At 41.4% G+C, this 72089-nt stretch overlaps 1 protein-coding gene across 1 annotated transcript; it reads left to right on the forward strand.

The window, feature by feature from the left end:
• Positions 1-19532: 19532 nt before the first annotated feature.
• Positions 19533-58543, forward strand: E2F7 (E2F transcription factor 7). Its single transcript, XM_035002086.1, has 13 exons — positions 19533-19722; positions 20429-20521; positions 27684-27959; positions 31143-31311; positions 35560-35850; positions 37434-37592; positions 39070-39204; positions 46240-46425; positions 46905-46977; positions 49704-50193; positions 51719-51974; positions 53580-54001; positions 55340-58543. The coding sequence occupies exons 2-13, from the start codon at positions 20429-20431 to the stop codon at positions 55508-55510; spliced, it is 2721 nt and encodes a 906-aa protein (XP_034857977.1). The 5' UTR covers positions 19533-19722; the 3' UTR covers positions 55511-58543.
• The last annotated feature ends 13546 nt before the right edge of the window (positions 58544-72089 follow it).

Genomic DNA, 72089 nt, shown 5'->3' on the forward strand with positions numbered 1-72089 from the left:
TTTTTTTTTTTTACCAATTATCTGTTCAAATCCTTTGCTCATTTTATTATTACTATTGCCTACTCCAAGGTCATACAGATTGTCTCCTATACTTTCTCTGAGTTTTATAGTTTTGGCTTTTACATTTAAGGCTGTGATCCATTTCAAGACAATCTTTTTTTTTTTTTTAAGGTTTTATTTATTTGTCAGAGAGAGAGAGAACACAAGCAGGGGGAGTGGCAGAGTGAGAGGGAGAAGCAGGCTCCCCACTGAGCAGGGAGCCCAATGCGGGACTTGATCCCAGGACACAAAGGTAGACGCTTAACCGACTGAGCCACCCAGGAGTCCGCAAGATAATCTTTGTATATAATGCAAAGTACATGCTGAGATTCATTTTATTCCTGTGGATGTCTTGTTATTTCAACACCACTTGTTGAAAATATTAGCAATGGACCCACTGAATTACCTTGAAGTCATAATCAAAAATCAGTTTATATTCAATTTGTGTGTATATTATAATTATATATCTATATAATTACACAATTATATATGTCTGTCTAATTATATATTGCTATATAATTATATATTTCTATATAATTATAATTAATTTGTGTACATATATCCAGACTCTCTATTCTATTCTATTGACTATTACTATGCTAATATTCATTATCTTAGGTTCTGTAACTTTATGGCATCTTGAAATTAGGTAGTGTAAGTTTTTAACGTGATTCTTATTTGTCAAGATTGTATTCAATATGCTAGATTTTCTGCATTCCATAGAAATTTGATAATAAGTTTGCCAATATCTACAAAAGAAAGGCTACAGTAATTTTGATTGGGATTAAAACTGAATCAATAGAACAGTTTGGGAAATTTTGAAATTTTAATAGCTCTGATTCCTCCAATCCATGAACCTGGTATACATCCCCATTTGTTCAGATCTTCTTTAATTTTCCTTACCAATAAATGGTAATGTTCTACGTGCAAATATTAAATAAATTTTGTTAAATTTATTTTTACATACTTTATTTTTGTGCTATGTACATAGTATTTGGGTTTTTTTTCCCAATTGTTCATTGCTCATATAAAAAATTCAATAGAGTTTTGTATATTGAATTTGTATCATACCATCTGGCTAAATTCACTTATTCTAGTAGCTTTTTTGCAGATTCATTAGGATTTTTAAAATATACTATCATAGGGGTGCCTGGGTGGCTCATTCGTTAAGCGTCTGCCTTCGGCTCAGGTCATGATCCCAGGGTCCTGGGATCGAGCCCCGCATGGGGCTCCCTGCTCAGCAGGAAGCTTCTTCCTCTCCCACTCCCCCTGGTTGTGTTCCCTCTCTCGCTGTCTCTCTCTCTTTCAAATAAATAAATAAAATCTTAAAAAAAATATATATATATATACTATCATATCTTCAGCAAATAGAAAGTTTTGCTTCTTTTTCTCCAATCTATATACCTGTTATTTGTTTTTCTTGCCTGTTGCAACAGTGAAGATCTCCAGGAAAATGGTGAATAAGGTGGTAAAAGCTATTCCCTTGCCTACTCCCAATCTAAGAGGGAAGGCATCAGTCTTTCACTGGTAAACATGATGTTAGTGGCAGGTTTTTCAGTCTCCCTATATCAGGATGAAGAAGTGTTCTAGTTCGAGTTTCCCCAGGATTTTTAAAAATAATTAAGCGTTGAATTTTGTAAGTACTTCTACTGTACCTATGGCAATAATAATCTGATTTTCTACCCTTATTATTCTTTTAATATAGTGAATTACATTAATTGATTGTTGAAGGCTAAACCAATCCTGCATGTCTGGGATAAATCTACTTTGGTCATGAGGTGTTTTATTATTTATCTATTGCTGGGTTGGATTTGCTAACATTTTGTTACGAATTGTTCTGTCTGTGTTCCTGAGGGATTTGGGCCTTTAATTTCATTATCTTTTGATACCTTTGTTTTCAGGGCAATTCTGGCCTCATAAAATGACATGGGAAGCTTCCCTTTCTCTTCTATTTTCTGGAAGCTTTTATGTATGACTGGTATTATTCTTTCTTAAATTTTTGGTAGAATTCACTAGGAAGGCCATCTGAGACTAGAGTTTTCTTTGTGGGAAGGCTTTTAATTATAAATTCAAATTGTTTAAAAAATGCAATGCTACTCAGATTTCATCTTTCTTTTATTATTTGTGACTTTCACTTGTCTATTTTTGTTCATTTCCATTTTAGTAATGCATTTCTGTCACTTAAGTCTATTTTATCTGGTGCACCTGTGTCAGAACTTGTGTAGGATATATACTGAGGCATGAAACTTGAGGCTTTATTTATCCTAGTCTATCTTTATTTTCTTTGACATTAATTTCTGCTTTTATTGTACTTTTATACTTTATTTTCTTTGGTTTCTTTGGTTTTATTCCATTTTTTTTTTTAAAGATTTTATTTATTTATTCATGAGAGACAGAGAGAGAGAGAGGCAGAGGGAGAAGCAGGCTCCCAAGGAGCAGAGAGCCTGAAGCGGGACTCGATCCCAGGATACTGGGATCATGACCTGAGCCGAAGGCAGACGCTTAACCATCTGAGCCACCCAGGCGCCCTCCATTTATTTTTTCTAACTGTATGCTTTCCTTCTTGATTTTCAACCTTTCTTTTTCTTTAAAAAGCATTTATTACTATAAATTTCCCTCTAAATGCCTTTCTTGCCCATCCCTCAAGTTTTACTCATTAGTAATTTCATTACCATTGATTTCTTTTTGACTTAGAGTTACTTAGAAATACATATTTTTAAATGTTTAAATGCATTGTTTGCTTTTTTTACATTGTTGTTATTGATTTTATACTAGATTGCATTGTTGATAGAAAATATGAGTTGTATGATACCTACCTTTGCAATTTGTTGAGGCTTGCTTTATGGCCTAGCCCATAATCAGGTTGGTTGGTTTGTTCCTTATGTTCTTAAGAAGAATATGCATTCTTTAATCATTGGTTCTAAAAATCAACAGTTCTCCCTGTATCTATTAATCAAGGCTGCTAAGTCTTCCATATATTCATTAAACTTTTGGTCTATAATTCAAATATTGCATTTGTCCACTTCTTGTGTTATTACATCAATTTGGCTCTCTATATTTTAGTCTTTATAAATTTGATACTGTATTTTACATATTTTAGTGAGTTCTGTAAAGTTAGAATTTCCCGTTGAAATAAGGCTTTTATCATTACTGTGTGACTCTATCTTTAACACTAATTTTTGTCTTATATTCTACTTTAATATTAACAAAGACTTCAACATTTTTTGGCCAGTATACCTTTTTAAATTATTTTATTTTAAAAAATAAAAAATTTTATTCTTTTACTTTCAACCTTTCTTAGTCTTTACATCCCAGGTGCATCTCTTATAAACATGCAAATGGGTTTTGCATGTTTATATCTAACAGTATCTGTCTTTCAGCTGACGAGTCCAGATTTTCTATAAATCTATAAAATCTATAAATCTATAAATTGTGGGTGCCTGGGTGGCTCAGTCGGTTGAGTGGCTGCCTTCGGCTCAGGTCATGATCCCAGGGTCCTGGGATCAAGCCCCACGTCGGGCTCCCTGCTCGGTGGAGAGCCTGCTCCTTCCTCTCCCTCTCCCTGCTGTTCTCCTTACTTGTGCTCTCTCTCTCTGTCAAATAAATAAAATCTTTAAAAAAAAAATCTATAAATTGTTACCTGGACTTGTTTCTGTCATCATGCTTGTGCTTTTTCCTTTGTTGTATTTTTGTATGTTTCTCTATTCTTTCTTCAGGCAAATTATTGGTTTACTTTCATTTTTAAGAAATATTAGGGTAAAAAATATATAACACAAATTTGACTCTTAAATCACTTTTAAGTGTACAATTCAGTGGCATTAATTACATTCACAGTGTTGTGCAACCATCACCACTATCTATTTCCAGAACCTTTTCATCACTTGAAACAGAAACTCTGTAACTGCTAGCAATAACTCCCTCAGTCCTCTCTTGCTCTAGCCCCTGGTAACCTTAATCTATTTTCTGTGTCTATGAATTTGCCTATTCTTGACATTTCACATAAGTGGAATCATACCATCTTCGTCCTTCTGTGTCTGGTTCATTTCACTCAGCAAAAAGTCTTCCAGGTTCATCCATGCTACAGCATGAGCAGAACTACATTTTTTTTCGTGCCTTAATAATATTCCAATGTATATATATACTGTGTTTTATTTATCCATTCATTGGTTTATGAACATTTGGGTTGTTTCCACCATCTGGCTATTCTGAATAATGTTGCAATGAGCCTGGGTGTACAAATAACTATTTGAGTCCCTGCTTTTAATTATTTGGGCTATATGCCTAGGAATGGGATTGCAATTTGCTTTCTTATTTGGTTGTTTCCTTCTACTGATTAAAGATTACGGACTCCATATCTACTCTTTATTGATTAACTTTTAAGCAATATTTTGCATTCATAATAACTAACCAAGTCTACAGTCAGTATTTTAACCCCCTCCAAATAACACAAGGAATTTAGAAACTTAACTCATAGCCTCCTTCCTGACTTAACATAGATTTATTGCCCAGAATTAGTTTCTGTGTTCTTTTTAACCCCACAAAGTATTTATTATTATTATAATTATTATTACTGGTATGCTGAGATGATACAAATTAAATAACAACCACTGAAAGAGTATAAATAGAGTACATAACTTAAAAAACAGGAGATTAAAAAAGTGAAATCTTGATGTAAATCTTTCAATGTAAAAATATTCTGATTTTTTTAAGTTAGCCACTACATAAAGATGAAGAAATAAAAATGTAAAATTCTCAAAAAAAACCACACAAACTTTCAGTACTGTGCAGAGCAAACAAAGTACCAGGGTAACAAATGTCAGCTCAAGTTTAAAATCTATGATGTAAGTTGACGTTGCCATAATGTCTAACTCTGGTTTGTTCATACCTGTGTACTGATAAAAAATGATGTATCTCTGACCTTGACTATACTAATCAGTTTCTGAACTATGCCAACTGAAGTACCCTAAATTCTTTCCTCGATGCTTTACTTGTGGCTCAGCAGACCAATATGGCTCAACCACTTCACTGGTCAGCACTGGTCCTCAAGTGCCTAACACACGCCAGCCCAGTTCCAGTCACTGGGGACACAGCATTGAACATACAGACAAAAATGAATGCTGTCATATTTGAACAGACATCTCCAAAGAGACATACAAATAGCCAATAAGCACGTGAAAAAATGCTCAATATACTAATCATTAGGGAAATGCAAATCAAAACCACAAAATACCACCTCACACTCACCAGGATGGCTATAATTAAAATAAAAAAAAAAAAGAAAATAACAAGTGTTGATAAGAATGTAGAGAAATGGGAACCCCTGTGCACTGCAGGTAGGAATGTAAAATTGTGCAACCACTGTGGAATATGGTATGGTGGTTCCTCAAAAATTAAAAATAGAACTACCATATGATCCACCAACTCCACTTTTGGGTACATCCTCAAGAGAAATGAAATCAGAGTCTTGAAGAGATATGTGTGCACCCATGTTTATAACAGCATTATTTAAATTAGCAACATGTAGCTAGATGAGTGGGTAAGCAAAATGTGATATATACATACATTGGATTATTATTCAGCCTTCAAAAGGAATGAAATTCCGACACATGCTACAACACAGATAAAACTTTAGGACATTATGCTAAGTGAAATAAGCCAGTCACAAAAAGAAACAAAGACTATATGACTCTCCTCTTAAGAGGTCCTTAAAGTGGTCAAAATCATAGAGACAGAAAATCTGGTGGTTGCCAGGGACTAGGAGAAGGGGCAGAATGGGGAGTTAGTGTTTAATGGGCATAGAGTTTCAATTTTACAGGATGAAGAAGATGGAGATGGATGGTAGTGATGGTTGCACAACAATATGAATGTTCTTAATACCATTGAACAGTACACTTAAAAATGGTTCAGAAAACGACAGAGTTAAGATAATAAATTTTATGTGTATTTTTTACCACAATAAAAAAATTGAAAAAAAAAATTCCTTGAAGGAGTTTACATATGGTCAGAAAGAAAGGAAATGAACAAATAAAACATGTACTAGGCCAAATGGTGAAAGTGTTCTAGAGGAAAGCAAAACAGGGGAAGAAGACAGGGAATGCTAGGGAAAGGGGCTGGGGGTGGTTGCAGCGGTCAGGGAAGACTTTACCCAAGGAGGTGATGTTTGAGCAAACACCTCCCCTAGCTCTGCACTCCCCTTATTAGAGAAGAATTGCTGCGAAGAGGGGGGCCTCTGAGCCAGGACTACATTTCCCAGCCCTCCCGCATCTTGACGTAGCCACATAAGTGATTCTCTCCAATGGAATTTGAGCAGACAGGCTTTCTCTTACCTCTAAGCCAGGGTTTTTATGAATCTGAGATGGCTCCTCCACTGGCCCGCCCCTCTTCTGCCAACGGAAGCAGAAGACTCTGAGGCTTCAAACAGTGCTGCCCAAGAGAAATATAATGTGAACTATATATGTTATTTTTAATTTTCCAATAGCCATAATAATACATGTTTTAAAAAATGGGTGAATTCATATTAATGATGCATTTTGAACCCAATATTTCCAAAAACTATTTCAACATATATCCAATATAAAAAATAATGAGATACTCTATATTCTCTCTTTTTTTTTTTTTTTCCAAATCCAGTATGTTTTACACTTACAGCGCTATTAGCCATTTTTCAAGTCCTCAGTAGCCACATGCAGCACCACATTGGACAGCGGAAGTCTAGAATATGGTGAAGCCATAAGATGTCTCCATATGGGGGACAGCCACCCATCAACCAGGAATACCCACATCGTATCATTACATGAGAGAAAAATAAACTTCCTTTGTGTTCACCTTCCAAAGGTTTGAGATTCATTGGTTACAGAAACGGATTCCTTGAGGTTGGTATAGAAAATAAAAAACTAAAATATTAGAGCATCGGCTTAGCAATCAAGTAAGAGGTAGCACAAAAGAGACAGTAGAAGCTGGAAATCAGAGACTCATGTCATATGCTTATAAAACTACCAACTGAGTGCTTGTAAGACAGACCAGGAACACAGTGACCCTGTAGCATTATAATAATTTAAAAGAACAAGAATGCCAACAGACGCTGTAGTAGTCTGCCTAGGCTGCCATAACAAAATACCACAGACAGGGTGGCTCACACAACAGAGATTGATTTTCTCACAGTTCTGGAGGCTGGAAGTCCAAGATCAACCCTAGCCAGGTTGGTTTCTGGTAAGAACTTGCTCCTTGGCTTTCAGAGCTGCCTTTTTTGTGTCCTCAAAAGGTCTTCTCTCTATGCGTGTGTACTCCTGGTGTCTCTTCCTCTTCTTATAAGGACCCTAGTCCTACTGGATTGGGCTCCCACCATTATTATCTCATTTTACCTTAATTACCTCCTTTACAGCCCCTATATCCAAATACTGTCACATTGAGGGTTAGGGCTTCCACATATGAATTTGGAGAGACACAATTCAGTTTATCAATGATGCTGCAAGCTCCTCTCTGCACTGAACAGAGTGCAAGTAAGAAATGTGTTCAGGGAAGAATCAGCTAGTTTGCAAGCAAAAATGAAAGAGAATGAAGAGAATCTAGAAATCAAGGTGAGTTTGGAGCCTTGTGGGTTTGGAAAGCAGACTGCTTCTAGATACCAACCAGTAGGAGATAACACCTGAAATGAGCAAAAGTGCCCATTAGAGGGTTCTGGAGGGGAGGGGGGTGGGAGGATGGGTTAGCCTGGTGATGGGTATTAAAGAGGGCACGTTCTGCATGGAGCACTGAGTGTTATATGCAAACAATGAATCATGGAAGACTACATCAAAAACTAATGATGTAATGTATGGTGATTAACATAACATAATAAAAAAATTTTTTTTAAAGTGCCCATTAGATTGTTCTGGTTAAGCAGAGGTTTGCGAGGCTAAAACACAAATCGTGGTAACGTATTCTCTTCCCACCAAGCCTCCTGCTTCAAGGGGCCTCAAGTTAGCCCCATTAAGTTAAGAGAGAAATATGTATAGGGACAAAGAGGGAAAGAAATAGAGCAGGCTTAAGAATAATTTTTAAGAAAGAACTTTGGATGTGGTTACTGGCAGATGGAATGGCCTAGAATTCATGGCAATAATGTTTCCAAAGAAATCAAGGGAATAACGTTTCCAAAGCACAGTGATCTGAGCCTTAAAAAGCCTGTGATTAAAACGTCCTCCTAGGGACCTCAAATATCCAACAGCAGGATGCAGGCTGTGAAAGCTGTGCACGCTCCAAGGAAGTCAGATTCCTTACTGCTGAACTCAGACAGCACCAGAAAGGATAATGGACAAGAAAGAACACCCCAGGGGGCAGAGCCAAGGACCACAGCAAACAGTGAACAAGCAAGTTCCTCCCATGAAGCAGGACCACAGTCTAATGAAGGAACCTTCTCCACCTCCCAGGCAGGGAGCCTTCATAATGCCCGCCCAGTCGGATTCCCCATTGCTATGGACCAGTTACTGCTATGGATCTCCCAGTCTGCCCTTTTCCAAGTAAGAGTCTCTATTGTTATCCTGTTCTCAACAAACCTCAAGGATTATCGCGGGGTAGGTGGGCAGACAATTTGCTTTTGAATTCCCAGGTCTCTGAGCCAAAGGAACACAGGACCCAGAGTGCCTAGACTTGGGTGGGACTTTGGGTTGTCTCCTTTAGGAAGGATCCACACAGATACTTGGTGGCCAAGGGGCAGCCTGTGGCAGAAATAGCTAGCTGCCTCACGAGTTTGTACTCCCTTCCATGGTGTTCAGTTCTCACTGGGATGTGCTGCAGAACCAGTGATTACGATCACAGCTCCCCTTAAATCCAGTGTATCCATGTAACTAGCTGTTCTTAAGAGAATGTGAGTAGAAGTGCTATATGCCTTGTCTACTGTCTGTTTCTCCTTCCGACAGCTAGAAACAGAGGTCTCGGGACTGTCTAAAGAAAGTGCACACAAATGGAAGGAGCCTATTGCCACAGACAGGAAATCTACCTGGCATCCAGGAACACCATTATCAGACTGTTCCGTGAGTGAGAGATTGACTTCTGTTTTAATACATCACTGAAATTGTAAAGTTTCTTTGCTATAGAAGCTCAAATTAGCTTAATTAACGTGCCCCTAAAAGAGGTGAAGGAGAGCGTGATACATGTCTAGATGAAAAGCATTCCAGGCAGAGGGAAACAGGTCAGTAAATGCATGGCCCTTAGGCAGGAGAATACCAAATGTGTTCAAGGATTAGCAAGGAGCTGAGTGTGGCTGAAGCAAAGCAAACAAGGGGAAAATTGAAGGTGATAAGATCAGAGTTGTAAAAAGAGTCCAGATCCTTAAAACCTTGTAGGCCACTGTGAGGACTTTAGCTTTTACTCTGAATGGGTTGGAAAGCCATTGTAAGTATTGGGAGAGGAAGGAGGACACAATCTGACATTTTCATTTGGATCACTATAGCTGGTGCTTAGGAACAAATCACAGGGCAACAACAGACAAATCAGCTTTGAGACTATGAAAACAATCCAGGGGAGAGCTAGAGGTGGTTTGGAATTGGGAGGTGGTGGTGGTGGTGGTAATCAGTGTTTAGATTCTGGATATATCTTTAGGCTATATGTCTGAAATTCAGGCATAAATAATATTTATGCTTCTGGGTGACTCAGATTAGAGAACTACATGTGCATCAAGAGTAGAAATTGGTTCCCAGCAGCTCATAAAGTGCTTGGTGTCCTCTGGAGTGAAAAGGGAACAGCACTATTGGAGTGAAAAGGATACAGGTATTAATAACTAATGTGTAAAACATAAATGAAACTAACTGAAGGTCTTAGGAATGCCTTCTGAGTCCCCAGCCCACAAGGAACTCCTCAATGAGATTTAATGCTATTGAAATATATGCATCTTCGGTGCCACCTTTTATATTAACCACGAGATTGTCACTGGCCTCAGAGACAATGTTGCTTTGGCTTCTTTCTAACAGCCAACTGTGATTGTTCTAAAGCGAGCAAACAAAAATCAGCTACCTCTTTAAGCAGGAAAACTACAAAGATGTCAGTTTTATAGCCATGAAATTCAGTGAAGCTTCCTCGCAGGCTGTATGGAGGCTTCTTTCTCTTACTTTCTCATTGCATGTTTAACCAGAGAATCATTAGAGAATAGTGAAAGCGAGATTATTCTTACTAGTGTGCAAATTTTAATTCATCTCTTCTTTTACATGTTTAATTTTAGCCCTATAGTTGCAACATGTGGTATCCCCCACCAGCAATATCATCTGCTTTTCCTCTCTTCACATGTCCCCTTTAGGCTTCAGCTGAGCTTGTAATTGTTTTCCTCCTTTAGAGGACTCACTGGGAAAAAAAAAGGTAAATCATTTATATAACTGTATTTTTCTCAACTAGCAACTTTGCTTGGCTTATGTTGACACTGACTAAGGTGAAATCTTTCTGAAAATTTTCATTATTAAAAAAAAATCGCAAGATTACAAAAAGTTGAGGGAAAGAGCAAACACCAGTTACCCTAAGTGGATATTCCAGCATTATGTCCCTGTAATTGCAAACATCAATAAAATATTTAACAACCATGAGACAAGTAAAGAAATCATTAAAATGGAAAAACACATTTCCAGAGTAAATTTCAGCAAGCTTAAGAAAACAAGTGGTCACATGAGAACATAATTAAACAATAAGAAACCCAGTAAAACTGGGTGTGAAAATAGGAAGGAATCCTCCTTGAGTCAAAAGGATAGACGAAATATAATTTCATCAGCCAAAAAAATGTTGAATAACTGAAATAAAGAGGAATTACAAACACACACACAAACACACAGAGGATATTGGACCATTTTACTACGCTGGTGTAGGCCTAAGGGGGAAAAATAAATGCAATAAAATATTATTATTTGCAAAAAAACAAAACACATAAGGATAGAAAAATATTGTCATGTTGCTTACTTAAACTTAAAAAAGGAAATCATGCTCCCTTGTGGATAAGGACCTACAACTTTTAAAAATAACATTAAACAGAAGAAACATAATTTTTCTGGCATTCTTTTGACCAAAACACAGTCAGTTTTGATGGTACTTTTATAACAGACAACATCTGGAGAAGAGAGAAAGAACACTTAATTAAAGTATGTCTTTAAAATGTAGACCAAAAGAGTATGTCCTAATTCGTAGGGCCTTATAAGTTCCTGTGCCATCTGGTATCATTCTTTTTTTTTTTTTAAAGATTTTATTTATTTATTTGAGAGAGAGAATGAGAGACAGAGAGCACGAGAGGGAAGAGGGTCAGAGGGAGAAGCAGACCCCCAGCTGAGCAGGGAGCCCGATGTGGGACTCGATCCCGGGACTCCAGGATCATGACCTGAGCCGAAGGCAGTCGCTTAACCAACTGAGCCACCCAGGCGCCCCATCTGGTATCATTCTTCACACGTGTGTGCAGCTGAATAGAAGAACAAGACAAAAGTCTCTGTCCTGCCATCTCAGAAGCTACAATTTATTTGATAGGCGTGCTCTAGATAACCAGTGAAGATCTTACTCATATCTTTAAATCTTTGACAATAATAATCATCTAGGCATCCCAAGAAATTCTATTAAGTTGGTCAGGCAAGCTGCTGTTTTCTACACCATCTTCTGAATCCTTCTCCTTTTATGAGGAGACTCTCTCCTCCTACCTTGTTAGGAATGCAGGGTCACCTCCCACTCAAGCCTTCCGGGAAGAAGGACCAACTCCTGCCCCAGTCTTACCCGATTCCACTCACATCTGCACCACTCAACTACGGCAGCCCTGAGCTCTTTCTTCTTGGGGCTGCTGACTTCAGGGTCCTATTCTCTACAGCCACACTGATGTACTTATCTGAGAGCTGAGAGGCCATTAGTGAATATGCCCAAGAAGTGGTCATGTTAGTTTGTGACCAAAGGAGTAGAGAGGAGCATCTTGGGAAATATTCATGGTAAGTTCATGGAAAGAGACCAAACATTGGTCGAATCACGATGTCTCTGCTATTGTGAGAGGGAAGGAATTATAAGAACATGGTGTCTACAAGGATAAGAAGGTAAAAAAACAATGACAACAGAGATTGTTCTCAGACTCCCTATTTCGGCCTGACGTGACTTTGCTGGGAGGCGGGAGGAGGGTGCGAGTGGGCCCCAAGTCCGTCTCCCATACTCCACAGCAGTAGCACCTCACAGAAGCAGCAAGGCCTGTCCTAAAAGCAGGGAAGACCCAGGGCTGGTTTCATGAGATGACAGCAGTGGCAGCTGGCACCTGTGATGGGGGCACAATGGCATCACAGAGTCTCCCTGGCCTGAGGGGCACAATGGCATTCCAGAGTCTCCCCCTGGCCTGAGGGGCACAATGGCATCACAGAGTCTCCCCCTGGCCTGAGGGGCACAATGGCATCACAGAATCTCTCCCCGACCTGAGAGGCACAATGGCATCACAGAGTCTCTCCCCGACCTGAGGGGCACAATGGCATTACAGAGTCTTCCCGACCTGAGCTCCAACAGCTCTGCTGCCCAGGGGTGGCCAAGCTCCCTGGAGACACCTGCTGCCATGCGTCACTTGTAGGGGCAGGAAGAAACCAAGGTATGGCCATGGAGGCCTTGGGTATCAGAGAAGATGGGAAGGACCTGTTTGAGGGTATGTAGGACTGGGGACTCCCAGAATTCACTGGGGAAGCAGGGGTGAGTCTCTGAACAAGGCCAGAAAGTCCAGTGTATTATATGAAATATTACAGAGAAATTACCCCCATTTTCATCCCCGGGTGTGGGCTGAGGAAAGATGTCTTAATGGGCTACGTGGGCGATGTTGGTTAAATGATTACTCTTTCCAGGAACAGTTTACATTTTAACAGGGACTTCCTGTAGACCATACATTAACCCCTGTACATGAACATTTCCCCCTGGTTGTTTAGAGGAGGCCTGGGCTAATACGTCTCCATTTGGGCCCCCATTGGGCTCTACTTCTCTAGTTTTTCCAGGGTGGAAGGCCCTGCATGTGGTAAGGTGGCTCTGGGTTAGGAAAGGTAGTATCTGTAGTATTTAAACATATGTTTCTAGTCCTGAGCTGCTAACCCCAAAGTCGTCTTTCCACCCACTTCAACACCAACCTCCCCCCTCTAGTGCATAATGGGAACATCTTCACGTGGTCCTGCAAAGGATTACAATGAACAAATGCTATGAATATAATGCCATTAAGTAGGTATAAAAAGTACATCCAGCCATTTAATTTTAAGCTTAGAAGGATAAAGGTCACAAAGGTCAGTCTTTGGCCTGATATTTGTTAACATTCTCCTTATTAATGTATGTACATCACATAATGTAATAAGCAGAGATGTGTTCAGTTTCACCAAATATGGAAATAAAAAATGATTTCAGCAATATCCTTATATACTTATATATATATAACCTAAGTGTCAAATGTATTTACAATGAATTGGCAGGTTCAGAGGACTTCCAAATCAGCCCTACCACTTTATTTTTTTTTTTTAAGATTTATTTATTTGAGAGAGAGAGGGAGAGTGCACATGAGCAGAGGGGCAGAGGGAGAGAGAATCCTCAAGCAGACTCCTCATTGAGCACAGAGCCTGACACAGGGCTCTATCCCAAGACTCTGAAGTCATGCTTTGGGCTGAAATCAAGAGTTGAAATCAGTAGCCCCAGCCCTACCACTTCAAAGAGAAAGCTGGGGCCTAAGTAGGCAAAATTTTAGTTCCAGGTTACCCAGCAAGTGCTGGCCAACCTTGGTCTAGAACCTGTCTCTCTACTCCTCAAAGTGAAGTCCTTCCCTTCTATAAGGCTCTGGAAATTAAGGTGAAGCTTGTCCCTCATTTTCTCCAGAATCTCAATTCCAGGGCAGTGGTCAATTCCCATTTTTACTGCCCCACCCACCGCGATCCCTCCAAACTACCACATCCAAGCCTGCAGCATAAATGGGGCACCATGTAAAGGGGCACCCCATTATATACTCTCCACCATCACATTCCCAGAAACACCCTACCCAGCTCAAAATCCATCCTGTCTGTTATGGTCTGGAATATTTGTTACAGCACAAGCCCCCTCTCCACATCCCGGCCTTCAAGATGCACACACAACAACACATGTACACACACATGCACATCAAGTAGCTTTCCATTTAGTGAGAGCACAAATTACACGATCACTAAGGAAAATGACCTTGCTCCACAGTGCTAAAGATGACAAGGAGTCTGTAAAGATAAAGAATGAACTCCTCTGTTCCCTACGGGACATGTAATCGCAGCTTAGGCACCTCTCTTAGAACAGCTGGACATCTGGATGCAATTTCAGATGGGAGCCATATAACTGCCCTTTGGTACTAATATGATCTTTTTTTAAATTATTGTTGCTAAGGCTATGAGCAGGAACCAGTCATGGACTTATTCTCCTGACATTGCTTATAGTCAGCCAAGAATAAATCTTCTGCCTTCTCTGAACTTGCTAGCAGTTAGAGAAACAAATGTATCATATTCCCAGGCCCCTGAATGGCTGAAGACAAAGGCCATTTTAAATGAGAGCCCTCCTTTTAAGAACTATTAAACTGAACCACTCCAAGATACTTGAGAATTGCCAGGATGTGAAGCCAAGGTCCCTCTGTTGCCTGTATGGAGAAAAATTGGGTTCTAACTCCCTCTGTGACTGCACTTTGGAGAACAGATGCTCCACCCAGATGATGGTGCTTGCAGGAGTGGAAGAAAAGGACAACATCCGTGGAAGCTGAAATAGTAACAGGACAGCTCACACTGTCCAACAACATGAATGAAGTCTAATAAATCTTGGGATATGGAACCCCAAAAGGATAAGACTATTTGCGAGTTTGAGAGGCTATGCAGTAAGTCTTTTACACAAAAGAATGTCACCTGTCATCTGTGTATATTTTCTAGATTACAGCCCTTGCTGTCATTCTTCTGTTAAACCTCTATCTCACCCATGGGTTCTCATTGACCACCTCAACCCTTTCCAAAAACCAGTGACATAACCACAAACCAGCAAGAGCCAGCCCTCTGCAACTCTGCACCTACTCCAGAGGGGGACACATCTGCCTGAATCTTCATTGATGGCACCAGAGGATCTATTTCTGAAACCATGGATTCAGAAGCATTCAAAAATATTAATGAATAAACATACAACCAGCATGATGGTAACGAACAAGACACTGGGCATTGGGAAAAAAATACCCAAGCCCAACACCAGAGCAGGTAAACTAGAAGTCTCTGGGTGTGGGATTCAGGTACTGGTATTTTTAAAAATCTCCCTGGGAAAAAAATACCCAAGCCCAACACCAGAGCAGGTAAACTAGAAGTCCCTGGGTGTGGGATTCAGGTACTGGTATTTTTAAACATCTCCCCAAGGGATTCTAAAGCACAGACAGTGTTGAGAACCACAGGCCTAGCACAATATGGAGCCCTGAGGACTACGGCCATGTGGGTAGTACAATACTGTTCCAAAGTCAATGACCTTCCAGGCAGAGCTTATAAAGGTAGAATTGCAAAATCAGCATGAAACCTGGTGTTTTTTATTTTAAAATATGGCCCCAAAGCGTTTGACATTTCTTCCATCGACAGGTAGGATGCATCAAAAATAAATTCAAAATGGATGAAAGACCTAATGTGAGACAGGAAACCATCAAAATCCTAGAGGAGAACACAGGCAGCAACCCCTTTGATCTCACAATAGCAACTTCTTACCAGACACACCTCACCAGAGGCAAGGGAAACAAAAGCAAAAATAAACTATTGGGACTTCATCAAGATAAAAAGCTTCTGCACAGCAAAGGAAACCATCAACAAAACTAAAGGCAACTTACAGAATGGGAGAAGATATTTGCAAATGACATATCTGATAAAGGGTTAGTATCCAAAATCTATAAAGAGCTTATCAAACTCGATACCCAAAAATAGATAATCCAGTTAAGAAAGGGGCAGAAGACATGAATAGACATTTTTCTAAAATTTATTTTTTTCAAATAAAAAAAATTTTTTTTAAAACCACAATGAGATACCACCTCACACCTGTCAGAATGGCTAAAATTAACAACACAAGAAACAACAGATGTTAGCAAGGATGCAGAGAAAGGGAACCCTCTTAAACTGTTGGTGGGAATGCAAACTGGTGCAGCCACTCTGGAAGACAGTATGGGGGTCCCGCAAAAAGTTAAAAATAGAGCTATCCTATGACCCAGCAAATGCACTACTAGGTATTTACCCAAAGGATACAAAAATACAGATTTGAAGGGGTACATGCATCCTAATGTTTATAGCAGCATTATCAACAATAGCCAAACTATGGAAATAGCCCAAATGTCCATCTGCTGATGAATGGATTCTTTTTGGTATATATTTATAGGATAGAATATTACTCACCCATCAAAAAGAATGCTATCTCACCATTTACAACATTTTGGAGGAAACTAGAGTGTGTTATGTTAAGCAAAATAAGACAGAAAAAGATAAATACCATGATTTCACTCATCTGGAATTTAAGAAACAAAACAGATGAACACAGAGGAAGGAAGAAAAAAAAAGAGAGAGAGGGAGGACACTATAAGAGGCTATTAACTACAGAGAACAAACTGAGGGTTGCTGGAGGGGAGGTGGGCAGGTGATGGACTAAATGGGTGATGGGGATTAAGGAGGGCACTTGTGATGAGCTGGGTGTTATATATAAGTGATGAATCACTAAATTCTGCCCCTGAAACCACTATTACCATATATGTTAACTAACTAGAATTTAAATAAAAACTTGAAGCCAAAAGAAAAAAAACAAAGGTAGGGTGTGTGTCCTTTTCTCTCGAATATGGGTGGATCTTTGACTGTTTCATCAAAAAAATGTACCAGAATCGATGCTATCTTTGTTCTAAGGCTACATCATAAAAGGCAATACGATTTCCACCTTGTGGGCTTGGGTACTCATTTTGGAGCCCTGAGTCCCCAAAGAAGTCCAACCGTCTTAGCCACCATGTCATAAGGAAGATCAGGCTACACTGAGAAGCCACCTGCTGGGACTCTTCTTGATGCTCCACCCAAGTTCCCAGTCACCATCAGTGTCAACTAAATAACTGAGAGATTGACAGATCGTCTACAAAATCTGGGACTCGAAAGCATCAAAGTAAATAAGTGTACTGGAGTAATGTCTCTGAATTTTCCCATCAAACACTCATTTTCCAGTTTTCCTCCAAATTTAAGATCACTCTTACTTTAAGCAATCAATGAAATTACAAGAGTCTGAAGCTACATCACGAGCTTTCCTTGTTCTGAATAGTGGCTACATTTGAAATGAAATAGAAAAAATACTCTGAAAATGCAAGGAAAAGGTCTGTAACAAAACCCAAAAAGGAATATCCATGTCCTAATCCCTGGAACCCATGGGTGTCACCTTATTTGGAAAAAAGGTCTTTGCAGATATAATTGAGTTAACGATCTTAAGATGAAACATTCCAGAATTATACAAGTGGGAACTATATTCAGTAACAAATGTCCTGTAAGAGATACACAAGAGAGTTAACAGACAGAAGGGGAGCAGGCAATGTGACCGATGAGGCAGAGATCTGAGTGAGGCAGCCATACATCAGGGATTGCTTACAGCCACCAGAAGCGGAAGAGGCAAAAACAAATTCTCCTCTAGAGCCCCAGAGGGAATGTGGCTCAGTCAACACCTTGATTTCGACTTCTGGCCTCCAGAACTGTGAGAGAGTAAATCCCTATTATTCTAAATCAAAGTTTGTGGTGATTTGTCATAGCAGCCACAGGAAATTAATATAGTTGGGAGAAAAAAAAATTCCTAATCAAAATGTTCTGCTTCTACAGAAGGACAAAATTTAATAAATTGCAGTTTTATTCTTTATTACTTGTCTCCTCATGCTTCTACCTAGAAGATAGATTTCAATTCAAAATATCATTTCTAATATAAAAATGTCAAATTACTATTGTTATTTTTCTATATGTTTAATGTTTCCATGCTCGTCTTTTAGATATGATCTCACAGCGATTTTTTAGGCTGTATTTATCAGCAACCTAAATAGAGTACAAAGTAAAGGGCTTGACTGAGCATTCTAAATTCTGCAGATGTTGCACTTAAATGCTGCGAGGTGAGGAGTGGAGAGCAGCGCACTATACAGAAAGCATAAGAAGAATGATAACCTTTCTGTAAAGTATATGACTCATAGGGCAATGTCTGTAGACATGCTTTAAAAAGGCTGTCTCAAATCCCAATAGCAGGACATCCTACAAAATGACTTACCAGTATTCCTCAAAACCATGGAGCCCAGCAAAAACGAGGAACGTATGAGAAATTGTCACAGCCAAGAGGAGCCTAGGGAGACATGAACACTAAATGTAATGTGGTATCCTGGAACAGAAAAACATTAGGAAAAATGTAAGGGAATCTGAATAATGACTTCAGTTCAAGAATAACATATCATTATTGGTTCATTAATTCCAACAAAAGTACCATACAAACATAAGGTATTAATAAACAGCTAAAAATGGGTGCCGGACATAGGGGCACGCTGTGTCCTCCTATCTTCTCAATTTTCCTGTAAATGTAAAACTGTTCTAAGCAATAGTCTACTAAAATACCGCACGTGGTATTTTAAATACGCGCGCGCGCACACACACACACACACACCTGTCTTTATCAATATTCATATTTCAAATAAGAAACTAAAGTTGAAGGAAGTGAAACATTTAATACAAATCAGTAATGTTGAGGAAATTTTCTCGACTACCCAGAATGCTGGTGCACGTTGCAAAGAATTATTTAATAAGGCTTTTTGCCCTTAATTATTGGCGATGTTCTTAAAAAGGAACACTACCAAAAAACTTTTCCGGAATTACAAAAAAAAAAAAAATACAAAAAGGAAAGACAGAAAAGGAAAAAACAGCTGGTTCTGCTTGCAGTCTAGTTTCCAGGACTAACTGGCGTGCCATCTGCTCGCAGCACAGAGTGGTAACCATGGTTCACGTGTCACACCAGCCTGCGGTGTTAGGAAGTTTGCCCCAACACGCCTGGACAACTTAGCTTCCGCGCAGGTTGCAGGGGGAGGGGGTGGCGGCAGCGGCGTCCAGAGCCTGTATATCGTTTTTTCCGAACTCCATCTGCTTTCCCCTCCCCTGGCTGTGCCCGCGGTCTCCCAGCGCGGCAAGCTGAGGGGACCGGAGCGGGCCTTTTATGCATAACAAAAGAGCCCTCCTCCTCCTCCTCCCGCCGCCCCACGCCGCCCCCACCTTGGCTTCCCGCGGCCGCCCGGGCCCGCGTCCCCGGCAGGAATTGGCTCCCGGGCTCGAGGTTTCCAGGTACCCGGAAGGGGGAGGGGGCTGAGGCGGCAACAATTGGGCGGGTGAGGGCCAAACGCGCGGCCGGGAGCGCCAAGACTCCGAGGGGCGGCGAGCCCGGGCCGTGCCGCCACGGGATTGGCCGGGACCGCCCCGCCGGCCGCCGCTGATTGGTGGATTCTCAAATTCGGTCTCAAGGCGCCAGAGGAGGTGTTTTAGCGGGGACCGCGATCCAGGGCTGGAGCGCTGGCGCTGCCCGGACGCCGCGGGGTCCCGGCCAGCTCAGGGCAGTCGGAGCGGGGATCTGCGCGCCTCACTTTCCCCGCCCGATGTCGCCGCCCGTCTGCTGATCGCCTCGCCCCGCTGGTCCCGCGCCGGTGTGGGGTCGTGGAGGTCCCCAGAGGCAGGAAGCCTCCTTCTCAAAGTGGGAGTAAGTAGCGTGCGGCCCTAAGCTCTGCGAGGAGGCGGGAATTGGGGGGAAAGGGGACACCCCCGCCCAGGCTGCCAGCCTGCCACCCCTCTCCCCTGCTGGCGGGGATCGAGGCATTTCTGCGGCCGGACCAGGCGTGCGTGGGGTGTCCTGGTTCCAGCTCTCCCTCCCATGGAGCAGTAGAAGGGACTTGTCTTTCCTCGAGATCTGGGGGATTCATTGGGAGAGTTTATCCTTGGGGTCCGCTTGGAGGCCTGGGAAGGGGCTGCGCTAAAAGCTGAGTGGGTTTGGTCTGGCGATCAGGTTTCCTTCCCCCCCGATTCAAAACCCCCTCAAAGCCGAATTCCTCCCAGTTCTTTGCGCCAAAATTAACTGACCCAGGAGACCCTGTACTTTCTGACAGATTTGCCCTACACTCTCCTGACTTGGTAACTTTGTCTGGTGCTGTTGCTTTTCATAAAAAATTACCATTTTTGTCGATTTTTGTTTTCTTCCCAGGTTTTTAGTAATTTCCAAGCACACTTTAAGGGCTCGTGTTCATTCAAGTGCATTTTAGAGTTGGGGCATGGCTACACTCCTGGAAATTCCTAGGAGGAGTTTAGGTTGGGGAAGTTCATGTTCATGAGCAGGTAATAAATAGATATTTTTGTTGGAGGAGAAAACATCCAACTGTAAAATCACTTTCTAATGTAATTGTGCATTACAGATGGAGGTAAATTGTTTAACACTAAAAGACCTGATCAACCCCAGGCAGTCCAGACTAGATTTTGCAATTGAAGATGGGGAAAATGCGCAAAAGGTAAGTGCACTTAAATACCTTAAAGCGCTAACATATTTAGGATGGTGATGTCTAATTCAATGAAGTGTTCCAACATAACACTTGTACTTGCCTTATAAACGTAATAATTAATTTTGATTAACATTATAGAAATATACTTTCTTTACAATGAAGGCATTCAAACCATTATTGTTGAGTTTCCCACTCAACAGTTGTGCAGTGGAAAGAGGCTATAAGCTAGATGTAATGTTGGAACCAATTTACATGAATCAAAGATGTGCTGGACACTGCAATCAAAAGTTTATAATACTTATAGTTGTCAAGAGTGGAATTAGCTAATGCTGCACAGGAACGTGAAGCCTTAGTTCCCAAGAAATAAGGTCTATACCTTATACTGTAATGCTGGATTATTAAAGAGCTATGAAATGTTCTTCGTACCAATGATCCAGCTCCTAGTGGCTGTTCCATTCACCCCAAATTATGACCTGTGTCTCCCATATATAGGGAGATAAAATGACTTAGCCCACTAAGCATACTCTAAATAATTTGACAGTGCTACTGCTGGTTTTGTGCTAAGCCTCTCCCTCCCTTTTTCCACCCCTTGTGATTTTTAAGACCTTGGTTGAGTCTTCAAGAAACATAATGAAATAAAGTGCCCATAGTAATGTCTAAACTATCACCATACCCTCATCAGCACAACCACACTCACCAGCCAGTGCCCTACTGAAAAGTACAATAGCTCGTTAGTGAATGTCTAAGCATTTTTTTTTTTAAAGATTTTATTTATTTATTTGAGAGAGAGAGAATGAGAGACAGAGAGCATGAGAAGGAGGAAGGTCAGAGGGAGAAGCAGACTCCCTGCTGAGCAGGGAGCCCGATGCGGGACTCGATCCCGGGACTCCAGGATCATGACCTGAGCCGAAGGCAGTCGCTTAACCAACTGAGCCACCCAGGCGCCCCTGTCTAAGCATTTTTAGGCAGAAGCCAAATAGATAGAGCAAACCCAGATATAGAAGCTTTGCATACAAATCTGAGCATAGCAACTTTCTTGGGCATTGAACTTCTCTAGGTTCCTAGTCTTATTTTTAGGCTTCGCATCAACAGTGAAACTGCCGGTTGCAAAGCACCTGTTATGTGAACCTTTGAAGAATACTTGACAACTGTTCATTTTGGATAGGTGTGCAATTGTATATTTTTTGTAGATTGTTGTTCCTAGCATTCAAAAACTTTTTGTTAGGAAAAGAAGTATACCAAAACATTATTGGTTCCAAGAGGACTTTCTAAAAATTACCTAAGCCATATGAGGGTGGAAATGCCCAGACTTTAAAATGTATATTGAGGGTTTTGGCTTTGAGAGTTTCGGAGCAAAACTTTTTGTTTTCCTTTATAATTCGGATGGAATAGCCTTGAAAGATTGTGTATACACTTATATAAAGCCTGAGTCAGGGTCCACTTCTTTCCTTCTGGGTCAGTGATTTTTTTATCAAGTGCCTTCCACAAGGGCACTCTACTCTAGTTAGCATCAGTGAGTGCTGTGTCCAGTTGATCTTTCCCATTTTAATGCATGCTGAGAAAAACTCAAATCACTCAAAAGAGACAGGAAAAGCAGTTAAAATGTTTGAAATGGAATGTATGAGCAGAGATGATTTTACCTCTCAAAGAGAAGGAAAGGAATGAGAACAGTGCTTCTGCCCAGATCCTGGAGGGGTTTTGTCTTTTTCACCTTGCAATGTAGTAAAGGAAGGAGGGTTTCTAGGGCTGGTGAGAACATGGGATTTGCAGTAACAGAGATCTGGGTTTGATTTCCTGCTCTGCCATTTATTAGCTCTGTAACCTTGAACTAATATATTTATACAATCACTCAATAAATATTATGTTCCAGGTGCTGGGACACAGCGGTTTAGGTTTCCTCACCTCTTTCAACCTGTTTTTTTCCTCCGTAAATTGGAGCTAATAAATAGCACCTCCCTCTTTAGGTGTTTGTAACCCAGTAACACGTACTGTTTACACTGTCCTCAGTGGAACTGACAACCCAAAGCCAAACATGTTGGCCCTGCCCTCACTTACCTGAGAGACTTTCAGGGTCTCAGATGCAAAACTAACCAACTGTACTGTGATTTGGTAAGTGCCATTGTAGGAGCAGGGACAAAATGTTTGGCAAAATAAAGGAGGAAGAAATAAATTCACAGGGAATTCTGGGAGATTTGGGAAGCTTCACAGAGGAGGTAACATTTGGGCTAAGCCTCAATGGCTGAGGACATTCAACCTACAAAAAAACAAGAGTGAGCGAGAAGGACATTGTAGGCAGAAGAAACAACATGAGGTGTAGGCATTCGAGTAATGTTCAAGATATTCACAGCTAGTGGTGCTGAATTGTTGCTTGAAACCCTCTGAGGGATGCCTGGTACAGTGTTTTGTGGGTCAGCTGGAGTTGAGAGGATTTCTCTTTTTTTGACTTTCTGCACATTTGTCAACAGTTGTAAGTACTGTATTATGCACGCACCTTCTTGCTACTTACAGAGAAATTTTTTTTAAATATATAAGAGTTTTCTATTTCATTACCCAAGTTTACCGAGTCCAGTTATGAGATAATAAACAAGTTGTTTACAGTGCATTTGGGGAGGACAAAAGAAAATGGATGGTTTGGCACACAGGGGTGAGCAGTAAGGATTGAGCTGTCAGAGTGCTTTGTGAAGGAGATAATGCCTCACAAGGGCTTGAAGGAATGAATGCTAACTTAAGCAAGTGGAGAGGAAGGGAACTGGTAAGGAGTAGAAATAAGCAGGTACATTTGGAGACAATGCCCAGACTTCGCGGGCACAGGTTTTCTTTAAATGTCACCCATGACTTTTAGGAGTGATGAAGAAAAAAGGTAAGTTAGATTTGGACTAAATCTTTGTTCCTGTATGATTATAGGTAGATAAATATGTGCAGGAGGCACTGGTTGCATGATTTTGGAATTCGTGAAAAGTCCTAGCCAGATACGAACTTGGGAACTGTCAGCATACAGGTTGGTTTTAAAGCCATGGACATGAGATTGGGTGAACTATCCCAGAGAGAGCGAACAGAGAGGAGTGGAGGGTGGAGGTTTTAAGAGCAGAAAAAGAGGAACCAAGGAAGGAGACTGAGAAGAAATAGTCCAAGAAGTAGGAAGAGAACCAAGAGAGAAAGTGTGCTATTTCAGAAGGGCTGCGTGTTTCGTAGAGCAAAGAACAGTCAACAGTCTCAACCACGGCAGTGAGGTCAAATGAGGTGTTTTGCTATTGATCTGGCAAATGAGAGGTGACCTAGGTAAAAGCAGTGGATCAGAACAGCCTGGTGGTTTGAGGAACCCTTGGGAGATGGGCAGGGGAAAGCCGTTGGTATGGATTACTCATTCTAGAAAGTGTGCTCTGAAGAGAAAGAGAGTTGTTGGTTGATCGCTAGGAGACACTTCCTAATATGTCATCTTTGCAGTGAGCTAGGCCTAAAGCATAGGTAGGGTCTCAAAGGGCGAAGCTTCACTGATAGCATTAAAGACAAAGTCATGGTGTAGGGCAAGTTTGAAGAAAAGCAAGTGTACTGTTTGGGCGAAATGTGGAATAGGCATGAGATGGAACTGGAAAAGCAGTTGGCAAAATATTGCCAAGGGCCTGGACAAGGCTGATCATTGTATATGTTATTTGAGGGAACACGATCAAAGCTGTATCTGAGACACAAGCAGGACTTGAACCAAGATCTAACTACAAAGCCTTTCTCTGGCAGTATACAGCAGAGTCGACGTGCTGGTGTACTTCATGATCACACACATCTGTATAGCACTCACAAGTTACAAACTGCCTTCACCTTCCTCATCTGATCCCACCTTCCCAGCACTTCTGTGGCAAGTAAGCCAGGCAATGTGGTCTCCATTTGCATATGAGAACTGGAGAGCCTGTTTCGTGGGTTACATCTCCGCAGGCCCTCTCTGATCGCGGAGGTGACTTCCTGGGCTTTGCAGCTTAGATTTCTTGGCAGGCAGATCTGACATGGAGTCAGTGCACAGGAGGTTTGTTAGGGGGGGCTCTGGGGATCCGGGCCTGTGGGTGGGAGGGGAAGGCAGCAAAACTGGACAGAGGGAGAAGCAGATCTGCAACACGGTCTCAGGGGAGGTCTGGACTTTACCCAATTGGAAGTTCTAGGATGACCCCTCAGAGCCATCCTGAGTCATTCATTCCTGAAGAGATCTCAGTGCAGCCCTGTGGCCACCACACAGCTGGGAAGCCTTGCTGGAAAGCCTCGGAGGTAGTTAACTTTAGTTGGAACCCCTTATTTTATTGATAAGGAAACTTGAGCCCAGACGGAACAAGCAATTTGTCCAGGATCAAAAAGATACAGAGCTGAGACAAAAACCACATTTGCAAATTCTAACTCCCCTTCCACTTGCACCGTGTCAGGACTGCAGGCTAGACAGACAGATGAAGCAGGGTCTGGTTAGAGTACCGTTGACTTTCTGCCCATCTGAGATCTCAGAATGCAAATTTGCATGGCATTTTTTTTTCCTTTTCGTGGAGGTATGCTACAGGCATAACCTAGCAGGTAACCTAACTCCCCTCCTGCTTTAAGTTTTACTTAAACTGTAGTGTTGGAGGAAATAATGCATCTAAATTGTTCCTCCATAGGGAAAAAGTAGGAGCTCATCATTCCTGCGAGAATAGGTAGGTACCCTAGAGACAGTACGGAAGGAGGGTGGATCTCTGGCCACCTCAGCACGCCTGGGCCACACCAGGGATGCTTTTTGGAAAACTAGATAATCAAGGCACCGTGTTCTTTCAGCATCTGTAAGGGGAAGGCATTGTGCCAAAAATTGTGAGGATGGAGACATGTGGAACTTGCTCCCTGACCTCCGGAAGTGCACACTCTCATTAATGAGTCAAGATATGCACCTGAGAAGTTAGATAGCAATATGACGTGCTATATCATATTAGCTCTGAGTGCCCAGAACGAACAGTAAGAAAGAATGGGACAGAGGGGAACGGGTAACAGCTAAGTTTTATTGAGAGCTTGCTGTGTGCCAGGAAGTATTCTAATAGTCCTTGCGGTTGGTATGTTTATGAACTTCATTTTCAGTGGAGAGAATTAAAATACGGTGAAGACAAGCAGCTTGCTCCCACTCAGGCTGCTGCAAAGTAGCCGAGGCAGGTAAGCGGCCCTAGAGCCTGCCTGCAGAGCTCCTTCCCCTTCCTGCCTCTCCGTAGGTGCCAATGGGGATCAGTGGCCTGCTGGGTACCTTTTGTGGGAGCTGTGGTAAGGATAACTTCCTCCCGGTTTGCACACAGGACAAGCTCATTTCTAGATGCAGGATTTCAGAAACGTCTCCTGGCCACTGTTTCTTGCATACCAATGACTTTTATACTGACTGAAGGGCGTATGTGACCTCAGGCAAGTTATTTAACCTCTCTGTGCCTCAGTTTCTTCATCTGTAGACTGGAAAAATACTAGCACCTAGGTCACAGGATTGGATGAGTTAACAGACATAAAGTACATAAAATGGGGTGTGGACCATAGTAAATACTCAATGCTTTCCCTTCAGAGTTCCCTTGTAGAAGACTTCATCAGAATTGCACACTAGTAGGGACGTGTCAAGAGATGTACGTAGATGAAGTCTCCAGGCTGTCAGCTTGTTGCCACTGTGGTGGGAAATTGTCACCCCCGTCCCCACCTCCCTTCCTTCCAGTGACACTGGGGCAGAGCCTCACCATGGCCAGCTGGCAGCTTCTGCTGATCCAAGGAACAAGAGTTGGCCCTGCTAACACAAACTCCAGGTGCTCCCAGTCTTTTTTGCCTCTCTTCACATGTTGCTCATTTATAGGAAAGCACCTTTTTTAAACCACTGCCCAGCCAAAATGCAAGCATGCAGTTGCTATAGAGTGATACGTGTATAGGAAAAGGAATGACAAATGTTTAACGCATCCGCCTTCATCATTATGTAAGTTACGATTGCCTGGAGGGGAATTCTGCTGCAGAAAGAGCAGAATCTTTCCGTTTTCAGACGGCAAATCCTTACTTCCGGGGAAAGAAACTTGTTTTCATTACTTGGTAGTTCCAAATGTGGCTTTCGTATACTTAGTCCCTCTTCATAGTGGACTAAGGAACATAATGGATCCATTGATCTTTTCTTAAAATTATCTGAGATGGTCTACTCAAAGTGTGGTCTGGGGGCACGTGCTAGTCTACAAATTATTACTAAACTGCAAAAAATTAAGAGCAGAACTTGAGAGTCAAGCACTTGGAAAGCTCTGTAGCAATTTGCTCTAAGCCTATGATCAGAGGTCTCTTCCTGTTGAACGGACTGTAGGTTGTTTGAGTGACAAACGCAAATGGAGAGTCACAGGTGGTGGAAGTTGCATGTGAGTCCTATGAAGTAAAACCATGTATCAGTATATGGGGGTTTGGAAATAAAAAACCCTGGCCCTTCACCACAGATGGTTTGAGAAGCACTGCTCTAGGGGAATTACAGCCCTCCAGGTTGGTTTGAAATGCGGCATTTTGTTGGATACTTTTCCATTGGTCCTACTACTAATCGCTATATTAGCACTGGTGAACACCGAATGACAAAAGCAAAATTGTACTGCACTAGTTAGTACAAACCTGTAAATAAAGAAGCAGTATGGACTCAACCCACAGTTGCCCTTATCATCCCCAACTATTACAAGCATCTACCAGTGACAGATACACTCATGACTTTGTCCACAGAGATGCATGAGAAGTATGTTTAAAATAGGTAAATGAGGGACACCTGGGTGGCTCTGTCAGTTAAGCATCTGGCTCTTGATTTCGGCTCAGGTCATGATCTTGGGGTCCTGGAACCAAGCCCCACCTCAGGCTCCACACTTGGCAGGGAGTCTACTTGAGACTCTCTCTCTTCCCCTCTTCCTTTAGCCCTCCCCCTGCTCGCTCACTCGCTCTCTCTCAAATAAATAAATTAAATCTTAAATAAAATTTTTAAAAAAGCAGTAGATGATGATCATTTTCTCGCTGAACCACTCTTGCATTCCACAAACCCTTCTATTTTCATTAGTCCTAGCCTGATATTTTTCAGCCCTGAACATATGGTCTCTTTGTATCTTCATGTCTTGGTGAATCATGGGAACAAAATGCTCTTAGCTTATACCTGCTCTTTCTCTTTCTTGCTAAAAGGTCTCTCTTTTTTTTTTTTAAATAGGAAAATATATTTGTTGATCGCTTAAGGATGGCCCCGAAGACTCCAATAAAAAATGAACCAATTGATTTATCAAAGCAAAAAATCTTCACTCCAGAAAGAAATCCCATTACTCCAGTTAAGCTTGTTGACAGACAGCAGGCAGAACCATGGACCCCCACAGCTAACCTGAAGATGCTCATTAGCGCCGCCAGCCCGGACATAAGAGACCGGGAGAAGAAAAAGGGACTGTTCCGACCCATTGAAAACAAGGATGATGCCTTTACAGACTCTCTGCAGGTAAACAGGCTGTACTCCTCAGGCTTTATAGAACTTTTAAATTTTTACTTGATTATTTAAGTCATAGAATTCTCAATTCTTCAGTTACTACTGAGCCAAAAGCAGTATTAAACTTCATGTCTTCTTTTTTTTTTTTGCTATTGGGGTGATTTAATGGCATGTCAAATGTCTGTAATGGTAAAATACCTTTAGGTAGGCAGTATCTTTCATCCACAAATCCCTGCTATTTATAGATATCAAAATATACCAAAACTTAATATCTTATTTATAGCTGAAATGGAATTCTTACTCTGTCTCATTTTTTTCATAATGAATGCTTTTTTCTCTTCTGTATGCTACTCCCTTGACTATTCCCAGTACATATTTTAAAAATGACATTGGGACGCCTGGGTGGCTCAGTCAGTTAAGCATCTGCTTTCGGCTCAGGTCATGATCCCAGGGTCCTGGTATCGAGTCCCGCATCGGGCTCCCTGCTCTGCGGGGAGCCTGCTTCTCCCTCTACCTCTCTCTCTCTCTCTGTCTCTCATGAATAAATAAATAAAATCTTAAAAAAAAAAAAAAAAAAACTTGCAGTGTTCTTAAAAAAAAAATGACAATGATTTAAGCAAAACTATTTAATAATTTTGATTTAATGAAGAAGACTGGACTTTTTTTATGCTGCTGCAAATTGTAATTTTGCTCTGATTTTGAGGGCAATAGTTTATTTTAGACTTGGGAAATTTCATTATTTTTATAGATGTTCAATTCTTTGGTTTGGGGCCTTAAAGTTAAATCATCTTTAAATTTTCTGTCCTCTGGGGAACCAGAGCTATTGAATAAAAAGCATATCTATACTTTAAAAAAAAAAAAAAATCAGTGGCCAATAATTTTCACTCTCCCATCAAACTTCTTCCCAGATTTGCTAAGAAAAGTCAGTTATTTCTCCATTTTTCCTCCTCTTGGGGATTTTTTATGCTATAAAAATTACCAAAATGAAGAAATTGGGACAGGAGAAGAGAAAAAGATGTCCTGAATCTGGTTTTGGGTGCTAAAAATATTATGTACATGATAAGTATATTTTATATGATCAGATATTCTATCCAAAGGTAATAAGGACTCAATTTAAGGAAGATACTCCTCAGTAATTTTTAAGAATATAAAGGGACTCTATGACCCAAAAGTTTGAGGACTACTGTTCTAGGGTATACATCTAGTAGTGAAATTATTAAGTCATTGCATATGCAAATATTCACAAAGTAATTGCTTTCCCAAGTGCTATTTTCACCCACCAATAATGTATGAACATTTATTGATCCACATCTTCTCTGACGTTTGACGCTGTCAAATTTATTAATTTCTGCCAATCTAATGGGTATGCAGTTGTGTATTTTTGTGATATTCATTTGTTTTTCCTTGATTACTAATGAGGCTAAGCCTCTCTCACATGTTTATTGGCCACCACATTTTTTTTCCTCTTCTGTGCAGTGTCTCTTCATGTTCTTTGCTGATTTTTATTAGGTTCTTTTTCTCCATGCTGATATGTAAGAGTTTATTTTATAGTCTTGAAAATAAACCTTTATCAGTTCAATGTGTTACATTTCAATCTGGTGCTTATCTTTTTTTAAGTTGCTTGTTGTAATCAATTGTCCTTGAGCTATTTATTCAGTCCTTCTTGTTCTCCCAAGTTGGCAGGGCTATCTCTGTCATCTCTTTCTAGGCTCTCTTTTGTTCCATTGGCCAATCTGTGAATCCCTACATCAATACCAGATTGTAATAAGCCTTGATTTCAGGTAAAGCAAGACTCAACTTATTTTGCTTCAGAGTATGTGGGCTATTCTTTGCCTTTTGTTTTTCCTTATATACTTCAGATTGGATTTTAATTGGAATTGCATTACATGTAGATTAATTTGAGAAGAATAAACCTGTTTATGGTACTGAGCTCTCCTATCCATGAAGACAGTATATTTCTCTAAGTTTTAAGTGCATTTCTCTAAGATCTAAGTTTTAATATTTTATGCAGATAGATTTTTGCTAGATTTGTTCCTAAAAACATTTGTTATATCCTTATTGCTATTGTAAATAATGTCTTGTCATTTCATTTACTGTATGACAATGCAAGTGATTTTTGAGATATATTGTTTTGCCTTTACAGCTACCTTGCAAATTCGCTTATTATTTTTAATAATTTGTCTGAGATACTTTTGAGTTTTATATATAAACAATCGTATCTTCTGCAGAATGAAAGTCTTGCTTATTCTTTTCTAATCCCTTGCCCCACTTTCTTTTTCTTGTCCTCATGCACTGGCTAGGATCTTCAATATGGTGTTGAAGAGGAACAGTGATAATGGGCATCCTTATCATTTTCCAGATTTTAAGGGAATGCTTCCAAGATTTTCCCATTAAGACATGTGTTTGCTGTTGGGTTTTTATAGATACACTTTTTATTAAAGAAGTTCTCCATTTCTAGTTTTCTAAGGGCATTTTTGAAAATCATGAATGGGTATTAAATTTAGCAAAGGCTTTTTCTGAAAGCCATTGAGATAATCATATCACTTTTCTCCTTGAATCTGTTCATTGAAAAGCCTTTTACTTTCTTGGGCTTGAATTGAGCATTTTTCAAATATGGGTTGATGAGACAAGGATACTACTTAAGCGTACTTGCAATAAGAAAGAATAAGGAGGAGTAAGACTTAACTGCCCTTGTTCAGTTCCATCTACCCTTGGTCAGTTGTAAAAAATAAAACACTGGTGACACAATGCAGGCCAGTGGATCTCAGACTTCTATGTCAGTAGCAATCACCCAAGATCTAGATTCTGATACATCAGGTCTGGGATACAGCCTGAGACTCTATGTTTCTAACAAGCTCCTGGTGATGCTGATCTAGTGAGCACATTAGTAGCAAGGGTGTAACAAGCCATTAACAACTTCATTTTTCATTTTTTAAGCTTTTAACCAAAACACTCACCCTCAAGTTTCAAAGGAGAAAAAATTCAGTCCAAAGAAAACAGTCAGTAAAACATTAAGAAAATTGGGTTAGGAAATATATTTTAAGCAGAATCTAGCATGATTCGGACTGGGATGTCCCCCTCACTTTGCCAATAACTCTCATTTCTCTATGCATTTCTCTTGCATTTTTCATGTAATTTCTCTATTAGGATGTTAACTATGACATCTCTCCCCTCCCTTTTGTCTGCCCTTTGTAGCTTGATGTGGTTGGGGACAGTGCTGTGGACGAATTTGAAAAGCAAAGGCCAAGCAGAAAACAGAAAAGTCTAGGACTCCTGTGCCAGAAGTTTCTAGCTCGCTATCCAAGTTATCCCTTGTCAACTGAGAAAACAACCATCTCCCTAGATGAAGTTGCTGTCAGTCTTGGTATGTATCATCAGATTACCTGCAGGCCTATCTCTAGTCACAGTGGGAAACCGGTTTCCTCGGGCAGGCCCAAGTCTTCAGATAGCTTCTCATTAAGTAAAGGGTGGGCTCTGAATGGTAAGAACAGAGGAGCAAGTCGAGCTTCCTCCTGTCATCAAATTTCTCATCCTTATGCATAGGATTCCAGGGAGTCTTCTGGGCCTGAGGGTCAAACAGAAATTTTTTTTTTGACCTTATAAAATATTTGTAAAAAAGACTCATTAAAAATTAATATCTCATTTTTAATTTCAGACAGTCTAAAAACATTTAAAAATGCCTTGCTGTTTATTTTTAATATTGCTTCTAGAGTTCAGACCTGGTGTTATTTCTGTGATCAAACAGGATTTGAGAGCAAGAGCATTATGTTTGAAGCTATATACTGTGATATCCACAGCAAGCCTACCAAACGAGGAGAAGCACATCTGGACATAACTCAAACAGCGAAACCTTATAACAAAGAGGAGTGCGTGTGTTCACATGGCTTGGGTGTGTGTAATGTGCGGTGGTGTATGGGCTGTAAACACGCACAGTGGCCTCAGAATAGAGACCCCTAGTGGACGTGGATTGCAGTTCGTCTCAGGGTAAACATACTGTTGACAATCTTTAATAAGCAGAAATCGCAGGGATTTGAAGGTCGAGGGTGTCCCCTTAAAAAATAAGGAGGTTGCACATACAGAAAAAAAGAAATAATCAGCTAAACAGGCTGTATGATAGATTATATTTTTAATTTATTTTTTTGGTTCTCTTTCTTCCCATAGCCCTGAGAGATGTGCCCCAGTAGATGATTGTCAATCTGAATTATTCAAACTGATGGCTAAAAATATTTTTAGCAGAAATGGAGATAATAAGGAAGCAATGGGTTGTGATAGAAAGACCATGGGCTGGGCTTTGGGTCAGATGGGGTTGGATTCGAAGCCCAGCTCTCCAATTTACAGACCGTGAGAGTTTTAAAAAGTTAATTAACCTTTTCCTGTCTATAACACAAGGATCATAGCACCTACCTTGCAGAAACTTAGCAAAGTTGGGGATAATCTCAGTGACATGCCTAACTCAAGGCCTTGCATGGGTAACTGTTACTGTTATGTGGAATAGTTTCTACTCGGCTCTTACTAGATCTCTCTCCGCCCTCCCCAAATTGTCCTCTCCACCTTTAGGAAGAGGAAGTATGGTGCCTTGGTTGGGGAGCCCAGAAGTAGAATACAGTATTTGGCATCAGTGCCAATGAAACAAGAAGGGGAAGGTGACCCAGTTGGATAGAGGCTTAGGATACACCCATTCGAGGCACAGGGTCCTAGAAACTAGTCTTACAGAGGATGAGGGTAAAACAATAGCACACAGTGTCCTTCTCACTGGGGTTCATGAAGCCAGCTTTCTCCATGGACCAACTTCCATGATGTTAGTGTGAAGACAAAAGATTAGGTGTCAGAAGGCTATGTTACAGATCTGGGGGTTGGGGGTTCAGAAAGGAAGCTGGACTCCTACTCTCATGTGAGCTACAGATGCCCATGTTATGGCTGGTGGGAGCAGAATTCCAGAGATTTTGCAAACAGCTTCCTAATGCCTCATGATCATCCAGACCTGCAAAATGAACTTATCATCTCTCTTCCTGTGAGGTTCAAAAACAGGGTCTCTTCTCGGAAGCTACTTCAGGGGTAACTATTTCTTGGGGTTGAGTCTAAATTCCCTACTGTATCCCAGGTCACAAGCTATAAGAACATACGTTAACCTAGAATGTTCAGAACATTTCAATCGCATTATTTCCCAGATTGTGGTCCCATGTAGCTTTGACCATGGGTATTACAGGTAAGAAATTAAAGAACTAGGGGCACCTACGTGGCTCAGTCAGTTAAGCATCCAACTCTTGATTTCGGCTTAGGTCATAATCTCGGGGTTGTGGGATTGAGACCTGGGTCGGGCTCAGCACTCAGCGGGGAGTCTGCTTGGGATTCTCTCCCTCTGCCCCCCACCCCCTGCTCAAGCACACTTTCCCTTAATAAATAAATAAATAAATAAAATCTTTTTTTAGAAGAAGTTAAAGAACCAGGAGTGACTTTAGTAAATGGACAATAGCACAGATTTAGAAATGAGTTTATTGGGCTGAGAGATGTTCTCAATAAGCTCCATCGAGGACTAAGGAAAGCATGGTAATGACTGCTAAATCCTTGGGGGGACATAACTAATGCTATGACTAGGATTAATAGGATTGTGTTGATCCAAAAGAAAAAGAAGACTGGGTGCCAGGAAAAACCTTCCTGACAGAGCAAGCCCCAGAGTAACCCGAAGATCTGGAGACCTGTGAAATGGAACTTTTCAGTGCACCAGCCGGTAGACAGTTAAACACAGACCAGAATGAAAAGATGATTATCTAGGCAGGCAGCTGCCACATTGGCTTTTATCAGCACCACCTATTAAACACCCATTGTGCATATTAAACATTCATCTTACCTCCAAGTGGTCAGAATCTTCCTTTATTTTCCCTTCTTAGGATCTCTCTCCACTAGATGGAGATTTAACAGTTTGTATCTAATACAAAATAACAAAACAGCCTAGCATATGGCTGGCTCTGGGGTGTCTCAGTTGCATTCACATGACATTTCTAATGGGAAGGTTTATAGAATGTTACACTCTAAACAAGATGTGTTAATATATGAAAACAGACTGGAATAAAGCCAAGCAGATCTGGACAAGGGGCTGCACCTTCCAGCAGGCATCTGAGGGTGAAGAACTTTTCAGGGTCAGGAGCCGATATGTTCTGATTGACTGTGAAATGCGTCTTCATGCATAGGAAAGAACTTTACTTCACCTCCAAAGTTTTCATCGTAATTTGGTCAGTTTTTTCTATTAAATCTTGGAAGGGTCAGAAGCTACGCTCACTCTCTGCTCTGATTATATAACAGCTCCTGGCAAGTGAGCAGAAAGAGGGCATCTTTGTAGCTGGACCAGTTTTCTGGGAGCTGCCTGGAGGCTTTTGCTATGGGGACTTAGATGAGAGCAAAAGAGCCAGTGGGTTCCAAAAGCCTAAGGGCCTGTTGCACAACAGGATGAGTCAGAGGAAAGTTTTAAAATCTGTTTCTACTGTGACCTCTCATGCTAGCAGGGACTTTGGGTATTTCCAATGCTGTGCAGGAAGTATTTAAGAATAATATACAAACAGTAGATAAAAGTGACACCCTATTGTAGACCCTTTACATTTATGGCCACGTTTAATCCTCATCACCTTATGAGATAAATACTAAGGCACAGAAAGATGAAGTAACTTTCGAGGATCACACAACTACTAAGGGATAGAGCAGAGTTGATTCAAATCCAGGCAGTCTGACCTCCAAGCCCCCGGGCTTAACTGCTGTACATATTTTTGGTAAATGTGATAGACCGCTCATAATTCTGGCTATTTTGAGAGTGTTGGGAAAGTGGGTAGACAATTGATGAACTCCATGGTCAGCCTGTATTGGACACGAAGAGTCTCTGTGCTTTATCGCTGGGCTGTTTGGGCCAAACGCCTATGAATGGGAACAGAGGGACAGTTATCGGTGGCCAAGAGGAGCAAAAGGAAACTCATGTGTTGTTCAGCCGTGGCTGTAGCTTCCTCCAGCAACTTGAGAAGGGTGCCCAAGCTCTTGACACCTGAGTTTCCAGTGCAAAATAGGAAACAAAATATTTGCCATCTGCTTTCCTAACTGGGCCATTAAGAGAGTTAACAAGATAATTATTTCACATCATTCAAACTCCAGGAAAGGATAGAATTGTCCAAATGAGGTATCATACATTGGACAGTTTATTTTATAGCCTGCATAATTAGGAATACAAGTCCAAATCAACCAAACAGTGTTCATCAGGCATCCGTTAGACACACTAGTACATGTGATGCTCAATCCCACCCGTTTTAACATGCTGAAATGTTTGCATGGCTTACCTAACAGGTCCAAAGAAAAGACATACTATTGTTTATGTAAGAGAGATGGAACTCTCATCCATGTCTGGGTGGATGTTTTATCCTAGCTCTTGTTAAGGGTTGGATCCCCAGAATAAGAAAGAAAAATAATTTCTGTTGCTTGCATCCTTATAGGTTGAACTTTTAGAGCATCTGCACTTGCTGGCCATTATAATGGGCATCATGTAAAGTAGTTTACAGACACGGTCCAGACCCTCAAGGAATTTTTACTCAAAAATGTTTGCCTGGATGACGGTCAACTTCTATTTTCCAAACAGGCGTTGAAAGGAGACGTATCTATGACATTGTAAATGTGCTGGAATCGCTGCATCTGGTCAGCCGGGTGGCCAAGAATCAATATGGCTGGCATGGCCGGCACAGCCTGCCAAAAACCCTGAGGAGCCTCCAGAGACTGGGAGAGGAGCAGAAATATGAAGAGCAGATGGCACATCTCCAGCAGAAGGAGCTAGATCTGATGGATTATAAACTTGGAGAACGTAAAAAAGACAACTATCCAGATTCTCAAGATCCACAGTTACTGGATTTCTCGGAACCCGACTATCCCTCTTGTGAGTTCACAGTAACCACACAAGTAACGGCAGAGAGGGAGGGATGGTCTCTTCCGTAGAAATTCACTGCTAAGGTGGGAAGTGCAGATTGACAGCCCTGGAGGGAGATGCCCTCCTATTGGATCTACTGAAGAAAGGGAGACAGATGGCTCCCCGACTGGGCTTCCCCCTCAGCTTCACCTCAAGCCTGTCTAGTGGCAGTTCACTTGGTATTTGGTATGTTTGGACCATCGATCGCGGACAGTGCTTTCGTTTCAGACTGATGGCCCCAGGCTGACGTCTATTTGTGAGCCTTTAAGGAAATTTTTCTCTGAAAGAAGTTATCTTTTCAGAGAATTCAATGGGTTTTTTTTTAAACATCTTATTTATTTATTTGACAGAGAGAGACACAGCGAGAGAGGGAACACAAGCAGGGGGAGTGGGAGAGGGAGAAGCAGGCTTCCCGCTGAGCAGGGAGCCCGACGCGGGGCTCGATCCCAGGACCGTGGGATCATGACCTGAGCCGAAGGCAGATGCCCAACGACTGAGCCACCCAGGCCCCCTGGGGAATTCAGTTTTTTAAATTAGAGTAGATTACTTAGAAAAGAACCCCGATCGGAGAACATGTTGATAAGAAAGATCAATAACCCCTCCTGTCATTTGATGTAGCATTTTTAAAATATGTATCTACATTGTTCTTCCCGCTCAGCTCCTCTGTATCCTCTTTCTGTTTTAACCGTTGATCTCCATCATTCTCACCCTAATCCCCATTGCTAAGACGGTAAAGTACAAGTATCACTCACATTTCACTTGCAAATATAATAGGAATGGAAACGTGGGCCTGGTTTTCATTGGATTTACTGCCTCATGCCTTTTAGCGCCACCCCATGAGCCAGTTCTCATCCTAATAACCAGAGGAGACAGCCATCTGTCGGGGATGGTTTGCCTGCCGTCTATGGCAGCCCACATCTGATCAGTGTCTCCTGTTCATGTCTGGCTTATTTCTTCACTTCCTTCTGAAAAGCGATGGAAGGGGCAAGCGCCTACCGTGTTTCACATATTCGAGATATTGTGGGCGCAGAGAAATAAAAACAAGAGTTCTTGCCCTTTGGGAAGAGTTGATGTTCTGAAAACAATCCCTGAAGTCTACCCTCTCCTTTTTTTTCTTCTGCGTTGATCTTTTCAAAAAGTTGCTTCAGGAAAACCACCTCATGGATTGTATCCTATGAAGTAGGAGCATAAAGCATCACGAGTGGTTTCAGAGATGCCTCTTGGAGAGGAGTTGTCCAAGCCATGAGAAAGTCCGTCTCCTTTCTTGGGGCACCTGGCTGGCTCAGTTGGTAGAGCTTGCAGCTCTTAATCTCAGGCTCATGCGTTGCAGCCCCACGTTGGACGTAGAGATTACCTAAAAAAAGAAAGAAAAGGAAATCCACCTCATTTCTTTATGAGCCATCTCTTGGTGATGTGTGTCTAGTAGGCTTCTGCCCATAACCAGAGTGATCTTTGCATCTGCTGTTAGAGTTCGTAGCTCTGGCAAACCCCAAGTACCATCTTCCGTGTAGTAAATCACATGTTTTCATGCTTTCATCTCATTCCCTTTGTAGCATCTGCAAACAGTAGAAAAGACAAGTCTCTGAGAATTATGAGCCAGAAGTTTGTCATGCTCTTCCTCGTCTCCAAAACCAAGATTGTTACTCTTGATGTGGCTGCCAAAATACTGATAGAAGAAAGCCAGGATACCCCGGACCATAGTAAATTTAAAAGTAAGTATCTTCACCTGAGTCCACTTATCAGTACAAAAAGGATGGGATTTCGTGTGTTGTTGTTTTCTGCCTCTGAGATTGAAAAAAAAAAAAATTGTTTTTTTCTTAAGAAGTGCAGTCTTTCCTGCACTCATAAAGGTTCTTGGTGCCATGAGAGGTAAGTTAGTAAATACTAGAATTCCCATGAAAGTTCTGTCAGATGCCTTTTCCTCAGCAGTTAGAGGGGATGGTGGAAGAGGAATGCCATCCCACAAATGGAGGTCAGGGAGGCTGTAAGATACTTTGCATTTCTCTTTAGTAGTGCTGCATCCAAGGCGGAATGTCTGAGTTTTCTTTCCCCTTCTTTCCTCACCCCCTGCCTACTGTCCTGATGGGTGGAGATGAAAGGTGTCTGCAGGTAAGAACCAGAGGAATGGCCAGGGCAGGGCAGGGTAGGGGTGGTGGGACAGGGCTGCTGGGCAGGGAGAGAGGTTCCGAGTTGCACACCCAGGGCCTCTTCTTTTTCTGTCAAGCCTGGGTGAAGCCACATACCCTTAGCTGCCAGTAGCCCTTTCAAGCCCTGGGAAGCCACGAGCCCAACTTTCTCTGCTTTTTCTGTTTCCACTGGAATTATAGCCACCCTGTGGGAGAAGTGACTAGATGAAATTCAGCTCTATCAGGATTGGGAAGAAGATTGCATCTGGGGTGAATGTTTGCTGTTTCTGGACCATAATCACAGCTCCTTTGCTTGATCGTAGCCCCAAGGTTACCTACCTATAAATCGATTTCTTGAATAGAAATTACTTTGTGGGTATTGCCCTGCCTGTTGAATGCCTTACCACCCCTTCCGAATTTCTCCTCTAGTACCTGCATTTTCAAATGTCTCTTCCCAAACCTTGTAAGACTCAGGGAATGCCCGTCCCACCCCTCCACCACTAGGCGGCCAAGCACCAGGATTCAGATGAGGAACTGCCTGTCTTGTTGTCAGCACAGCTGAACCTCATAACCTTGAGCCCCAAACCCTCTTGTGTGCCCAGGAGCACAGCCTCACAGGAAGCTCTGGGGGATCCCTGTCATTTTCACAGGCCAGCTGCCTGCTTGAGCTGGTACCATCACCTCCTGCTGAGAGAAACCCAGAGCAAGCTTTTGATGTGCCACATAGCAGAATTACATTCACTAAGCCTTTAATTACAGCCCCTGTCCCTCCCTTGGTGTTTTTGCCATCTCAGCACTCCCCGCTTGTCACCAGGTGCCTCTTACAAGGGGTGTGAAGTTGTGGAAGAGGAAAAACACCCTGACCTTCCCTTAGAAAGTGTCTTCAGACACATCAGATACATAAATCCCAGGTGATTGCATGACAGAGCCGTCGGCCTCTGCTGCACCCCATGGCTTTCTGCTGGAGGTTTATGTGGTGGCCAAGAAAAGTGACCTGTCACATCAACTAAAATGTAATGGTGTCACAGACGGCGTGACCATAATTGTGTTTTATATCTTTAAGCAAAGGTACGACGCCTCTATGACATAGCCAATGTTCTGACCAGCTTGGCTCTTATAAAGAAAGTGCATGTAACAGAAGAGAGAGGCCGTAAACCAGCCTTCAAATGGATCGGGCCTGTGGACTTCAGTTCCAGTGGTAAGGTCGCATGGTTTTGCTAGGCATCTGTTTTATTTACGATCCCCAATTCCTGTTCCAACTCATGTATATTCTACACAGTGAGATCGATCTTCATTTCCCATAACCCATGTCACATTCAAAATTAGACTAGTGGTATCCCTCGGAACAATGAGCGTTAGTCTGTAAGTGGTATGTGCGCGGCAGCTCACGGCAGGAAGGGAAATCCTGAGAGCTTATAACGTGGGAGTTTCTGTAACTATTAAATTATAGCTCATTAGCTTTTTTCATTTTATTCCAAAGTTCCTGGAAGTTTGGGCTTGAGGATTAAAAATAACCATTCTTATGAACTCTGGTGGTTTCTGCATTAGCAGAATAAAGCATTGTTTTTCTTTGAAATTCCAGGTAATGTAAAAATTATATCAATTACTATCACAAAACTAATGTGGTAAAGAGGGCTTCTACATATGGTATGGATGTAATGAACACCTTTTTGGTAATTTATTTAACAGGTTACAAATGTCATAGTTTTACTAAACTAGAGCAAAAAGGGTATTATATTCTTATTTGACAGGGAATATCTGAGCAATTGAGGACTGGATCCTACTGTACCAGCTACTTTACATATAGCTATGCTGCCTGGGAAAAAAAGCCATTAAAGTTATTTTTAAATTACCCTCCCAATTTTGGTATTAGTGGCATAAATTCCTGCCACTTAACCCAGGCTTATAAAAGACATAGCTCTCTACCTCACTTAGAACACATTATTCACTTAGGATCTAGATGAAGCCACTTAAAATCAAGTAAAACTAATTCAACCCAGCACGTACTTACTGCACGTAGACCGTGCACAGTTACTATACTAAATGCCATGAGACGTTTAAAGACGTGTATGACACCGTCCCCGCCTCATGAATTGTGCACCTTTGCCATTTTCCACTCCTCCGCCTTTGGCTTCCAGCCTTTTCACCTGTGAAGCCCTCTTCTTTTTCGACATGCAAATATTCTACTCAACTTCCAAGATCTGGCTCAAATGTCAACTCCTCCATGCAGTTTTCCCTGGTCACCCAGAGCAAAGACTGTCTCTTTGGAGCTACTGCAATTTACTATTGTCCTGTTGTACTTGGTGAGGTTGATACGTCATGCCATCATTGCCCCAGCTCTATGCATTTGAAGGCAGACTCGGTCTTTTTTTTTTTTTTTTTAATTTTTAACAACTGTATGAAGATATAATTCACATAAGGTATAATTCACATAATTCATCAATTTGAATTTAGGACAGTCAGAGTGCAACCATCACCGCAACTACTTGGAAAACGAAGTCACCGTCCCCAAAAGGAGCCTTGTACACATTAGCACTTACTTCCCACTTCTCCCCAACCTCTCCCTTCTAGCACCAGGAAAACAAATTAATATATTTCCATCTCTATAGATTTACCTATTTTAGAGATTCCCTGTAAATGAAATCAAACAATATATGGTCATTTGTGACTGACTTCTTTCACTGAGCACAATGTTGTTAAGGTCCTTCAACCTTAGAGCGTGTATCAGTACCTCCTTGCTTTCCATTGTGAAATAACATGCCGTCGTGACTCAGTTGTTAAGCGTCTGCCTTCGGCTCAGGTCATGATCCCAGGGTCCTAAGATCGAGCCCCACATCAGGCTCCTGCTCCGCAGGAAGCCTGCTTCTCCCTCTCCCATTCCCCCTGCTTTTGTTCCCTTTCTCACTGTGTCTCTCTCTGTCAAATAAATAAATAAAATCTTAAAAAAAAAAAAAAAAAAAGAAATACCATGCCGTCGTATGGATACGCCACCTTTTAGTTCTTCATTCGGCAGTTGATGGACATTTGGTTTTTTTCTACTTTTTGGCTATTATGAATAATGCTGCTTTGAACATTGAGGTAGAAGCTTTGATATGGACATCTGTTTGCATTTGTCATGGGCATATCTAGGGGTGGAATCGATGGTTCATATGGTAGCACTATGTTTAACATTTAAGGAATGGTCCAGCTGTTTTCTGAAGAGGTGGATTCCTAGTGAGTTAAAAGTAGACTTGGTCTTTATTCATCCATGATTACCCGATAGTACCCACATCCAGTGCCTTTACTCGCTTTCTCTGGTTAGTGAGCTTCTATTAAAGGTATAATTAGCATACATTTGAAAATTAGAGAACAATTAAGCAGAATACACGGTGGTCCCGACTCTTTGGGAACTCAGAGAGGATATGGGTTACGTTCTGACAGACAAGACTTAGGTTTTGGAGGGAAGGAGACTCGCTTTTTAGTTCAAGGAACAGATACCTAAAAACAAATCTGGTGTGCGTTTAGAGAACACTCACCCTGACTGAAGTGGAGGGCATGCGATAGGGAATAATGAGATATAAAATGTGATCGGTTGGGACCACATTTTGGAAGCCTTCAAAATAAACCCAGAAATCTGACCTAAATGTTATAGGCAGAAGTGATATGGGAGCTTTAGATAGATTGAAAGAGAAGAGGGACTCAAAGGGGGTAGTGTCATTGAAGTGTGAACTCACTTTCTCTACCCGATAGAAACCTCATCTTTCTGTATATCTAGTTTCATTACTGACAATATTACTGTCATCCTCAACCCAGCCATCAAATCTGGAACTTCAAGTTACCTTTGATTTCCTTAATTCACTCTCCTTCACTCCTCCAGTAGCGATTCCTCACAGGTAAACTTAATAAATGTGTCTTTTCCTCTTCTCCTTCCCACCATCATGGCCTTTTCATCCTTTCACAGCTTTTTTGTGATCTTATGACATAGAATAAATGGCACATCGTTAAAATTACAACTTGGTAAGTTTTGCATTGGGTGCACCTGTGATGTCATCACCACAGTCAAGATAATGAACCCATCACCCTCCAGAGTCTCCTGTCCCTTTGTAATTCCTCCCTCCTTGTCCTCCCACCCATCCCCAGGGCAACCACTGATTTGCTTTCTTTCCCTGTAGATTTGTACACATTTTCTAAAAAATTTCATAAGGGAATTATATACAGTTGATGCTCATTATTCAAAGTGCGTATTGGCAAATTTACATACTAAAATTATTTGATAATTCCAGAATCAATACTCACAGAATTTTCTTAGTCATTCGCAGACATGCAAAATGGCAAAAAAAATTTGGTTGACAGCGCACCCGTGTTCCCAGCTGAGGCTGAACAAGGCAACACTCTGCCCTCTTATTTCTCATACTTGTTTCTACATGACTCTCATACTCTAAGCAATTGTCCTTTTCGTGGTCTTTTTAGTGCCATGTTTTCACATTTTTGTGCTTTGTGTTGAGGATTTTGCTCTTAAAATGGTTCCCAAGCGTTGTACTGAAGTGCTAATGATTCCGAGTGCAAGAAGGCTGTGATGTGCATGACAGAGGAAATAATGCATGTTAGAGGAGCTCCACTCAGGCATGCGTTATAGTGCTGTTGGCTAAGAGTTCAATGCTAATGGATCAACTATATATATTCAATAAGGCGTCTTTAAACGGAAACACATATAAAACAGGGTTATGCATTGATCATTTGACAAAAATGTGACCAGAGACTGCAGGAACCTAACCCTGTATTCCTCTAAGAGCAATGGTCCAATACGTACTAATTCAGTGTTCATGGTAACTTCATAGAACATAATTGCCATGAATAACAAGAACTGACTGGTAGTGTGTATGCTCTTTTTATCAAACTTCCTTTGCTTGGCATATTTTCAGATTCATAATATTGTAGCATGTATCAATAGTTTATTCCTTTATATTGCTGAGTATCCCCTTGTATGGATATATCATTCTTTATTCATTTACTTGTCGGTGGACAAGTGGATTATTTCCAGTTTTGGGGTGTTAGAAATAAAGCTAAATGAATATTCACGTACATGCCTTTTTTGGTAGAATTCACCAGTGAAGCCATGTGAGCACCTTCAAATGATATTATACCATTCATATTGTATAAGAACCTTACAATAGCATACTTTTATTTCTTCCTGCCTGGCCTCTGTGCTGTTGTTGCCAAACATTTTACTGCTCTGTATGTTAAAAACTCCACAATGCATTGTTACCGTTTTTGCTTTAAACAGTCTACTGTCTTTTAAAGACATTAAATAAGGGGAAAAAATTGATATCTACCCATGTAGGCACCATTTCTGGTGCTTGTCATTCCGTTTTGTGGATGTAGGTTTCTTTCCATCTGGTATCATTTTTCTTGGCTAAATGGCCTTTCTTTAACATTTCTTATAGTGCAGATCTGCCAGTGATGAATTCTTCCAGCTCTTCTATGTCTAAAAGCATCTTTATTTTGCCTTTTTTCCAGCTTTATTGAGGTATACTTGACATATATCATTTATAAGTTTAAGGTGTACAGCATAATGATTCGACATATATTGTGAATTGATTACTGCAATAAGTTCAGTTAGCACCTATTATCTCATATTAATACAATGAAAAGAGAAGAAAATTTTTTTCCTTGTGATGAGAACTCTTAGGATTTACTCTCTTTACAACTTTCATGTATAACATACAGCAGCATTAGCTACAGCCATCGTGCTGGCCATTACATCCCCAGTACTTATCATGTAACTGGAAATGTGCACCCTTCTCCTTTGTTTTCGAAAGATATTTTCACTGGGTAAAGGATTCTAGGTTGAAGGTTTTTTCTTTCAGTATTTTAAAGAAATCGCTCCACTGTCTTCTAACTTTGATTGTTTCTGGTTAGAAATCTATCATCATCTTGTTCTTCCATATGTAATATGTCTTTTTCTCTGGTTGCTTTTAAGATTTTCCTTCTGACTGGTTTTAAACAATCTGATATGTGTGCTTTGTTGTACTTTTCTTCATGTCTCATACTTGGGTTTGTTGGGCTTCTTGGATCTATGGGTTGAAATTGTTTATCAACTTTGGCAAATTTTCAGCCCTTATTTTTTTGAATATTTTTTTCTGTCCCCTCCTCTGTTCTTTGGAGACTCCAGGTGTGGTAATATTTGGCTGCTTGAAATTGTCCCACAGTTCACTGATGTTTAGTTTCTTTCATTCTCTTTTCTGTGTTTCATTTTGGATGGGTTCTATTGCTATGTCTTCAAGTTCACTTTTTTTTTCCTGCAGTGTCTAATCTGCCATTAATCCGCTGTATTTTCTTTTCCAGCATTACAATTTTTGCCCCTAGAAATTTGACTTGACTTGAGTTTTAATATTTTCATTGTCTCTACTTAATATGCTTAGTCTTTCCTCTGGTTTCCTGAATTCACGGAGTACAATTATAATACCTGTTTTAATGTGCCTGTCCACTAATTCTATCATCTGTGTCACTTTTGAATCCATTTCAGTTGATTTATGTCCTCACTGTGGGTTATATTTCCCTGCTTCTTTGTATACCTGATAATTTTTAATTGTATGCCAGACACTGAGATTTACATATTGTTGGGTGCTAGATATTTCAGTATTTCTAAAAATGTTTTTCAGCTTTGTTCTGCGATGCAGTGAAGTTACTTGGAGACAGTGAACCTTTCAGGTCTTGTTTTTAAGCTTTGGTAGACAGGATCATCAGCAGTTAGTCTTTAATGCATTATCCCCACTACTGAGGCAATAATACCCTTTTTAATATTCTAACCAGTAATCTATGAATTAGGAGATTTTTCCATCCTGGCTATTGGCAGTAGGCACTATTCCCAGCCCTGGATGAGCTGCAGACACTATTCCTTTTGCTCCTTTTAAGTGGTTCCTTTCCTGACCGTGGGTAGTCTCCTCACATGCATGAGTACTCCACTAGATACTTAAGGGGTGGGGGTGGGGGGGAATCTTCTGCAGATCTTCAGCGTTCTTTTTGTATGGCTCTCCTCTCTGGAGTTTTGCCCTGCAAACTCTAGCGGCCCTGGCTTGCCTTGGCTTCCAGCTCCACCCTCGACTTGGGGAGACTTCCAGTCCCTGTCCAGGTTCCCTTCCCTATACTCTAACCTGGAAATATTCTCTGGGCAGTAAGTGAGAGCAATCATAGGTCTCACCTCATTTGATTCCTGTCTCTAAGGTTCACTGCCCTTTGTCTCCTGCTGTCCGGTATCTTGAAAGCCATTGTTTTTTTTTTTTTTTTTTTTTGAAAGCCATTGTTTTATAATGTTTTGTCTGATACTGTGTTTAAGGAAGGAGGGTAAATTTGTTCCCTGTTACTGTCTTGACCCATTTTCTTTTTGATTTTCTAAAAAGACCATTTGGGGGGGGTTTGTTATGAGAAAAAGAAAACTGTAAAGGTGATTTTTTAAAAAATTTTGTGTGTTTTAGAAAATGTAAGTCTAGCTGAGCCTTTCCATTTATTAAATTAGTCCTATAATTAAAACGTGCATGCTTTGAACTTAGAAAAATCACACAGATGAACAGGGTAGGAATGACTGAGCAACAGGGACTATTTCTCTGTAGAAATACAAGCCTGGTTCTATCTAAAAAATTCTGTCCTGATTTTACACAGGCTCCTTTAAGCATAAAATGGGCCTCCAAGGTGCTCCTATTCTCACTGTTCTGCAACATTTCAACCATGAGGTTTTTGCTGACCTTATTCCCTTTGTCACTTGGTAACCGAGCCTCCTACTGCATAAGAAAGACATAATAAAGCATAATAGATTCTTATACTCATTGCCGTAGAGCTGTGGCCTAAGAGGCCAATCTCCGTTAATGTTAAAATCTCTAAATGTGCGTGTTGGGCTGAGCATGGTTGTGTTTTCCTTTGATATCTCTGCACAAAGAAAGCATCTGAAATGTCAGGTCCGTTCTAATTTGGGTTGGAGAACATCTTGCTCTACTTTTGTTGCAGTTTAGATAATTTTAGAATATATATGGATTCAGTTTCACTTTACAGTCTTTTACTAACTCTTAAAAAAAATTAGTACATCAGAAGAAATTGGGGTTTGAGACAAGGCTCCTAAAATTCCTTTGATTGTCTTAGTTTTTAATTTATAGGGTAGCTCCATTACAATTACAGGCTCTCCAAGCTCTATCTTTAAAAGGCTAAAATTATCCTGAATTATAGCTATGTAACAACACTACCAATTCTCTCATTTATTTAGATGAAGAACTAGTGGATGTTTCTGCATCTGTCTTACCAGAATTGAAAAGAGAAACATATGGCCAGATTCAAGTCTGTGCAAAACAGAGGCTGGCTCGACATGGTTCTTTCAGCACAGTTCAGGCTTCTGAGAGGATCCAGAGGAAAGTGAACTCAGAACCCAGCAGCCCTTATAAAGAAGAACAAGGTATCTGCCTTTCCATATCCTGGGGAATCCGTCAGCCGTCCTATAACAGTCACCCTACTCAGGCATTTTAAAATAAGGTGACTCTAGGCCCTGCCTGTTTTTTCCATTGACCTGAAGTGAAATGATGGTTGGGGGTAAAAGAATTGCAGGCTTCCCAGGGAACGAACATGGCCCCATGCCTGAAATTCATCCTAGTCCACCAGTGAAGATCACCCAGTTTGCCAAGGTTGGTCTGTTTGATGCATGTCAGACATTCATCAGATTTACAAAGCAACACTTGTTTTGTTTTCTAATTATTGATGAGACCTGAATTCCCCATTAAGAGCTAGCTTCTGGAAATTTCTCTCTTTGAATCAAAACCAGAATGGATTTGAAATAATCTTATAATCCCTGAGCAGTGAATAATGAATCCATCTGTATATAATTGGTGTGTATAAGTCCCCTGCCATATTTTGTTAGAGTTTTATTTTCCTTTATAGGATCAAGTGGCTACTCCTTCGAAATTGGAAGTCTGGCAGCTGTTTACCAACAGAAGATAGAAGACAGTTCACAGTAAGTAGTCTTCAAAAACTGAGTGTATTCTTTTTTTTTTTTTAAAGATTTTATTTATTTGAGAGACAGTGAGAGAGAGAGACAGAGAGAGCACGAGCAAGGGGAGGGACAGAGGGAGAAGGAGAAGCAGGCTTCCCGCTGAGCAGGGAGCCCAATGTGGGGCTCGATCCAAGGACCCTGAGATCATAACCTGAGCCGAAGGCAGACACTTAATGACTGAGCCACCCAGGCGCCCCGAGTGTATTCTTTTCTAATTTCTGGTGTTAACTTTGACTCCATTGAAATGCCACCCATCAAAAGGTAAATTTTAGCAGTCTTGCTCCTAAATTAGCCATTTGTTTATTAAGAACTTTCTAAGTGTCCCCTTTGTGCCCATAATTGTGATGGATGTACCATCAGGGACACAAAAGTATGAAAAATGTATCCCCTAAGCTAATGAAAGCTTATAGGGGAAAAAGTAAAAACAAATACATTGAAAAAAGACATTTCAGTACTAACACGGCCCTGAGAACTGATGATTATAGTTCCTGGAATCACTTATCATCACTGTAGCTAATTTTGTTTATGAGCCACCAGGTCCCGTTCTGAAAGTTTTATGTGTATTAACTCATCTCATCACAACAACAGTCACTTGAGTTTGGTACTCTTATCTTCATTTTACAGAAAGGAAACAGAAACCCGAAGAGGTTAAATAACTTGCCCAAGGTCACAGGGCTAAGAAGTGACAGAGCCAAGATTCAAACCCAGGCCATCAGACTCAAATTTTGGGTCTGATTTTGAAGGAAATCAAATATTATGGGAAGAAGCAGAGGAAATGCTAATGTGGAAACAAGAGGGGTTTTTTGTTTGTTTGGTTGGTTGGTTGGTTTTTTTTTTTTTAGATTTTATTTATTTATTTGACAGAGAGAGACACAGCGAGAGAGGGAACACAAGCAGGGGGAGTGGGAGAGGGAGAAGCAGGCTTCCCGCTGAGCAGGGAGCCCGATGTGGGGCTTGATCCCAGGACCCTGGGACCATGACCTGAGCCGAAGACAGACGCTTAACGACTGAGCCACCCAGGCGCCCCACAAGAGAGCTTTTTTTTTTTTTTAATTTTTTTATTGTTATGTTAATCCCCATACATTACATCATTAGTTTTAGATGTAGTGTTCCATGATTCATTGTTTGTGCATAACACCCAGTGCTCCATGCAGAATGTGCCCTCCTCAATACCCATCACCAGGCTAACCCATCCTCCCACCCCCCTCCCCTCTAGAACCCTCAGTTTGTTTTTCAGAGTCCATCATCTCTCATGGTTCGTCTACACAAGAGAGCTTTTTAATGACAGATTTGGGAAGAAACAGATTGTGAGGCAGGGTGAAGGGAGTACGGGGACCATACACTGATTAGTTTAGCCATAACGATTTGTACAAATAGGATAGCAAATGGAAACCTCATTCATAAAAAGAATTTGGGGTGTTAGAGGTGAATAGGTCAAATTGGGGGAAAAAAAAGAACCCTTTGGAAGCCAGGTAGAAGAAGAGTTTGGGTTTATGAGACAGACAATAAAGACCTACAGCAGACTCACTGGAGAAGAACACTCTTGCTGCTTGAAGCAGGTGGGATGGCGCATCTGCAGCCATTCTGGTGTGTCGTGGTGCAGGTCTGAGTCATGTCAGCTGCAGATGGAAAGGAGTGGAAATCAGTGTAAAATAGAAAGAGACCTCACAAAGGACACCTGGGTCTCAGATGATGGGGCTACTATTGGTGGAGATGGGGAGGTTGAAGGTGGATGACTGGAGATAGGACGGTGGGGGATATACTCAGTGTGGGTATTTTGAGCTTCACAGAGCTGAGTAGTAGTGATTTCTCATTCAGAGGGACTGTGGTTGGAGAGATTTACTCATCTCTGCAGCCCAAGGCCTTCCATTTGATTCCTAGCAGCATGTGGACAAAGAGACAGGGCAAAATAGATCTTACTGATTCCATCAAAAGGGTTCAAAGAAATCCCTGTCCTCTGTTTACTAGTTCTTAAAGGAGTCTTAAACAGGTTTTCCTCATCTGTTTCCAAAAATACACTGAAAACATAAATGTTTTTTAATATTTAGAAGTCTTTCTGTATAAAAGGCCCAAACATTGTTTATAATCTCATATATTAAATGGGGCTTAATTTTGAATGTGTTGTGCCTAAAAATTGGAATACTGAGCAGAATGGGACAAGAATGACAGAAAATAGTTTAGTAGGTAACTTTATTTCCTCACTCACTGCCCACTCCATTTATCTCACAGTGGAGATAAATGCCCCGTTCAAGCGGGGCAGCTAACCTTCAGAAGGCTGATTAGTCTCTGAGCCTCACTTTTCCTCCCTCATCAACTGGCAGGGGGTAACTATCATAATTATGTCAAGTTATGATTATGTTAGTCATAAGGCATCTGCGGGCCTGCTATGGGGTAGCAGTCACTATCAGTATGTGACCGATAACTATTAGACGTAGAGGAGGCAGGGGAGAGCCCGCGTGAGCTCTAACCTGAGAGCCCCCCAAGCGCTCACCCACCCCCTCCCTAAGCATCCGTCCAGGTTATATGGTTATCGGCCTCTGGAGTTAGCTCAGGGGGCACACTTTATTATCAGCTCGAGCAGCATTATCTCATTTCTGCTTTGGTACATCTCTTTAGGAAGACAGAGAATCAGGAGCTGGTGGAATGTGATAACTTGATGGGACCCATTATGTTCCTTTTTACTGCAGGAGGAAAGCCTTTGCCAGTAAGAGAGCGATGCCGCCGTCAAGCAGCCTGGACCCTGCTGCTCCTTTCCCTGGCCTGTCTGTTGACTCAGAATATTGTGCTACTCCTTTAGCACACCAAGTCTTTTCTGCAGCCCAAACGGACCTGCATGCCTTCCCCGTGCAGAACAGTCTGACTGGACAAGTGGGTGCCTCACCAGCTTCTGCAGCCTCGGACGTGGAGAGCCTGAAACCAGCCCTGCTGGCCAGCCAGCCCATGGTGTACGTGCCCTCCACCTCACTGTTCATGCTGTATGGGAGCCTGCAGGAGGGACCATCCCCGGGGTCCGAGAGGGACAGCAGAAGCGTGGAAGTCTCAGCAGCAAAGCAGCCGTCCACACCCTCAGTTCCGAAGCGCCTCGGGGAGGAGAGGAAGCCTCAGGAGGAGGAGCCAGCCACTAAAAGACAGAGCAGGGACTACGAAGACAGCCCTCTAGCTCTTGTCATGCCCAAGGTAAGGGGGTTCGGGTGGGCTTGCTTCGTGACAGCCCGTTAACCCAGAGTTCCTTCCCAGTAAAGATGCACAGCTGCTAATAAGCTGTTGAGTCTGGAATGTGACATATTTCAGGTATCACTTGTATAATTAAGCCCGGGACTGGCTCTGCCATAAAATCTTGCCATAAAGTAGTACCGTAAGGAAAGAGACTTTTATAAAACTCCTGCTTTGCATAAAATGCTAAAAGGTGTAAAAAAAAAAAAAAAAAAAAAGGACCCATAATCCCACCACATCGAGTCAATCACTGTTAACATGTTTGTATATTTCCTCCCCGCCTTGTGGCTCTCCTTTTTTTTCTTTAACCAGTTGAGATCACTGACATAACCATCTGAATCCAGGATGCACCTGAACTTCAGAGTCGGCAGTGTGGGTGCTGCTGGTCTTGCGGTGTCTGTGTCCGTTATCACGGCTCAGAGATCCTGTTTCCCCAGCTACAAAACGAAAGCAACAAAAATATGAGCTGTTCACATCTCCCACTTAGTAGCCATTCAGAGGTGAATGAGATCCGACCAGTCAAACTCAGGAAGCAGAAGCACCATCATGACAGCAGTCTGTGCTGGGTTCGCTCAGCACACTCACGGAAATCAGTATATTATTGAGGACCCTTTCTCTTCTGTTCCTTTCTCTTGCCAGAGCGAATCTTTGTAATTTTGTGTATAGCCTGGGGTTGCAGAACAGCAGTGAAGGACTGACTGGTATATATAGGTCTTAGATAACCAAGACTGGCTTTGGGCCAGTCCCGCAGTCCTTACTGGGCCACTCAAAGACTGGCATCCACACCCCTTTATGTGTTAGCAGCTCCGAAATTTACCTCATCGTCCACACACCACGGCCAGTCTGTCATTGTTAAAACTCCGTCATTTCTGGGGTGCCTGGGTGGCTCAGTCGTTAAGCGTCTGCCTTCAACTCAGATCATGATCCCGGGGTCCTAGGATCGAGCCCCGCTTCGGGCTCCCCTGCTTGGCAGGAAGCCTGCTTCTCCCTCTCCCACTCCCCCTGCTGGTGTTCCCTCTCTCCCTGTGTCTCTCTCTGTCAAATAAATAAAATCTTGGGTGCCTGGGTGGCTCAGTTGGTTAAGCGATTGCCTTCGGCTCAGGTCATGATCCTGGAGTCCCGGGATCGAGTCCCACATCGGGCTCCCTGCTCGGCGGGGAGTCTGCTTCTCCCTCTGACCATCCTCCCTCTCATGCTCTCTGTCTCTCATTCTCTCTCTCGCAAATAAATAAAAATCTTAAAAAAAAAAAAATTTAAAATTCAAATAAAATCTTAAAGAAAAAAACCCTCCATCATTTCTGTGCTTAAGAATCCTAAGCCTTTGGAAGCACGTGACGGGACGCTCATTTTCAGACATATACAATTCAGTGTGGCACGCAGCGGTCTTTGACCTATTTGTTTACGTGTTAGCTATGTTGAGAAAGCTGCTATCGAGATTTACCACTGGGATTTTTACTTGCTTTTCTGGTTCCTGGTTGGCTCTGCTTAGAAACCCTCAGAGTCCACAGACGTTGCCTCCCCCAAGACCCCGGGTAACAGCGGCTCAGTGCCCCTCGAAGACATTCACAGGGAGGCCCAAGTCTCGGCTGCAGAGGAGGCTTCAGGAAAGGCCACGGTCAACTGCTTCATTTCTTCTGAGTGGGGAAATCCTTCGAGAGACACAGAGATAGAAAAGTCTTCAAAAGAAAATGAAAGCACCAAAGAGCCCTCTTTGCTGCAGTACCTTTATGTGCAGTCGCCAGCTGGTAAGGGGTGTCATCGTGTCTGAGGGCCCCTCGGGGTGGTCAGATCATCAATTAGATTTCTACATTTCTGTCCATGCCACCCGACCGAAGCGGTTCGTCAGTGAGCTGCTGTCTACACGGCCTCTGAACCGTTTTACTCTCAGCCCTTTCTTTTCTCCCATCTATGAAATGAAGGTAGAGGCTGCTTTCACTTCGGCCACCTCGAAGGACACTATGAAAATAATTAGGGCAAGTGATTTTTTTTAAATGCATTAAACTTTATTTGCTAACAAAGCACAATTCAAAAGATCAGTCTATTATTATAATTCAGCTGAATCTGGCATTGGTTCAGTTTACAGAACAGTATGAACCTATTGGCCACCATGTACAGCTAGCGTGGTGTCTTGGCTATCCAGAGGTACTGAGCGTGTCATTGTGGTCGAGGGCCAGGTCTGGAGAGGGCTGGGCGTTAGGGCCCCTTATTACCTGCATGAACGTAAGTATTTAGCCATCCCCACTGGTACAGCAGGACGGACAAGGCACTGGTGTCATGGGGGTGCTTTCAAAACGGAACTAAATTTTATAAGGTAATACACCTAAAGCACTTCGGATGACAGTGCCTGACAGTAAGACTCAAAAGCTGTCAGGATTTCGAAATAAAGCTGAAATAGATGAGATCCCTAATTTCTCAGACACACATTATGTACATAAAGCTGCTCTCGATGCAGAGAGACTTAAATCGATTTTCCTGAATTTTCCATTCACTTACAGGTTAGGTAGGTGTTATTATTCAGTTATCTACAAAATGTTCTTTATTCCATTAGCAAACATTTTTTGCGGATTTAAGGTAAGCATGACAGGGGTGCAGATACACTGATAAACAAGAAACAGGCTCAGTCCCGACTGAATGAAAATGACAGCCCAGCACAGGGAGTATTAGCTTTTTCTGGGCCAAAGACCTATTGACACTATGGTAAAACCCATGGATTCCTCCTCAGAATGTTTAAAAAAAAAAAAAAACGCATAGAATTAAATACATAGGATAATAAGGGAAGCCAATTATATTGAAATACCGTTAGAAAAAAATTTTTTAAGTTATAGTAATAAAAAGATCTGACAGTAGTTCCAGTGTTCTCATAATTTCAAAGTCATAATGCGCTTCACGATCTAATAAGAATCTGCTGTAGCTATAATGTTATATGAATATATGTGAGCTTTTTACTAGTGACAAAGTCAAGGTACTATTAATACTGTTGGATTTGTTGCCTGTGATCCAAGTTGAGGAAAATACAAATTTGTTAGAAGTTTATAAAAACAAAAGATAAAATCTTTCCAATCCAAGTTCACTTCCCTCCTCAATTTGCATTCAGTGGAACACACATTAATTGACCCTCTCAGGAGACACAGGCATCCACCACATTATCACACAAGTGGATGTGGGACTTCACTGGTGGCCACTGCTGGGGAGAAGCAGTGCAGAGCGGGGAGAGCCTGGGAAGGGGGTTGGCCTGGTCAGGTAGAATCCATTCATTGTGGGTTCCCACTTGGAAGGGCGGCAGGGGAATGTGAAACTGTTATGGTACCTCCTGTTGTGTTGACGGTCACCTTGGTCTGCTTCTGTTTCAGGATTAAATGGTTTCAATGTGCTCTTATCTGGCAGTCAGAACCCCCATGCCGTGGGACCCCCTTCAGGTCAGCTGCCATCCCTCAGCATTCCTTGCATGGTCTTACCATCTCCGACGCTGGGCCCTTTCCCCGTTCTCTATTCTCCCACTATGCCCAGGCCGCTTTCCTCTGCCCCTGGTGCTCTCCCAAATGCGGGACCTGTGAATTTTGGCTTGCCTGGCCTTGGATCAACAGCTCATCTTCTCATCGGCCCTGCAAACATGGTTAATCCAAAATCATCAGCACTCCCCTCCGCAGACCCTCAGCTTCAGGGTGCCCACTCACTCAATCTGAGTCCAGAGATGCCAAGATCACACAACATCATCCAGCCTGAATCCCCTGCGTATGCGGGGCATCCTGTCTCCGTAGTAAAATTACAACAGGTGAGTCCTGCTGTGAGCCCAGGAAGATCATCATTCTGTGATGGGGTCAGTATGCATTTCATGAGCTTTGCTTTTAGTCCCATGACTGCAGGACAGAAGCTCCAGGTCAGGGTCTATCCAGCTTCTGTTGTAGACCCAGAAGTTACCTGCTTACTTTATAAGGCATGGAGGCTGGAGGCAGGAGATGCTGTGCTTTAAAGACAAAAATATTTTTTAATTGTCAATCTGTTCTTTAAAATTAGAAGGACTTATTTTAAGGATAGTTCAAGGGACTATTGATGAATGCTGAATATTCAGATGATTTCTTCAGGTTTTCATTTCATTAGATGAATAAAAGGAGAGCACCCTGAATTTTCACTGTACAGCTATAGAAACAATTCAGGGAAACAAGTCTGGATACTAACGCAAAGATTCCTAGCATCTGTCATTTCTCAAAATGCAATGTTTAGGAGAGTGTGTGTATATATATATATACACACACACACACACACACACACACATACTCAAACACACAAATGTATATATATGAATTTTATAATCAATATTAACTAATCAGTACTATATTTCCCCCAAACTCCCATTTGTAGTTCAGTCAGTAAGCATGTGTTGATTTCCTCTTATGCCTCAGGCATTGTTCAGAGTGGTTACTTTCTCTCATGAAGAAAGAGTTTTGCGTTGTGGCCAAAAATATTTTAGACAAGTTAGACGCTCACAAGTTTGCTAGATGATGAAATTAAACATGCTAGTTTTTAAACTAAGGTGATGATAATGTGACATGCTTTCCGATCACCAGTTATGTGCCAGGCACTCATGCAGGCAGTGAAGATAGGACAGTAAACAGAATAATGGTCCCTGCTCTTTTAGGGCACATTAAGGAGATCAATATGCAACATTTAACACAAGAAGATACATAGTTGCAAGTAAACAAAAGAGCCAGGACGCACATACTTACTGCTTGCGTAGTCCACCGTGCTCTGTAAATATTACCTTTTCTAATTGGTGCAGCCCTGTGAGAGTCGTCACTTTGTCACCCACATTGTATGGATGAAAACACCGAGGGACAGCGTGGTTAAGTAGCCTGCCCAAGGTCACCCAGCTAGTTGTGCCAATGCCACGCTCCCAACCTCTTCACTAGGCTGCCTTTCTGCACACAAAACAAAGAAGTGAATTTCCAGTTGTGAGAATTGTTGGGGAGGAGATAAAGCAGATGAGTGGGACAGAAAAGCGGAAAGAAGGAGAACGCCTGCATCAAGGTCATACTGACAGAGGTCAAGAAAGGGCTTAGTTCGGAGACCGAGAACAGTTTGACTTCACTTCTGTTTTTACTTGCTCTTTTAGTCCCCTGTTCCTGGGACCCCCAAGAGCATCCGATGCACACATCGTGAGACATTTTTCAAGACACCTGGCAGCCTCGGAGACCCCGTCCTTAGGAGAAGAGAAAGGAATCCGACACGAAACACCAGCTCAGCGCAGAGGAGACTGGAAATCCCCAGCAGCGAGGCTGACTAACCTGCCGCCGGGCCGGGCCGGGGTGGGGGACCACCCACCTGACTTTCCCCGTCCCAGGTGATGCCCTGATGCTGAATGCAAAGCGGGACGCAGACCATCATCTGCACACATCGTCCTCTCTCTTTCACCTACCGGTTCTAATGTTAACTTCCCATCATCATGAATCATCTATTTTCCTGAAAGCAATTGTTATTAATTGTGCATTTAATATCAGTTAGAGTCCAGACTCTGTGCATGGTGTCACAGTGAAAGCACCGACTGACTTGTGGTTTTGATTCAAGAATCCTCTTATTGCTGGAAGTCGATCTGAACAGGCTACTGGAGCCTTGTGGTTTTTCTACTGGGGGAGCTGTCTAGCACTTAACTAGGGTGAGCATTCTTGGCAGGTTTTTCCCCCTCGCCCTGAGTCTAGATCTGGTGAGAGAAACTTCTTTTCTGCAGTTTAAAAAAGCTACTGCTTCCTTAGGCTTCATCAGGAAGCCGACTCCAGTTGTGAATCCTATGGTATTATTTATTTTGTTCCTGAAATGGGATTTAGTGCAAAAAGTTTACAACTACAGCAAAATGCATGTTTTTCAGGGTATGACGACTTGAATGTTTGTGCTTTTTTCCTCTAATTTGCCCTGCACTTACTTTACAACCTACTAATAATGTGGATAAATGTGTATGCATGACCGAATGTTACGACCAAAATAACTGTGAATGGCCCACTTGCTATAATGAACTGTGCTGAGCCTGTCTGGGCATGAGAAGCAAGATGCATGCTAGCTGCCTAAGAGCTGACCTGTGTGAACAATGAGGTTTTACTGTTCATTTGTAAAAATCCTACCCTGTGCAGTTTCCTTCACTATGTGCCCCGTGGATTTTTTATTTAAACGTTAACTGTAGAGTATCAGGTATGGATGCCTTCAAAGAATTGCTGTCTTATTGAATAAATCAGGATGGTAGCAAGTGATTGATTATATGGAAAATTGGAACCTGGATGGGACCTTTTGGTAGAATTCTGAAGAGTAATGATGTAGAAATTGATATAGTTCTGATAGGTGATCATTATATTTTTTCCTTTGGCTTTTTTCTTTATTTGTGGAAGGGTAAGAGGGAAAACGAACACATTATGTTCAGTATCCAAGAGTATTCAAACCAGTTATTTTTCGGAGCGTTTCTGAAAAATAAGAACGGTGAGTGCAGGGATTCATTGTTCTAGCATGAGTACAATTCTGGAAACTATTATGCAATACCCCTTTGTTAAACCATATTGCTTTAGGATTTCAGTAAGTAGCCAAACTAGCTCTTTGTATTCCTAGATTTATTGATGTACCTCATTCTTGTCTCTTCCAGCAAATGCCTTCCTCTCTCCCTTTTTTCCTTCCCTTCTTCCTTTCTTCATTCCTTTCTTTTTTAAGCTTCTGTCTTTGATCTGGAATCTTGCTGTACAATTCTATTTTATTTTTATTTTTGGACCCAATAAAATGTTATATGAAATAAAAATATTAATTTAAGAGACTCTGGGAGTCTGAGTAAAGTAGCTTTATATTAACTACAGGATACTATTAGCCTTATTACCCCCACAAGATTTTTGAAAACTTGAGGTAGGTAGCCTGATTAAATAAATTTGTTATTATATAAAATTTTTATCAACGCTAAACTTTTAAAGTTTACAAGATGGCATTTTTTCTTTTATTTTTTTTTTACAATCTTTTCTAGTGTTAAACAGATCAAATTATGGTTCTAATCATCAACAACCTCCCAGTAATGGTTACCCAGAGTTAATATGAGTTCACCTTGAAACAAAAATATGCCTTTTTCAGTGAAAGTATAGGACACACAGCATCCTTATTATCCGCACAGGGTACATGCATGTTTAAATCCACCATGCCTAAAAACTTCCACAAAATATTTTCACTTGAGAGGTCTACATTTAGATGAAATCACAATCTGATTTTCCCCACACTGTTTTTGGATGCTCGCCACTTACTACTTTAACTTCTTTGCTATCCTTTTTTTTCACTCTGTTCATGATATGACCATATAAACCTCAGAGAATCCACAGTTCTTGAGGGGTGTTAAGAAGCAACCCCATAAATCAGAATTTTATGACTCTGTGACCATACTCAGCAACAGAAAAGAAAACGGAGAACCAATTCCTTTTGTATTCAGTACCCACTTTTTAATGTGGCTTTGTGATGTGTAAAAAGATAAAAATAAAATAATGCAGGGGTTGTTTCTGTCAGGAAAACCGTATGCTTCTGATAGAGCAACTGATGGTAGTGAAGCTGCTAAGCTAGACTTGGGTATTCGGGGTAGTGAAGAAGTAATGGCAATCTTGAGTCTATCATTGTATAACTTAGTAACAAAAATAATTGTTGGGGATCCTGCTAAGGAAATTCAGCTTTGCGTTGGCACTGAGGGACGTGTGTGTGCCCTACACGGTCCAGGGTTTGTGAAACCCTTTCATTCTGGTACAAGAGTTGGGAGTATAACTTTTATACTTGAATCTACCTACCAAGTTTACATATTTCTCAATTCTTTTTTGTAAGGTGCTATTTCTGTATTTAAATAACTTTTTTTTTTCAATGTAAAGCTGCTTTCAGCTAATCTTATTGCACTGCTAGTTTTTTGTAGGTATTAATTTTATTGCTGCTTACTGCTTTTGTCTTCATACTATTTAGCTCTGCCCTTTTTTCTCATGGCTATATTATCTATAGCTATCTACTTGTAACTTTACTACATGTAAACTGATTTTTTTTTTCTTTTAGAAAGATATTAAGCTTTATAAAATAGCAATAAAAATTATTTCACAAGAGATGTTGGTTGTATTTGTTGGTAGGCCGTGTGTACCAATTTCAGCAAAATCTTTAACAGTTGCAGCATAGCAAACCAGGCCCTCATAAACCCAAACCAGATCTTTTTATTGAGACCTCCCGGTAGTTCCCAAACACCAAAACTTAATGTGTCAGAATTACACAGGAGCTTGAAAGGGTAGGGGGACGATGCTCTGGAGCTTCTGATTTCTACTGAGTCAGCATCTCAGGTTCGGAGCTTCCGGATGATTCTGAGGCTTATCCACTTCTAAGAATCACAGGTGAATGGAGACCACTTCCCCAACTTTTCATGACATCTGCAAGGTTAAATGCTTCTCATTCTAGCAAATGCCTACCCTTAGTTCAGAGCCAAATTCTATCGGTAACGCTCACTTTCAAATTAACCTCCGAACAGACGTCATCTGATTTTCCCTACTTTGTTATACTTGCAGAGTCATTTAGGTTACGTTGGTGTTGGTTCCTCCCACTAAATTGTGAGGTGCTAGGGAAAGCACTAGCTTTGAAATCCAGCATCAAACCCAGTCTGGGAACTCAGCAGCCCCCAAAACGGTGAACGGAGGAGCTATAGGACCCTGTACAACAGGGCTTGCCCTTTCGCTAGGGCTGTTCAATTCAGCTCTCGCCAATCATTTTACTGTGACCTCTTCCTTCCGACACATCACTTCCTGTCCCAGTCCATAGCCTCCCTTCTCACAAGGCATATACAGTTGACCTTTGAACACCACGGGGTTTAAGGGGCGCCGACCCCTGTGCAGGAAAAGTCCAGCATAACTGACTCCCCAAAAACATAACTTCTAATAGCCTACTGTTGACCAGAAGCTCTACCAATAACAACGCATTTTATATAAGTACTGTATATTGTATTCTTACAATAAAGCTAAAGAAAATGTTAAGAAAATCATAAGAGAAAATACATTTACAGTACTGTATATATCGAAAAAAGTCCATGTAAGTGGACCTGCACCGTCCAAACCCATGTCATTCAAGGGCCAGCTGTATGAGATAACTCAGGATAAATCTGCTTCTACACAAACACCAGTATTAGGATCTCACTAGCATACCTTTAGCGGTATATTATAATATGGGGTCATGCTGTTATTACAGGCATCTACCAATATCTTCTCCCATCCGCCCCTCCTTGTCGGTCTTTAATGGTGTAAGTACACTGAACAAGCAGGACTCATGAGGTAAGCATGAAAGCAATTTTGTCTCCTGGTGTTCCTTTTAGGCCTGGTCAACAGGGGTAACCCATTCGCCCCTGTATGAACTTTAGGTCAGGTGCTGTGACTTCTCTAGTTACTGTCAATAACAGAAATTCTACATTTTAAGTTACAAAGACAGTCTCAATTTATTATGCAAATGAGCATTTAAAACTTCTGCACCTGGGGCTCAAGCTGAGCAAGGAGGGCATGGATGGATCTTTGTTTCTACTGAGCATTTCCCCTTCCTCGGCGTGCTTGCCTAGATTTCTAACCCCAGCAAGGTCAAAGCGTGGAGACATTTGCCTGAACTTCCTGTGATGCAGGCAATACATTTTCCTCCAGCTACTATTCTCCTTCTGTCTCTGGCTTTGCTGCAGTCCATTCCACACAGGCTCTTGGGCGGGATTTACAACAGTGCCAGGCTGGCTCTGTCTGCCATTAGCCCACCTGCTGTGTCCTTTGCCCTGATTCTTGGAGAGAAGCCCCAGCCAAACTCATAGCAGCATCTCCCTTTTGCTGCCTGAGCTGCTGGCTCCCCCGCAACCCCTACATCAGCCAGAGTCACAGCGAGAGAGGGAACAAAAGCAGGGGGAGAGGGAGAAGCAGGCTCCCCGCAGAGCAGGGAGCCCAAAGCGGGGCTCGATCCCAGGACCCTGGGATCATGACCTGAGCCTAAGGCAGACGCTTAACGACTGAGCCACCCAGGCGCCCTATACAAAACTTTTAAACTGGTTTGATAGTGGGACCGTTTTTTGTTTTTTGTTTTTCTCTTAGAGTAATGTACAAAACTATAGTTTGGCAAAAGTTACTTTGAGAAGCAATAAATTAATCTACCAAACTCTCTAAAACTTTCTTAGTCTTCACTGAAAAGAGAAGGGATCAATATTAGCTTCTTAAAGTCAGAGACCAGAGATTATTTATATCTGTATTCACAGTGTCTTCCACAAAATGTGCAACCAATAAAAAATGGGAAAGAGCATTGGAGGATGAGTTACCACAAATTATTAAAAAGAAAAAAAAATACCTTTGAAGGCTTTTTCATTGCATGGTTCTAGGTACCGAAGAGTTGTTGAGTACAGAATTGTAGTATAGCTTGTTGTGTTTTTTCTTTTTTTAGTTTATTATTTATTTTTTAGATTTTATTTATTTGAGAGAGAGAGAGAAAGCACACGCAGGGGGAGTGACAGAGGGGGGGTTAAAGGGGGAGGGGGAGAATCCCAAGCAGACTCTGAGCCAAGCACGGGGCCCAATGCAGGTCTCGATCCCACAACCCTGAGACCATGACCTGAGCGAAATCAGTAGTCAGATACTCAACTAACTGAGCCACCCAGGGGCCCCTCTTTTTTAGTTTAAAAGAATGGCCTCTACCATGCCACCAATGCTTATAAAATAAATTGAATTGTTGTAACTCTGCTTCTGAGCTTTCAAGAGCATCCCATGCAGCATTTTCCTGACCCTTTTAGGGTGGCTTTCTAGTCCCTTCACAGTCTGGCCCCAGCTTGCCCACACAGCTATGCTAGAAATGGTCTATTGACCCTCACGTTCACTTCTACTCCTCTTCCAGGTTCTTTATCACAGGTTCTGAAAGCCTGGGAACTACATTTCTCACATCCGCTTGCTACCAGATTCCAGCTGTGATTCTGTCAGTTATAAATACTCTCATGCAGGACTTGGTAGAGAGCAGAGCAGCTGGGGCTATTCTTCCTCAAGCACAGATTCTGCAGCAACCATACTTGATGCTCCTGTCTAGTCCAAGACCATGTGCCAGCTGTAATACTGGCCACGGTTTCATGTTCCCAACCATGGGGGAAAACAGCATCCCCCCAACCTCTGGGTAGCAGCCATGGTGACATAATCTGAACACTTCTGTTTTCCCTGACTTCCAGTGATTTTATAAGCACCAAATTCCCTGTATTAAAAACTTTCTGCTGGAAATACCTAGAATGTTTCCTAATTTCTACACAAAATCCAGCAGTCTCGTTTCCACCATTCCTCCCTCCTTCTCTTCCACCCACCTCTATCCATCATGTCACTCTCTGTGCCCACTTTCCTCATATTCCTTTTTGCATCCATGCCTTTGCCCCAGCCATCCTCTCTTCCTAAAAGACCCAACTCCCATTCTCACTTCTCTTTCTCTATTGGGCTGTTGCACATGCATCTTCCAAAATCCAGTTCAAATGTCCCTCAGGAAGAATGAGTTGGTTTCCTCCACCACACTGTGAGACCCTCCAAAGCAGAAATTAAGTTTTTCTTATCTATAGCCTAGCATCACGCTCAATGAGCAGGTGAATCAAGCTTAAGAGTACATAATAGGACACCCTGTGAGCGGGGTAACTTCAAGTGCAACCGCAACAAGAAAAGGGTGAGTACAAGAAACAAAAGTTTGTTGTTGTTGTTTTTTTAAAAGATTTTATTGGCTTATTTGAGAGAGAGAGAGTGCACACAAGCAGGGGGAGCGGCAGGCAGAGGGAGAATCAGACTCCCCGCCGAGCAGGGAGCCCGATGTGGGGCTCGATCCCAGGACCCTGGGATCACGACCTGAACCAAAGGCAGACACCCAACTGACTGGGCCACCCAAGTTCCCCCTTTGTACTTTTAATTCCATAAAATATCTCCAAGAGTTCATTTAATGTAAAGTTTTTGCAGGCAGCACTTTATCTGGAGCATCTTCAGCCTTTTCACCATAATCATCACTTATGCTGATGAGCTCACCTTCATTAAGTGCCTCTAACTGCATATCCAGCGTCTCTCAGTTGGTGGCAGCGTCATCAACACTGCCCACTATTTCTTCCTAACTATGTGGACATCCGATTCAAATTTCCGTTCAAGCATTATCACTTTCTGTTTCTTTGCCTCACTTTCATCTTTGCTGACAAACTCTCTGTTTTGAGTATTCATTTTATTAAAATGTCATGTGTTCTATAATTGGGAAAAAGACACACTATGACTACGCTTTGCTGTCTGCGTGAACAGAGAGACTCTGCATGAACAACAAACTTTGAAAGCAATGACACTAGACATCGGGCATCTGGTTTTTATGTAGTGATTTGTGGGCTGAAGCGACCAAGTTTGTACTTTATGCAATTACTCGAGGTTAATATATCATATTATAGTAACTGAAACTTGAGCTGTGCTATTGGGCAGGGGGACCGGTGTTATTTAACTAAACCATGGTAACTGACATGTGTGCATATCAGAACTGTGCAAAGCAAGGACTGCTTGTATAAATTCTGTGACTGAAATTAATTTCCATTTTAAGCCTTCATTCTTTGTGGCACAAATTAATTTCAGTGAATTTCAGAATAATATCAGTCAGTTCAGTCCCCTTCCCCCACCACACACTTCCTGCCACTCTCTAGAAGCAGTTCTTTCAGTGGCAAGTATTTAAAAACATATTTCAGGGACGCCTGGGTGGCTCAGTCGGTTAAGCGTCTGCCTTCACCTCAGGTCATGATCTCAGGGTCCTGGGATCAAGTCCCGCGTCAGGCTCCCTGCTCAGCGGGGAGCCTGCTTCTCCTTCTGCCCCTCCCCCTACTTGTGCTCTCTCTCTCTCTCTCTCTCTCTCTCTCTCCGACAAATAAATAAATAAAATGTTTAAAAAAACAAAACATATTTCAGACTGGCCTCAACAACAAGGGGCCCTGGTGCTTACATCCATGGAAGTATAGAGGCAGGACAACTCCAGCTCATTTTCACTCTGATCCCTTTTGTTCTTTATTCCATATGCCAGTTTTATCAGACTATAGCAATTACAGTTCCACACAAACCAAGTTCAGAGGAAGAGAAGAAACAAATCTTTGAAATGCCTTCCAGAGGAGTAAGAAAGAAATTTTGCAGAGTTCCTCCAGAAAATCCCTCCTCATTATTGGCCCAAACTGCCTAACATGTCCATTTCTAGACCAATTATTAGCACGGGGTGCAGGATTACCTTTATTCCGTTTAGACCTATCCCTGCAACTGAAGCACATGGGCTGGGCAGGGGCGGGGTTGGCACTTGAACAAAATTGGGCGTCTGCTACAATGTAACAAGCAGGAAGTAGATGCAGCCTGCAAGAGCAATTTCACCACGGTCCTCCCTGTCTCCCTGCAGCCACACGGCATCACGGCTTGGGGAAGGACAAACTGCTTCTCAGTCCTCATCTGTTCAAACTGACATCAGCGGAGATGTACATTTTTCCTTCTGCTCTGTGGTCCCTTCTATCACTGTTGACATCCACTGTGACTTCCTTAGACCCACTTCTACCTCCCTGGTATCTCCTACTGGATCTTCCTCATCCAACCACACCCATCCAACCAACCCTGGTTCTCAGGCCGACGTTCAACACACCACTTCCAACCCCAAGGAAAACTGTTAGTTTTCTAGGGCAATGGTCTTCTGCTGCTTTGTGCATGTCTCAGAGGCCCAGAAAAGTCTTGTCAGGCTGTCTCTGACTCTCTGCCCAGATGGTTTCAGGTAACACTGGGCCTCATGTTGTGTTAAGTCTGTCCTTCGGAGCTGCCATCCATAAAGCTTCAACTTGGTATGCAAAAGCAATTAGCTCTTTCAACCCTGCAAGGTCACTCTAGTGAAGTGTTTCAATCATTTTGAGGACATAAATCTTAGAGAAACTTTTCTCTTATACAAAGAAACACACATAAAGGTGTTTCTCGTTCCATTTTTGTAACAACAAAAAGCTATAAGCAAAGTTCCAACAACGTGGATAGTAATCTATTCATATCACATACTACTACTGGATACTTTCAATGAAATAACTAGATCTGCACGCATCAACAGGGATACATCTAAAATATATAATATTGAGTGGAAAAAGTAAAATGTAAAAGACATGTACATTTTACATTATGTGTATATATATATATTTTTTTAAGATTTTATTTATTTTATTTGAGAGAGAGAGATAGCAAGGGCAGGAACACAAGCAGGGGAAGTGGGAGAGGGAGAAGCAGGCTTCCCGCCGAGCAGGGAGCCCGATGCGGGGCTCGATCCCAGGACCCTGGGATCATGACCTGAACCGAAGGCAGACGCTCAACGACTGAGCCACCCAGGCACCCCTCATTATGTATATTTTTAAAGCACTTTTGTAATAAATATATAAAAGAATAGATGCAAAAAATATACTCTTGCATCAGGATAGTTACTTCTTAGAAGGTAGGGGTTTAAAAGGGGAATGATATGGGGTTGGTGGTGTACTTCAACTTCATCTACAATGTTTCGTTTCTTCTTTTAAAAAAGATTCTAGGGGCGCCTGGTTGGCTCAGTCGGTTAAGCATCTGCCTTCAGCTCAGGTCATGATCCCAGGGTCCTGGGATCAAGTCCGGCATGGGGTTCCTTGCTCAGCAGGGAGCCTGCTTCTCCCTCTCCCTCTGCCTGCCTCTCCCCCTGCTTGTGCTGTCAAATAAATACATGAAATCTTTAAAAAAGATTCTACTTATTTATTTATTTTAGAGACAGAGCAAGAGAGTGTGCATGCGAGGCAGGGAGTAGCAGAGGGAGAGGGAGAGAATCAAGCAGATTCCATACCAAGAGTTGGGCCCAATGCAGGGCTCCATTTCACAACCCTGAGATCATGACCTGAGTCTAAACCAAAAGTCAGCACTTAACCAACTGAGCCACCAGGCGCCCCTCTTACTTTTTCAACAAGGGGATCTGAAGTCAATACGGCAAATGTTAACAGTTGGTAATTTTAGAATAGAAGTACTCCTGTTTTTACTATGTTAATATCTACTTTTCTGTATGTTGGAAATATTTTATAATTTTAAAACTAAAGTAAGTATTTTTATATTTTATATATTTATATTTTAATATAATAATTTTAGAAAATGATCACCATTTCTTTACTGTAAGTCAGTGGTTCTTGGATTTGGGGTTTTCACAGGTGCAGGAGGTGATAACACCAGTCAGGATATCTGCTGCCCCTTCCTGGAGGAAGTTTGTATATCCTTTCCGTGTTGGAGTCAGCAGAGGTTATACACTTACTTTTCCAAAGAAATATAGAAGGAAGTGATGAGGGTCCCTTTGGAGCAGAAGTTTTAAGAGACTGCTCATGGTTTTCTAGGTCTGTTTTTCCCTCTGCCAAGAAACCACATGTCTCAAGGAGGAGTTATGCTGTCACAGTTTAAGCAAGGAACAGAGCTATAGCCAACCTGCAATGACCATGCTGCATGAGCATAAATAAAACTTGTACCCAAATCGCTGAGATTTGGGGTTAATTAGCTTAATTTAGGCTATCCTGTCACAATTTAAAAAAACATAATAAATGAGGAATCGCCATAGCATGGGCTTTCAAAATCACTATTAACATCTCACAACACCATTTCTCTCTCTCTTTCTTTTTAATGCAGAAGACTAAACAAAATAAGAAAGAGTTATTTAAACTCTATTAATTCAGCACTTTGAAAACTTAACTATGCCCACCTCAGCCCCTACTGCCACAGCCCAATTTGGTATCAGACTTCAGGCAAGCATCATCACAGAGTGGATTTTGGGATAAACCAGTGATTTCAAACTGGGATGTGTAATGAGTTTTCAAGGGATAGGAATATATGCAAATAATTTTTAAGGGAGTCAACTTCCCTTCCATCTTCAAATTCCATTTGTATTCATTTTTAAATCATCATAACTGATAATCTTGGTAATTTCTAAAACTGATAAACTTGATAGCCTTGGTAATCTGTGGCCAACTGTTACTCTGGTATGAAGCGTTACGTTGTGTTGTGTTTTTATAATACTCTGTTCCCACCTCCTCTTTCTAAGCCCTTTCTCCCATTAAAGAAGAAGAGTTAACGTTCCACCTAAAGATTACAAAGGTGCACTGGTTGAAGTATAAAATCTATAGGAAGTCCATCACAGAGATTATTTTAAATATTGGTATCTGTGCTGAGAAAGTAAATAATTCTAATGACTGGGTACCAAATCCTTTTTCAGGTCAGGGAGCTTCCAATTCTTTCACTGTCAGCACCACTGAAGCAAAACTAAGCCAGTTGTCACTGATTCTAAATAGATAGATAGATGATAGATAGATAGATAGATGATAGATAATAGATAGATAGATAGATAGATAGATAGATAGATAGATAGATAGGTAGATAGATAATAGATAGATAGAACAAACTATGTCATTTGGCAAGTAACTCAGAAATCAGTTAAAGAATTGGGTTACAATGCCTAATAAAATTTCTTCCAGCCTCATTACTTATTTCTGTGAATGAAGTTTCTTGAGGCTTACAACTGGAAAAAAAAAAAGATAAATACCTGTAGTATTGATGCTGATCATTTTCTTATTCTAGCAATAATGAATTTTCATCATAAATAAGTGAACTGATTTTTTAAAGCCCCATCTAAGATGCAGATTTCCAAATAAAGCACTACTTTATAATGTTTAATAATTATTGATCAACATTTGTAATATATTTGTGTTTTTTAATCAATTGTGTACTAAAAAGCATAGATAACTAAAGCCTTATAGTCACAGAAAAATGTTATAATTTAAATTCTAATTTATAGACTTGGAGGAAGATGGTGGAGGTGGAGGGGACCCTTGTTTCATCTGGTCCCTGGAATTCAGTTATATAGCTATCAAATCAATTTGAAAACTTGGGAGCTCAACCTGAGATCTAAGAAAAGAATTGCTGCAATTCTACAAATAGAAAAGTGACTTTTTTTTTTTTGCAAGGTAGGAGGTGTGGAGAAATGAATCTGAGGCAATATATTGGAAGATAAACCGTGGTGGGGCAGGTGGGGGGGCTTCCATCAGCCAGCTACCGGAAAGTGATAGAGCAGTGGAGCACAAAATCAGAATGTTTAGATGTCTGCTTGGGTGAGGGACATTCCTGCTTGAAAGGTGCTCAGGTGGTGAAAGAGGGCAGAATCCTAGGTGGGACAGTATGGTCTCAGGATCCCTGGAGTCACAGAAAGAACGGGGGTGTCTGAGTGCCGCAGAGCTCCCAAGATTCAGAGTGGGGAAGCCAGCTGTAGTCAATGAGCCAAGGAGTGAGGTTTCAGCTCGGTGTTGCCATAAACCATGAACTGCTGCAAAATCAGGTGACCACTCCCAGCAGGGGCCCAGCAAGCAGGGGTGAGACCCCCCCTCCATCTGCCTGGGTGGAGCAGCTTAGGTGCGCACTGCAGGAGTCTGCAAAGTTTGGAGACTCGAATTGGGGTCATATGCCTAAGATAAAAACACTTGGTCACAGGCTGGGTGATCACAGAGTATGGACAGAAACCAGGGAGAAAAAAAGTGATTCACTGCTTTTCCCTGACGGCACACTGAATGGTGGGGGTCACTATCTTTCAGCTCCGGGGCTGGAGAACAGGGAGCCACAATTTTCATTCTCATCCTCTAAAGTGGCAGAAACCCTTCAGGGAACAAAAGCCACAGAGAGCAATCTGGAGCAGCTTACTTAGCCTGATCCCTCTAGCAAGGGCCATGCAATTCTGCTCAGGCAAAGAAACTGAGAATCAATACAACAGGCCCCTCCCCCAGAAGATCAGCAAGAACATCCAGCTAAGGGGGTGCCTGGGTGGCTCAGTCGTTAAGCATCTGCTTTCGGCTCGGGTCATGGTCCCAGGGTCCTTGGATCAAGCCCCGCATCAGGCTCCCTGCTCCGTGGGGGGCCTGCTTCTCCCTCTTCCACTCCCCCTGCTTGTGTTCCCTCTCTCACTGTGTCTCTGTCTGTCAAACAAATAAATAAAATCTTTAAAAAAAAAAAAAGAACAGCTAGCTAAGACCAAGTTTACCGATCACACCGACCTACAAAACTCTAGTGCCAGGGGAAAATAGTTTATAGAATTCAAGGTTTTTTCTCATGATTCTTTAGTCTTTCACTTAAAATTTCTTCTTTCTTTTTTTCCATTTCAACTAGTTTATTTTATCAACTCCTTTTTTTAAAGATTTTATTTATTTATTTGACAAAGAGAGAGAGCACAAGCAGAGGGGGCAGCAGGCAGAGGGAGAGGGAGAATCAGGCTCCCCACTGAGCAGGGACCCTAACACAGGTCTCAATTCCAGAACCCTGAGATCATGACCTGAGCCAAAGGCAGTTACTTAACCCACTGAGCCACCCAGGTGCCCCTTATCAATTCTTTTTTTAAGTCTTTTTGAATTTTCATTTTTACATTTACATTATATATATATATATTTTTTCCTTCATTTTTGGCTTTCTTTCATTGTATTCAATTTTGTTTTTGTATATAGATAAGTTTTTCTTTCTTTATAATTTTGGGATCTAGTTTCTTCTAAAAAACAGACCAAAATACACCCAAGACCTAGTGTATTATATTACCCTATTCTGTCCACCTGTTTGATTATATTCTCCCTTTTTTTCATTTTTGGTTTCTGATCTCTTCCAGTTTGTTTAGAATATATTTTGCTGGGGTCATGGTTAATATTTTTGTATTTTGTTCTCTTATTCATCTATTCTTCTCTGGACAAAATGACAAGATGGAAAAACTCACCCCAGAAAGAAGAACAAGAGGCAGTACTAACTGCCGGAGACTTAATAAACAGGGATATTAGTAAAATGTCAGAGCTAGAATTCAGAATAACAATTATAAAGATATTAGCTGGGCTTGAAAAAAGCATAGAAGACACTAGAGAATCCCTTTCTGGAGAAATAAAAGAACGAAAATCTAATTAGGCCAAAATCAAAAAGGGTATTACTGAGATGCAATAAAAAATGGAGGCTCTAACTGCTAGTATAACTGCTACGCAGAAGAGAGGATCAGTGACATGGAAGATAAAATGATGGAGAATAATGAAACTGAGAAAAAGAGAGATAAACAGCTACTAGATCACAAGGGGAGGATTCAAGAGATCAGCGATACCATAAAGCAAAATAATATTAGAATAGTTGGGATCCCAGGGGAAGAGGAAAGGGGGGGTACAGAAGGAATATTGCAGCAAATTACAGCTGAGAACTTCCCTCACCTGGAGAAGGAAACAGGCATTCAAGTCCAGGAGGCAAAGAGAAACCCCCTCAAAATCAATAAAAATAGGTAAACACCTCAACATACAATAGGGAAGCTTGCAAATTTCAGAGACAAAGAGAAAATCCTGAAAGCAGCTTGGGACAAGAGATCCTTAACCTACAGAGGTAGAAACATAAGGCTGTCAGCAGACCTGTCCACAGAGACCTGGCAGGCCAGAAAGGAGGGCATGATATATTCAAGGTGCTAAATGAGAAAAATATGCAGCCAAGAATACATTATCCAACAAGGATGTCATTCAGAATAGAAGGAGAGATAAAGAGCTTCTGGGACAAACAGAAACTGAAAGAATTTCTGATCACCAAATCAGCCTGCAAGAAATATTAAAGGGGATCCTTTAAGCAAAGAGAGAGCCCAAAAGTAACACAGACCAGAAAGGAACAGAGACAATCTACAGAAACAGTGACTTTACATGTAATACAATGGCACTAAATCCATATCTTTCAATAGTTACTCTAAATGTAAAAGGGCTAAATGCCCCCAATCAAAAGACACAGGGTAGTAGATTGGATAAAAAAGCAAGACCTATTGATATGCTGTCTGCAAGAGACTCATTCTAGACCCAAAGACACCTCCAGATTCAAAGTGAGGGGGTGGAAAACCATTTATCATGTTAACAGACATCAAAAGAAAGCTGGGATAACAATCCTTATATCAGACAAATTAGATTTTAAACCAAAGACCGTAGGGACACCTGGGTGGCTCAGTCAGCTAAGCGTCTACCTTCGGCTCAGGTCATGATCTCAGGGTCCTGGGAATGATTCCACATCAGGCTCCCTGCTCAGTGGGGAGTCTGCTTCTCCTACCCACCCTCCCCCCCACCCCGCTTGTGTGCAGTTGCTCTAATAATTAAATAAAATTAAAAAAAAAAAACACAACAACCAACTGAAGACTGTAAAGATAGATGAAGAGGGACACTATATCATACTTAAGGGGTCTATCCAACAAGAAGATTTAAAAATTGTAAATATTTATGCTCCTAATTTGGGACAGTTATCTAAACTAATTAATAACAAAATTAAAGAAACACATTGCTAATACTACAATAATCATAGGGGACTTTAACACCCCACTTACTGCAATGGACAGATCTTCTAAGTAGAAGATCAACAAGGAAACAAGGTCTTTGAATGACACACTGAACCAGAGGGATTACACAGATATATTCAGAGCATTTCATCTTAAAGCAACAGAATACACATTTTTCTCGAGTGGACATGGAGCATTCTCCAGAATAGATCATATACTGGGTCACAAATCAGGTCTCAACTGGTACCAAAAGATTGGGATTATTCCCTGCATATTTTCAGACCACAATGCTTTGAAGCTTGAACTCAATCACAAGAGGAAATTTGGAAGGAACACAAATGCATGGAGGTTAAAGAGCATCCTACTGAAGAATGAATGGGTCAACCAGGAAATTAAGGAAGAATTTTAAAAATTCATGGAAACAAATGAAAATGAAAGCACAACTGTTCAAAACCTTTGGGATGCAACAAAGGCAGTCCTAAGAGGGAAATATATAGTAATACAAGCCTTTCTCAAGAAAAAAAAAAGTCTCAAATACACAACCTAACCATATACCCAAAGGAGCTGGAGAAAGAACAGCAAATAAAGCCTAAACCAAGCAGGAGACAAGAGTTAATAAAGATTATACAATGCCTGGGTGGCTCAGTCAGTTAAGCATCTGCCATCGGCTCAGGTCATGATCCCAGGGTCCTGGGATCAAGTCCCACATTGGGCTCCTTGCTCAGCAGGAAGCCTACTTCTCCCTCTGCCTGCTATTTCCCCTGCTTGTGCTCTCTCACTCTCTCTGACAAATAAATAAATAAAAGCTTTAAAAAAGAATTAACAAAGATTAGAGCAGAAATCAATGCAATAGAAACCAAAAGAACAGTAGAACAGATCAACGAAACTAGGACCTTGTTCTTCAAAAGAATAAGATTGATAAACCCCTAGCCAGACTTATAAAGAAAAGAGAAAGGACCCAAATTAATAAAATCATGAATAAAAGAGGAGAGATCACAACCAGCACCAAAGAAATACAAACAATTATAAGAACATATTATGAGCAACTACATGCCAACGAATTAGGATGCATTCCTAGAAACATATAAACTACAAAAAATGAAACAGAAAAAAAATAGAAAACCTGAACAGACCCAAAACCAGCAAGGAAATTAGAGCAGTAATCAAAAATCTCCCAACAAAGAAAGAGTCCAGGGCTGGATGGAATTCTACCAAACATGTGAGACAGGAATCCATCAAAATCCTTGAGGAGCACACAGGCAGCAACCTCTTCAACCTCAGCCGCAGAAACTTCTTGCTGGACACCTCTCCAAAGGCAAGAGAAGCAAGGGCAAATATGAACTATTGGGACTTCATCAAGATAAAAAGCTTTTGCACAGCAAAGGAAACAGTCCATAAAACCAAAAGACAACTGACAGAATGGGAGAAGATATTTGCAAATGACATATCAGATAAAGGGCTAGTATCCAAAATCTATAAAGAACTTATCAAACTCAACACCCAAAGAACAAATAACCCAGTCAAGAAATGGGCAGAAGACT

This window comes from Mirounga leonina, unplaced genomic scaffold, assembly GCF_011800145.1.
Source record: "Mirounga leonina isolate KUSES-001 unplaced genomic scaffold, KU_Mleo_1.0 Mir_126, whole genome shotgun sequence".
Classification (NCBI taxonomy): domain Eukaryota; kingdom Metazoa; phylum Chordata; class Mammalia; order Carnivora; family Phocidae; genus Mirounga; species Mirounga leonina.

Bases quoted from the DNA above. Each gene is read 5' to 3' on its own strand.
- E2F7 (XM_035002086.1), top strand. From the start codon at position 20,429: ATGGAGGTAAATTGTTTAACACTAAAAGACCTGATCAACCCCAGGCAG. The intron at 31,312-35,559 runs GTATGTATCATC...TTTTCCAAACAG, and splicing joins TGAAGTTGCTGTCAGTCTTG to GCGTTGAAAGGAGACGTATC. The intron at 35,851-37,433 runs GTGAGTTCACAG...TTCCCTTTGTAG, and splicing joins GGAACCCGACTATCCCTCTT to CATCTGCAAACAGTAGAAAA.